At 44.2% G+C, this 72,089-nt stretch overlaps 3 protein-coding genes and 1 long non-coding RNA gene across 5 annotated transcripts; 3 read left to right on the top strand and 1 right to left on the bottom strand.

Annotated features, from left to right (window-relative positions):
* Positions 1 to 27,023: 27,023 nt before the first annotated feature.
* LOC109764409 (uncharacterized) lies at positions 27,024 to 33,683 on the top strand. The gene is made up of 7 exons (XM_020323238.4): positions 27,024 to 27,345; positions 29,463 to 29,624; positions 29,715 to 29,781; positions 29,860 to 29,925; positions 30,002 to 30,120; positions 32,416 to 32,495; positions 32,613 to 33,683. The coding sequence occupies exons 1-7, from the start codon at positions 27,224 to 27,226 to the stop codon at positions 33,302 to 33,304; spliced, it is 1,308 nt and encodes a 435-aa protein (XP_020178827.1). The 5' UTR covers positions 27,024 to 27,223; the 3' UTR covers positions 33,305 to 33,683.
* Positions 33,684 to 34,972: 1,289 nt separating this feature from the next.
* Positions 34,973 to 38,348, top strand: LOC109764400 (large ribosomal subunit protein uL15c). The gene is made up of 3 exons (XM_020323233.4): positions 34,973 to 35,495; positions 35,642 to 35,793; positions 37,988 to 38,348. Exons 1-3 carry the CDS (start codon positions 35,072 to 35,074, stop codon positions 38,207 to 38,209), a joined length of 798 nt encoding a protein of 265 aa, XP_020178822.1. The 5' UTR covers positions 34,973 to 35,071; the 3' UTR covers positions 38,210 to 38,348.
* Positions 38,349 to 53,413: 15,065 nt separating this feature from the next.
* Positions 53,414 to 56,017, bottom strand: LOC109764389 (3-ketoacyl-CoA synthase 6). Its single transcript, XM_020323227.4, has 2 exons — positions 54,895 to 56,017; positions 53,414 to 54,727 (listed from the first exon to the last, which is right to left on the bottom strand). The coding sequence occupies exons 1-2, from the start codon at positions 55,609 to 55,611 to the stop codon at positions 53,954 to 53,956; spliced, it is 1,491 nt and encodes a 496-aa protein (XP_020178816.1). The 5' UTR covers positions 55,612 to 56,017; the 3' UTR covers positions 53,414 to 53,953.
* Positions 56,018 to 57,980: 1,963 nt separating this feature from the next.
* Positions 57,981 to 58,814, top strand: LOC120962562 (uncharacterized). Of its 2 annotated transcripts, none has more exons than XR_005753302.3 (3): positions 57,981 to 58,110; positions 58,421 to 58,479; positions 58,591 to 58,814. It is a non-coding gene; the product is annotated as an uncharacterized lncRNA (long non-coding RNA). The 2 variants fall into 2 exon arrangements; XR_012182867.1 differs by lacking the exon at positions 57,981 to 58,110 and adding an exon at positions 58,160 to 58,274.
* Positions 58,815 to 72,089: the final 13,275 nt, after the last annotated feature.

Here is a 72,089-nt window from a genome sequence, read left to right as displayed (position 1 = left end):
GCAACAGCAAGCGCTGGAGGACTTAAGCGCCAAACAAGAGAAAGTTAATAAGCTTTCTAAGCATCTTGCCAGCATTATGGGTACCCAGGATATTGTTTCTTGAGCTCTTCTGAAGTGGTTTCAGTTCTGGACTTGTTTTGCTGCGGCGTTTATATGCTGCTGTGTTCCCTATATTTGCACTGGTGGCGAACTTTGATGCCCAGTGGATGTAATATGTGTAATAGCCGTGATAGCCTAGTGTAAGTTGCTTGCTTATTTATTTCCTTGTTGTCTTGTTTATTTGTTTGCTTGTAGTCAGTGCAGTTCTTTTTCTGCGGTTTGCTAGTGGCTGCAATAACCTATTTTTTAAAACTAGGCCACAATAACCATGGGCTAATATTTACTGTAGTGACACTGGGCCTCCTACGGGCCGTAGAAACAGTGGGCCTTCTACGGGCCGTAGAAACAGTGGGCCTTCTACGGGCCGTATGATCAATGGGCCTTATACAGGCCGTATGATCGATTGGCCAAACAGACCGCATTCTGGCCGTAAGCGGGCTAGAGTTGGAATGTCCGTTCATGGGCCGACCATAACGGGCCATCGTTAATAGGCCGTATTTGATGACGCTATAAAAACGGCCCAACGTATTAACGGACCACAACGGGCCGACTGTAACCACGGGCTGAATTTGGCCCACAAGCAGAAAATGACAGTAACGGGCCGTAAGTAAACGAATGCTGGAAAATAGCCCAAGAATAAATGGGCTCTGAGAAGGCCGAAAGATAACATGGGCTGGAAACGGCCCAACGGAATAACGGGCCGTTAATGGGTATAAAGTGATACACTGTTCTTTACGGGCCAGTTTCACCACGGGCCGTTAATGGGTGTAAAGTGATACACTGTTCATTACGGGCCAGTTTCACCACGGGCTGTTAATAGGCCAAGAGTTACATAGGGCCTCATATGGGCCGAAAGACGTCATGGGCCATACATGGGCAAGAAGTGAAAACGGGTTGGAATCATATTGGATGGCCCAGATGACGCTACTGGGCCTAATTCGAATAGGGCATAACGGGCCTTGGGTTAGCGGGCTGTAAATGGGCTATATGCGAACAAGCCGTTAACAGGCTTTCCATGGGCCGGCCCGCCATCTTTTGACCAAGTCAAACGGGCCGGCCTTTTCACAGGAATGGGCCTCTGTTGGGCCGTGCCACGTGTCGACGTATCATAGGCGCCTTATGTCCAATGAGTGGATGACATTTGTCCCAGCGATGAGCCGACATGTGTTTCCTCCAGCCAATGATGATTTTACACGTGGAAAATCCCCATTGGTCGGGGTTGTTAACGGGTTATCGGATCCAAAACCCGACCCGATAGCTTAACGGCGTTCCGTTATGGTGGATGCCACGTGTCGGTCACCCTTGACGAAAGCACTTCTGTGCCGCACGATTTATCGTCATGGAAGTGGACACTTCCGTGATGATAATTTTGGTAATGTCATGGAACACTTCTACGACAGCACAGGTATGACTATCTTGATTCTGTCATAAATTTGTCATGGATGTACATGCATGACAAAAAACGCGACCTACTGTGACAAACACGTATCATCACGGAAGTGTATTTTTTTGTAGTGTAATTAGCCTGTTAATTGGGTTTTTCTATTGCAAACGGTTATTGAGAAAACACCATGTGCGATGCATTCAATAACGCACACAGTTTTTAGGAGTAAACCGTGTTGGATCAATGAACAATCACACACGACATCCTCTTGAAAACTGTTTGCGTTAGGCCACCTGGCGCAAACATTTACCACATAAAAACTATGTGTGATGGACAGCCTTTGCCACACAGTTTCTTCTACGGACCGTGTGTGATACATTCAATAACGCAAACGATTTAACGGGAAAAATTGTGTGTGATGTACCTGTGAACGAAAACGTTTTCCTTGGAGCGACTATGTGGGATGTACATACGGACGAAAATGTTTACGGGGACTGACTGTGTGGGATGTACTTGCGACCGGAAACAATTTCACTGTATAATTGTATTTTTTTAGCTCTATTGTATGTATTTCCGTATTTGAGTGCTCGCCGGTCGCACACGACCTCATTTTGCCGAGCATGTGTGCTAGGAGGGCATATCCCCGACGGTTTCTGGGTCGTGTGGGAAGGACCTCCCTATCGCCCACACTCACTTGGCGACGGTTCCAAAAGTCGTCGCGGAAAGGGGTTAAAAACCGTTTGTTTAGGAGCTCGCTGTACTAGTGATAATATATTTGTATGTGAAAGTTCTCTTCCTTATACTAATCATTCATGAATTGCTCGTATGACCAATATTGTGATTGTCAAGCTTCAAAAGATTTTCACTTTCTAAACCCAATGTGAAGCTACTACTAGGCATAATATGGACATATAATTTCAACTTCATGATATTCAATTCATTCACAATTTACTCATAGGATATAAGTGAAGCATAAGAGTAAATGACAAACTACTCCAAAAAGATATAAGTGAAGATCAAGTGAGTAGTTAATTAAATGGGTAGCTATTTGAGGACTCTCTTTTATTTTAAAAACTTTTAGATCTAAGTATTTTATTAAAACAGCAAGCAAAACAAAACAAAATGACATTCCAAGAATAGCACAACTCATGTGAAGAAGCAAAAACTTAGGCTCAACCGATAATTGTTGATGAAGGAAGGTGGGATGCCTACCGAGGCATCCCCAAGCTTAGATGTGACTTCTTGAAATATTATCTTGGGATGCCTTGGGAATCCCCAATCTTGAGCTTTTGTGTCTCCTTAATTCCTTTTATATCACGGTTTCTCTAAATATTAAAAACCGCATCCACACAAAACTCAACAAGAAGTCGTGAGATAAGTTAGTATAAATCAATGCAATAACCTTATCATTCTTTACTGTAGCAAATCACTAAAATTATTATTCGACATTGCATACTAAATGCCTCTGCATATTTAATACTCCTATCCTCAAATAGAACCATTAAACAAGCAAACATATGCAAACAATGCAAACATAACAGCAATCTGCCAAAACAGGACAGTCTGTAATGGATGAAGAAGTATCCATACTTATTTAACTCAAAAAATTCTGAAAATATACCACACTGTAGAAAATTTATCATAGCTTATTGTGCAGAAAATTTCAACATTTTATCACATTCTGACTTTTCTCGGGAATTTTTGCAACAGCGACAAACTTTCTGTTTTGAAACAGCAACTCATATACTTGCAAAATAAGCATGGTAAAGACTATCCTTGCCACTTTTATTGAAATAAAAGATACAAAACATTATTATAAATAACATCAAGCAAATCCTAGCAAAATAAAATGATGCTCCAAACAAAACACATATCATGTGACGAATGAAAATATAGCTCCAAGTGAGGTTACCGATAATGTTCAAGACGAAAGAGGGGATGCCTTCCGGGGCATCCCCAAGCTTAGTTGCTTGGATATTCCTTGTCTATTACCTTGAGGGTGCCTTGGGCATCCCCAAGCTTAGGGTCTTCTCACTCCTTATTCTCCTCATATCGATATCTCACCCAAAACTTGAAAACTTCAATCACACATAACTTGACGGAACTTAGTGAGATAGGTTAGTATGATAAAGACAAATCATTCACTTTGGTACTCTCAAAAACAAGATTCATAATTGTTCTCACACAATGCCTACTGTACCTCATCATTTCCACAATTTATATTGAGCAATATAAGCCATAGAAACTAGAACACAAGCAAACTATGCATTAAAAATAGAATCTGTCAAAAGGAGAACAGTCTGTAGTAATTTTTAATCCAACCATACTTCTGCTACTCCAAAAATTCTGAAAAAATAGGAAGACGTAGGTAATTTGTATATAAATCATTTATAAAAAAATTCATATCAAAAGCACGTTCTAGTGAATTTTCAAAATTTATGGACTGAGCGCAAGAGTTTGTGTTTTTTGCACAGAATCAAGTCAACTATCATCCATACTATCCCAAAGGCTTTACTTGGCACTTTGTTGAAACAAAAGCTATAAAACATGACTACTACAGTAGCTTAATAATGTGAACACACAAAAACAGTAGGTAAAAGTGTTGGGTTATCTCCCAACAAGCGCTTTTCTTTAATGCCTTTTTAGCTAGGCAAGTTGATTTCAATGATGCTCGCATAAAAGTAAAGAATTGAAACATGAAAAAGAGCATCATGAATCACATGGCAAGCACACTTAACAGTAAGACACTTCCTATTAATAGGGATTTTGTGATTAAATAATTTATGGGAGCAAGAATCAACTAGCATAGGAAGGCAAAACAAGTGCAACTTCAAAACTTTCAACACATAGAGAGGGAACTTGATATTATTGCAATATGTAAAAGCATATGTTCCCCTCTCATAGTAATTTTCAGTAGCATCATGAATGAATTCAACAATATAACTATCACATAAAGCATTCTCTTCATGATACATAGAAATTTTGTTACTCCCCACATAAGCAAATTTATTCTCATCAATAGTAGTGGGAGCAAACTCAACAAAATAACTATCATGTGATCAAAAATTAAAATCATGATGACAAGTTTCATGGTTATCATTATTCTTTATAGCATACATGTAATCACCATAATCATCATATATAGGAACTTTGTTGTCATAATCAATTGCAACCTCTCCCAAAATAGTGGATTCATCATTGAATAAAGTCATGACCTCTCCAAATCCACTTTCATCAATATAATCATCATAAATACGAGGCATGAAACCATCATAATAAATTTTCTCATCAAAACTTGGGGGACTAAAAAATCATCTTCATCAAATATAGCATCCCCAAGCTTATGGCTTTGCATATCGTTAGCATCATGGATATTCAAAGAGTTCATACCAACAACATTGCAATCATGCTCGTCATTCAAAGATTTTTTGTCAAACATTTTATAGAATTCTTCCTCTGTCAATTGAGCACAATTTTCCTTTCCATCATTTTCACGAAAGACATTATAAAGACGAACAATATGATGCAACCTCAATTCCATTTTTTTGTAGTTTTCTTTTATAAACCAAACTAGTGATAAAACAAGAAACTAAAAGATTCAATTGAAAGATCTAAAGATATACCTTCAAGCACTCACCTCCCCGACAACAGCGCCAGAAAAGAGCTTGATGTCTACTACACAACTTGTTCTTGTAGACTCGTGTTGGGCCTGCAAGCGCAGAGTTTTGTAGAATAGTAGCAAATTTTCCTCAAGTGGATGACCTAAGGCTTATCAATCCGTGGGAGGTTTAGGATGAAGATGGTCTCTCTCAAACAACCATGTGATACGTCTCCATCGTATCAACTTTTTCCAAACTCTTTTGCCCTTGTTTTGGACTCTAACTTGCATGATTTGAATGGCACTAACCCGGACTAACGCTGTTTTCAGCAGAATTGCCATGGTGTTATTTTTGTGCAGAATAAAAAGTTCTCAGAATGACCTGAAACTTCACGAAGATAACTTTTGGAATTAATAAAAAATATTGGCGAAAGAATCAAGTGAAGGGGCCCACACCCTGGTCACAAGGGTGGGGGCGCGCCCTCCGACCTTGTGGGCCCCCTGGACCTCCACCGACCTCAACTCCAACTCCATATATTCACTTTCGGGGAGAAAAAACTCAAAGAGAAGGATTCATCGCGTTTTACAATACGGAGCCGCCGCCAAGCCCTGTTCTTCCTTGGGAGGGCAGATCTGGAGTCTGTTCGGGGCTTCGGAGAGGGGGATCAGTCGCCATCATCATCATCAACTATCCTCCATCACCAATTTCATGATGCTCACTGCCGTGCGTGAGTAATTCCATCGTAGGCTTGCTGGACCGTGATGGGTTGGATGAGATTTACCATGTAATCGAGTTAGTTTTGTTAGGGTTTGATCCCTAGTATCCATTATGTTCTAAGATTGATGTTGCTATGACTTTGCTATGCTTAATGCTTGTCACTAGGGCCCGAGTGCCATGATTTCAGATCTGGACCCTTTATTTTTTTCATGAATATATATGTGTTCTTGATCCTATGTTGCAAGTTATAGTCACCTACTACGTGTTATGATCCGGCGACCCCGAAGTGACAATAGTCGGGACTACTCCCGGTAATGACTGTAGTTTGAGGAGTTCATGTATTCACTAAGTGCTAATGCTTTGGTCCGGTACTCTATTAAAAGGAGGTCTTAATATCCCTTAGTTTCCAATAGGACCCCGCTGCCACGGGAGGGTAGGACAAAAGATGTCATGCAGGTTCTTTTCCATAAGCACGTATGACTATATTCGGAATACATGCCTACATTATATTGATGAACTGAAGCTAGTTCTGTGTCACCCTATGTTATAACCGTTGCATGATGAATGCCATCCGACATAATTATCCATCATTGATCCATTGCCTACGAGCTTTTCACATATTGATCTTTGCTAAGTTACTTTTTCGTTGCCATAGTTATGATTGCTACAAAAACTGCTACTGTTACTTTTGCCACTGTTACTGTTACTTCCATACTACTTTGCTACTAAATACTTTGGTGCAGATATTAAGTCTTTCACGTGTGGTTGAATTGACAAGTCAGCTGCTAATACTCGAGAATATTCTTTGGCTCCCCTTGTGTCGAATCAATAAATTTGGGTTGAATACCCTACCCTCGAAAACTGTTGCGATCCCCTATACTTGTGGGTTATCAAGACCTTTTTCTGGCGCCGTTGCCGGGGAGCATAGCTCTATTCTCTGGGTCACTTGGCATTTATATCTATTGATCACTATGAGGAATCTGGAAGATCAAAGAACTAAGATTTTTCCCTCAACTACGAGGGGAGGTAAGGAACTGCCATCTAGCTCTGCAGTTGATTCTCCTTCTGTTTTGAGTAAAATTGCGACACCTACACCTGCTATTGATTCTGATATGTCGCATGTTATTGATGATGCCACTTCTGCTATGCATGATGCTTATGATGAAACTACTTCTGTGCTTGATAATACTATGCCACTAGGTGAATTTCTTGATGAACAAGTTGCTAGGGTTAGAGAGAATGAAATTACTGAAACTGATGATATTATTGAAACTGATGATTATGATTCTCCCCTAGATATGACTTGACTGTTGTACCTGAGGGTTATGTTATGGATGAAGAAACTGCTAGAGACTTCTTTGCTTGTAATGATAGAGAGGATCTTAAGAAATTTTTAGCTAAGCTGAAAGAAAAATCTTTAAATGCTAGAATGAAATATGATCCCGCTTTTGCTACTTCACCTATTTTTGTTACTGATAAGGATTATGAATTCTCTATCGATCTTGAGTTAATTACTTTGGTTGAATCTGATCCTTTTCATGGTTATGAATCTGAAACTGTTGTGGCACATCTTACTAAATTGAATGATATAGCCACCCTATTTGCTCATGAGGAATAAAATCGTTATTACTATATCCTTAAATTATTTCCTTTCTCATTAAAGGGTGATGCTAAGTTATGGTTTAATTCTCTTGCTCCTGGTTGTGTGCGTAGTCCCCAGGATATGATTTATTACTTCTCTCAAAAATATTTCCCTGCTCGTAAGAAACAAGCTGCCTTAAAGGAAATATTTAACTTTGTGCAAATTGAAGAAGAGAGTCTCCCACAAGCATGGGGGAGGCTTCTCCGGTTACTTAATGCTTTGCATGATCACCCTCTCAAGAAAAATGAAATACTTGATATCTTTTATAATGGACTAATTGATGCTTCCAGAGACCACCTGGATAGTTGTGCTGGTTGTGTTTCCAGGGAAAGAACTGTTGAGCAAGCTGAATTGCTATTGAATAATATATTGAGTAATGAAAATTATTGGACACTTCCTGAACCAACTCCGAAGCCAACTCCGAAGAAAAGGGGTATTCTATTTCTCAGTCCTGAAGATATGCAAGAAGCAAAGAAATCTATGAAAGAAAAAGGTATTGAAACTGAAGATGTTAAGAATCTACCACCTATTGAAGAAATACATGGTCTTGATAACCCGACACAGGTAGTAGAGGTAAACTCTCTCCGTAGATTTGATGAAGGTGATATTCCTCATAATAAGTCTGCTAGACAATCCTTGGATGAGTTTGATAATTTTACTGTTAAACAAGAAAAATTCAATGCTTATGTTAGTAGACAATTGAAACGTAATGCTTACATGCTTAACCACTTGGGTGATTATATGAGTAAAACTGTTAATGATCTCAAGCTTATTAGTAAACATGCTTCCATGGTTACAACTCAAGTAGAACAAGTACTTAAGGCACAAGATGATTTGCTTAATGAGTTAAATAATAAGAATATTGATAATGTTGTTAGGGTTATGACTAGAGGTGGTAAAATGACCCAGGAACCTTTGTATCCTGAGGGCCATCCTAAGAGAGTTGAGCAGGATTCTCAGAGAACAAATACTAATGCACTTAGTCCTCGTACTAAAAAGAAAAAAGAAAACTGATAGGACTTTGCATGCTAGTGAACCTGCTATAGACACACCTGAGAATCCCAATGATATTTCTATTTCCGATGCTGAGACACAATCTGGTGATGAACATGAACCTAGTGATAATGTTAATAATGATGTTCATGTTGATGCTCAACCTAGTAATGATAATGATGTAGAGATTGAACCTGCTGTTGATCTTGATAACCCACAATCAAAGAATCAATGTTATGATAAGAGAGACTTCGTTGCTAGGAAACATGGTAAAGAAAGAGAACCATGGGTTCAGAAACCCATGCCTTTTCCTCCTAAGCCATCCAAGAAAAAGGATGATGAGGATTTTGAGCGCTTTGCTGAAATGATTAGACCTATCTTTTTGCGTATGCGTTTGACTGATATGCTTAAAATGCCTCCTTATGCTAAATATATGAAAGATATTGTTACTGATAAAAGAAAGATACCGGAAGCTAAAATTTCCACCATGCTTGCTAATTATACTTTTAAGGGTGGAATACCAAAGAAACTTGGAGATCTAGGAGTACCAACTATACCATGTTCCATTAAAAGAAATTATGTTAAAATTGCTTTATGTGATCTTGGAGCCGGTGTTAGTGTTATGCCTTTCGCTTTGTATTGTAGACTTGATTTGAATAAGTTGACACCTACTGAAATCTCTTTTGCAAATGGCTGATAAATCAACTGCCATACCCATCGGTATTTGTGAGGATGTGCCTGTTCTGGTTGCAAACATTACTATCTTAACGGACTTTGTTATTCTTGATATTCCCGAGGACGATAGTATGTCGATTATCCTTGGTAGACCCTTTTTGAATACTGCAGGGGCTGTTATTGATTGCAACAAAGGCAATGTCACTTTTCATGTTAATGGTAATGAGCATACGGTGCACTTTCCGAAGAAACAACCTCAAGTTCATAGTATCAATTTTATTGGAAAAATTTCAACTATTACTATTGGAGGGTTTGAATTCCCTCTTCCTACTGTCAAAAAGAAATATGATATTCTTATTGTTGGGGAAATGCATATCCCCGTTGGGGTAACCTAGTGTTATTCGAAAGTTCTCCGGTTTCATGTCATTCGGAAGAAGTTTGTTAATAAGACTTGATCAACCTTGTTAATGGATTCCTTTTGATGAGCATGAGATGGATGAATTTAGAAAGCACAACTCTATGTACCCATCTTTTACTTTATGTTATTTAGATTAAATAAAGCAAAAATAGTATTTTCTGTCTGTTTTCTGAATTATCCGTGCAATAAAAAATGTCCCGAAAATAAAAGTTCTCGAAATGCCCTGAAAATTTAGTATGATTTTGTATGCAATCTTTAAGAATTTCTGGCACTGAACACACATCAGGGGGCCTCACTAGCTGGCCACAAGGGTGGAGGGCGCACCCACCCCCCTGGGGCACGTCCCCTGACCTTGTGGGCCCCACATGGCCCCCCTCCACTTATTCCAGCACCCATCCACTCCTTCTTCCTCCAGAAAAAATCACTCCATAGCTCAAACTCGTGTTCTTGCTCATCTTGCTACCATTTTCGATCTCCTTGCTCAAAGCTTCATTCACAAAAATGCTTTAGGGGATTGTTCTTCGGTATGTGACTCCTCCAATGGTCCAATTAGTTTTTGTTCTAGTGCTTTATTCATTGCAAAATTTTGGCTGCTGTGGTGACCATGTACTTGAGATTGCATGTCAAATTTATATGGTCCAAAGTAGTTTTGATGCATGATATAGCTTCTAGGCACTTGTAGGAGTAGTTGCTATCAATTTTGTTGAGTTTGGTTCACTTTTATTTTGAGTCACTAAAAATTTCAGAGGAAAAATGTCAAGGAGGATGTACCATGGTGGTTCTTCAAGAAAACAAGCACCAAGGCGTGCGATACGCGAACTGGACCTTGAACCACCAAGGGAAGCTCAAGTAAAGCCTTGTGAATGGTTGTCCGACGAATTTATGGATCGTGCAGGTTTCAAGGATGAATTCTATGCGTACGTACAAAATGTCGGCCTCGAGGACTTCTTATCGGACAAATGTGTACAGTATTATTATCTCACCGATTCCTTCGTGCGGAGGTTTGAGTTTTCATCCAAGCGTAATACTCATACTGTCCTGTTTGATCTTTATGATGAATCTTATACCATGGACCTAGAAGATTTTTGTGATGCATGCAAAATCCCATAGTGGGGCAGTCTTAGTGAGCCTCATAAATCTGAATATAATGATTTCCTTGCTAGCATCGCTGTTGGAGAAACTAGAAATATCACACAAGCTACTATAGGGAGCATTCACTTTCCTGCCATACATTACTTTGCTCTCTTTATAGGAAGATGCATTAATGGTAAACATGAGCATAGCCACATTTGCGTTCCAGATCTTAGTGTCCTCAAGTGTGCGGTGTTAGGTGATAAACGATATCACTTGGGGGCCATTATTGCTAGAAGGCTACATCTTAATGCTAAAGATGGAGATTTATTTGGTGGGATTTATGCACCTCGTTTAACTAACTATTTGGATGTACCTATTAGAGGTTATGATATTGAGTTGCCACCTGCTTTTCTAGATTATGAGGCTATGGTATGCTACCAGTTTCTTAAGAGGAATGAACAAATCCTCCAGTACCGACTAATCTTTGATAGACGGCGCGCCGTCCTTGTTACTCTTCCTGATCCTGCTTTCTTTAACTTTCAGGCAAATGGGCGATATTTTATAACTAGAGAGGAAGCAAATGAGTAGAGAGAACAGCAGAGGCTGCTCGTCTCCATGCTGCAGCACTTCGGGCAGTGGCTGACGCATCTCAGTACAACCCCGACTATAACTTTGGATATCCACCAGGCCATCCGTGGGCTTAGACCAACTTAGACCAAAATCCTAAGCTTGGGGGAGTACGTATTCCTCGCCGACATTACATTCATGTTCACACACACATTTCAGTTGTCGGTGCTCATACTTTTTCATTGTATTATCCATGCTAGTTTATTTCTTTTTCCCGCTTTCTTCTTGTGTGTTTGAAAAACCTTAAGAGAGACCAAAAAAATTAGTTGTAGTTAGTTTACTTTCTATGCATGCTTAGTTGTAAAATTAAAAGAAAACCCAAAAATATTTCTCGTGCTTGTTGGGACCCTTCCCGTGTAAATAGTTTTTCTCATTCTTGTTTGACTTTCTTCAGAAAAAAAAACTCCAAAAACATTTCAGTGTGTTTCTTTGAATTTCTTTTCTTTTCTTTGGGGGTCTAGAGGAGAAGACCACGATGAAAATGTTGAGTGACTCTCATATGCATTATTGTTGATCTAACAAAGAGCCCATATTACGTTGTCTTCTCCTTTGAATAAATGTTTGCAAATTCCAGCTTAGTCCAATGCACGTGCACTATTATTATTATCCACACTGTTCAGTCGTGCGAGTGAAAGGCAATAATGACAATATATGATGAAATGATTGAGATGAGGAAAAGCTGGTATGAACTCGACCTATCTTGTTTTTGTAACTATGATTAGTTCATCGTTCCTGATTCAGCCTATTATGAATGAAACATGTTTGCAATGACAATTAGAGATTATAGTTACTCATGCCATGCCTAATTAGCTAGGAGCTTATAATGGTTTACCTTGCGTGCCAACATGGAAATTAAAATGGTTGTGATCTAGTATGATAGGATGGTATCCTCCTTTGAATGATTCGAGTGGCTTGACTTGGAACATGTTCACGCATGTAGTTGAAACAAAATCAACATAGCCTCCACGATATTTATGTTCATGGTGATTTATATCCTACTCATGCTTGCATTCAATGTTGGTTAATCTCAATGCATGTTTATGACTGTTGTCGCTCTCTAGTTGGTCGCTTCCCGGTCTCTTTCTAGCCTTCACTTGTACTAAGCGGGAATACTGCTTGTGCATCTACTTCCACAAACCCCAAAGTTGTTCCATATGGGTCCACCATACCTTCCTATATGCGGTATTTACCTACCGTTCCAACTAAATTTGCATGTGCCAAACTCTAAACCTTCAAATAATAATTTGTTTTGTATGCTCGAATAGCTCATATAGCAACTAGGGCTCTCAATACCTTCCATGCTAGGTGGGTTATTCTCACGATGAGTGGACTCCGCTCATCATTCACGAGAAAATGGCTGGTAACCAGGATAACCAGTCCCATGTTCAAATCAAATCAAAATAATTGCAAACAAAACTCCCCCAGGACTGTTGTTATTTGGACGGTACTCGTTGTTTCGGACCAGCCGTGGAGTGTGCTTGTTGGTGGTGGGGGGTGCTACCTCTTGAGCACTGCGTTGGTTTTCCCTTGAAGAGGAAAGGGTGATGCAGCAAAGTAGCGTAAGTATTTCCCTCAGTTTTTTAGAACCAAGGTATCAATCCAGTAGGAGGCCACGCACGAGTCCCTTGCACCTACACAAACAAATAAATCCTTGCAACCAACGCGATAAGGGGTTGTCAATCCCTACACGGTCACTTACGAGAGTGAGATATGATAGATATGATAAGATAATATTTTTGGTATTTTTATGATAAAGATGCAAAGTAAAATAGAAGCAAAATAAAAGATAATGGAAATAGCTTGTTGATGGGAGATTAATATGATGGAAAATAGACCCGGGGGCCATAGGTTTCACTAGTGGCTTCTCTCAAGAGCATAAGTATTACGGTGGGTGAACAAATTACTGTTGAGCAATTGACAGAATTGAGCATAGTTATGAGAATATCTAGGTATGATCATGTATATATGCATCACGTCCGAGACAAGTAGACCGACTCCTGCCTGCATCTACTACTATTACTCCACACATCGACCGCTATCTAGCATGCATCTAGAGTATTAAGTTCATAAGAACAGAGTAACGCTTTAAGCAAGATGACATGATGTAGAGGGATAAACTCATGCAATATGATATAAACCCCATCTTGTTATCCTCGATGGCAACAATACAATACATGCCTTGCTGCCCCTACTGTCACTGGGAAAGGACACCGCAAGATTGAACCCAAAGCTAAGCCCTTCTCTCATTGCAAGAAAGATCAATCTAGTAGGCCAAACCAAACTGATAATTCGAAGAGACTTGCAAAGATAACCAATCATACATAAAATAATTCAGAGAAGATTCAAATATTGTTCATAGATAAACTTGATCATAAACCCACAATTCATCGGTCTCAATAAACACACCGCAAAAGAAGATTACATCGAATAGATCTCCGTGAGAGAGGGGGAGAACATTGTATTGAGATCCAAAAAGAGAGAAGAAGCCATCTAGCTAATAACTATGGACCCGAAGGTCTGAGGTAAACTACTCACACATCATCGGAGAGGCTATGGTGTTGATGTAGAAGCCCTCCGTGATTGATGCCCCTCCGGTGGAGCTCCGGAACAGGCCCCAAGATGGGATCTCACGGGTACAGAAGGTTGCGGCGGTGGAATTAGGTTTTTGGCTCCGTATCTGGTAGTTTTGGGGTACGTAGGTATATATAGGAGGAAGGAGTACGTCAGTGGAGCAACAGGGGGGCCACGATGGTGTAGGGCGCGCCTGGGAGGGGTAGGCGCGCCCCCTACCTCGTGCCCTCCTGGTTGATGTCTTGACGTAGGGTCCAAGTCCTCTGGATCACGTTCGTTCCGAAAATCACGTTCCCGAAGGTTTCATTCCGTTTGGACTCCGTTTGATATTCTTTTTCTGCGAAACTCTGAAATAGGCAAAAAACAACAATTCTGGGCTGGGCCTCCGGTTAATAGGTTAGTCCCAAAGATAATATAAAAGTGTATAATAAAGCCCAATAATGTCCAAAACAGAATATAATATAGCATGGAACAATCAAAAATTATAGATACGTTGGAGACGTATCAAGCATCCCCAAGCTTAATTCCTGCTCGTCCTCGAGTAGGTAAATGATAAAAACAGAATTTTTGATGTCGAATGCTACTTGGCATAATTTCAATATAATTCTTCTTATTGTGGCATGAATGTTCAGATTTGATATGATTCAAGATAAAAGTTTAATGTTGACATAAAAACAATAATACTTCAAGCATACTAACTAAGCAATTATGTCTTATCAAAATAACATAGCCGAAGCAAGTTATCCCAACAAAATCATATAATCTGGCTATGCTCCATCTTCCCACACAAAATATTCATATCATGTACGACCCCGGTTTTGGCCAAGCAATTGGTTCATACTTTTAACGCGCTTCAGCCTTTTCAACTCTTACGTAATACATGAGCGCAAGCCATGGATATAGCACTATGGTGGAATAAGGTATAATGGTAGGGGTTATGTGGGAAGACAAAAAAAGGAGAAAGTCTCACATCAACGAGGCTAATCAACGGGCTATGGAGATGCCCATCAATTAATGTTAATGTGAGGAGTAGGGATTGCCATGCAACGGATGCACTAGAGCTATAAGTGTATGAAAGCTCAAAAAGAAACTAAGTGGGTGTGCATCCAACTTGCTTGCTCACGAAGACCTCGGGCATTTGAGGAAGCCCATCATTGGAATATACAAGCCAAGTTCTATAATGAAATTTCCCACTAGTATATGAAAGTGACAAAATGAGAGACTCTCTATTATGAAGATCACGGTGCTACTTTGAAGCACAAGTGTGGTAAAAGGATAGTAACATTGTCCCTTCTCTCTTTTTCTCTCATCGTTTTTTTCTTCTTTTTTATTTTTTTTATTTGGGCCTTTTCTCTTTTTTATGGCCTCTTTTTTTTAGTCCGAAGTCTCATCCCGACTTGTGGGGGAATCATAGTCTCCATCATCATTTCCTCACATGGGACAATGCTCTAATAATGATGATCATCACACTTTTATTTACTTACAACTCATGAATTACAACTCAATACTTAGAACAAAATATGACTCTATATGAATGCCTCCGGCGGTGTACCGGGATATGCAATGAATCAAGAGCGACATGTATGAAAGAATTATGAACGGTGGCTTTGCCACAAATACAATGTCAACTACATGATCATGCAAAGCAATATGACAATAATGGAGTATGTCATGATAAAAGAAACGGTGGAAAGTTGCATGGCAATGTATCTCGGAATGGCTATGGAAATTCCATGATAGGTAGGTATGGTGGCTGTTTTGAGGAAGATATAAGGAGGTTTATGTGTGATAGAGCATATCATATCACGGGGTTTGGATGCACCGGCGAAGTTTGCACCAACTCTCAAGGTGAGAAAGGGCAATGCGCGGTACCGAAGAGGCTAGAAAATTGCGGAAAGGTAAGTGTGCGTATAATCCATGGACTCACATTAGTCACAAAGAACTCATATACTTATTGCAAAAAATTATTAGCCCTCGAAGCAAAGTACTACTACACATGCTCCTAGGGGAAGGGTTGGTAGGAGTTAACCATCGCGCGATCCCGACCACCACACAAAGGAAGACAATCAACAAATACTTCATGCTCCGACTTCGTTACATAATGGCTCACCATACGTGCATGCTACGGGAACCACAAACTCCAACACATGTATTTTTCAATTCCACAATTACTCAACTAGCACAACTATGATATTACTACCTTTATATCTCAAAACAATTATCAAGCATCAAATTTCTCATGATATTAATTAAAGCAAATTGCCATGCTATTTTAAGACTCTCAAAATAATATAAGTGAAGCATGAGAGATCAATAGTTTCTATAAAACAAATCCACCACCGTGCTCTAAAAGATATAAGTGAAGCACTGGAGCAAAAACTATATAGCTCAAAAAATATAAGTGAAGCACATAGAGTATTCTAATAAATTCCAAATCAAGTGTGAATCTCTCAGAAGGTGTGTACAGCAGGGATTATTATGGTAAACTAACAAATAAAGACTCAAATAATACAAGACGCTCCAAGCAAAACACATATCATGTGGTGAATAAAAATATAGCTCCAAGTAAAGTTACCGATGGAAGTAGACGAAAGAGGGGATGCCTTCCGGGGCATCCCCAAGCTTTGGCTTTTAGGTGTCCTTAGATTATCTTGGGGTGCCATGGGCATCCCCAAGCTTAGGCTCTTGCCACTCCTTGTTCCATAATCCATCAAATCTTTCACCCAAAACTTGAAAACTTCACAACACAAAACTCAGCAGAAAATCTCATAAGCTCCGTTAGCGAAAGAAAACAAAAGACCACTTCAAGGTACTGTAATGAACTCATTCTTTATTTATATTGGTGTTAAACCTACTGTATTCCAACTTCTCTATGGTTTATAAACTATTTTACTAGCCATAGATTCATCAAAATAAGCAAACAACACACAAAAACAAAATTTGTCAAAAACAGAACAGTCTGTAGTAATCTGTAACTAACACAAACTTCTGGAACTCCAAAAATTCAGCCAAAATAGGACGACATAGAAAATTTGTTTATTGATCAGCAGAAATTGGAATAAATATTTTATCACGTTATGGTGATTTTTAACAATTATTTTCGTGAACAGAAAGTTTCTGGAATTTACAGCAAGATCAAATAACTATCATCCAAGAAGATCCTATAGGTTAAACTTGGCACAAACACTAATTAAAACATAAAAACACATCTAACCAGAGGCTAGATCAAATATTTATTCCTAAACAGAAGCAAAAAGCAAAAAAAAAAAAAAAATTGGGTTGCCTCCCAACAAGCGCTATCGTTTAACGCCCCTAGCTAGGCATAAAAGCAAGGATAGATCTAGGTGTTGCTATCTTTGGTAGGCAATCCATAAGTGGCTCTCATAATAGATTCATAAGGTAATTTTATTTTCTTTCTAGGGAAGTGTTCCATGCCTTTGTTTAATGGAAATTGGAATCTAATATTCCCTTCCTTCATATCAATAATTGCACCAATCGTTCTAAGGAAAGGTCTACCAAGAATAATAGGACATGAAGGATTGCAATCTATGTCAAGAACAATAAAGTCTAAGGGAACATAGTTCCTATTTGCAACAATAAGAACATCATTAATTCTTCCCATAGGTTTCTTAATAGTGGAATCCGCAAGGTGCATGTTTAAAGAGCAATCATCAAATTCACGGAAACCTAATAAATCACATAAAGTTTTTGGAATCGTGGAAACACTAGCACCCAAATCACACAAAGCATAGCATTCATGATCTTTAATTTTAATTTTAATAGTAGGTTCCCACTCATCATAAAGTTTTCTAGGGATAGAAACTTCCAACTCAAGTTTTTCTTCGTAAGATTGCATCAAAGCATCAACGATATGTTTGGTAAAGGCTTTATTTTGACTATAAGCATGAGGAGAATTTAGCACGGATTGCAACAAGGAAATACAATCTATCAAAGAGAAATTATCATAATTAAATTCCTTGAAATCCAAAATAGTAGGTTCATTAATATCTAATGTTTTGATCTCTTCAATCCCACTTTTATCAATTTTAGCATCAAGATCTAAAAACTCTGAATTTCTGGAACGCCTTCTAGGTAAAGGTGGATCATATTCAGTCCCATCATTATCAAGATTCATATTGCAAAACAAAGATTTAATAGGGGACACATCAATAACTTTTAGATCTTCATCTTTATTTTCATAGAAATTTGAAGAACACGCTTTCATAAAGCAATCTTTCTTAGCACGCATCCTAGCGGTTCTTTATTTGCACTCATCAATGGAAATTCTCATGGCTTTGAGAGACTCATTGATATCATGCTTAGGAGGAATATATCTAAGTTTTAAAGAATCAACATCAAGAGAAATTCTATCAACGTTCCTAGCCAATTCATCAACTTTAAGCAATTTTTCTTCAAGCAAAGCATTGAAATTCTTTTGCGAATTCATAAATTCCTTAACACTAGTCTCAAATTCAGAAGGCATCTTATTAAAGTTTCCATAAGAATTGTTGTAGGAATTACCATAATTATTAGAGGAATTGCTAGGATAAGGCCTAGGATTAAAGTTTCCTCTATACGCGTTGTTACCAAAATTATTCCTACCAACAAAATTCACATCCATAGATTCATTATTATTCTCAATCAAAGTAGACAAAGGCATATCATTAGGATCAGAAGAAACACTCTTAGTAGCAAATAATTTCATAAGTTCGTCCATCTTTCCACTCAAAACATTAATTTCTTCTATCGCATGCACTTTTTTATTAGTAGATCTTTCAGTGTGCCATTGAGAATAATTAACCATAATATTATCTAGGAGTTTAGTAGCTTATCCTAAAGTGATTTCCATAAAAGTGCCTCCCGCGGCCAATCTAAAAGATTTCTAGAAGCAAAATTCAATCCGGCATAAAATTTTTGTATAATCATCCACAAATTCAAACCATGCGTAGGGCAATTACGTATCATTAATTTCATCCTCTCCCAAGCTTGTGCAACATGTTCATGATCAAGTTGCTTAAAATTCATAATATCGTTTCTAAGAGAGATGATCTTAGCGGGAGGAAAATACTTAGAGATAAAAGCATCTTTGCACTTATTCCAAGAATCAATACTATTTTTAGGCAAAGATGAAAACCAAGCTTTAGCACGATCTCTAAGCGAAAAAGGAAATAGCTTCAATTTAACAATATCATTGTCCACATCTTTCTTCTTTTGCATATCACACAAATCAACGAAGCTATTTAGATGGGTAGCGGGATCTTCACTAGGAAGGCCGGCGAATTGATCTTTCATGACAAGATTCAACAAAGCAGCATTGATTTCACAAGATTCAGTATCGGTAAGAGGAGCAATCGGAGTGCTAAGGAAATCATTATTGTTGGTATTGGTAAAGTCACACAATTTGGTATTATCTTGAGCCATCGTAACAAGTAAGCAATCCAACACACGAGCAAACAAGAAGCAAGCGAAAAAAAGGCAAACGGAAAAGAGAGAGAGAATAAAATGGCAAGGGTGAAGTGGGGGAGAGGAAAATGAGAGGCAAATGGCAAATAATGTAATGCGGGAGATAAGGGTTTGTGGTGGGTACTTGGTGTGTTGACTTTTGCGTAGACTCCCCGGCAACGGCGCCAGAAATCCTTCTTGCTACCTCTTGAGCACTGCGTTGGTTTTCCCTTGAAGAGGAAAGGGTGATGCAGCAAAGTAGCGTAAGTATTTCCCACAGTTTTTGAGAACCAAGGTATCAATCCAGTAGGAGGCCACGCACGAGTCCCTCGCACCTACACAAACAAATAAATCCTCGCAACCAACGCGATAAGGGGTTGTCAATCCCTACACGGTCACTTACGAGAGTGAGATCTGATAGATATGATAAGATAATATTTTTGGTATTTTTATGATAAAGATGCAAAGTAAAATAGAAGCAAAATAAAAGATAATGGAAATAGCTTGTTGATGGGAGATTAATATGATGGAAAATAGACCCGGGGGCCATAGGCTTCACTAGTGGCTTCTCTCAAGAGCATAAGTATTACGGTGGGTGAACAAATTACTGTTGAGCAATTGACAGAATTGAGCATAGTTATGAGAATATCTAGGTATGATCATGTATATAGGCATCACGTCCGAGACAAGTAGACCGACTCCTGCCTGCATCTACTACTATTACTTCACACATCGACCGCTATCCAGCATGCATCTAGAGTATTAAGTTCATAAGAACAGAGTAACGCTTTAAGTAAGATGACATGATGTAGAGGGATAAACTCATGCAATATGATATAAACCCCATCTTGTTATCCTCGATGGCAACAATACAATACGTGCCTTGCTGCCCCTACTGTCACTGGGAAAGGACACCGCAAGATTGAACCCAAAGCTAAGCACTTCTCCCATTGCAAGAAAGATCAATCTAGTAGGCCAAACCAAACTAATAATTCGAAGAGACTTGCAAATATAACCAATCATACATAAAATAATTCAGAGAAGATTCAAATATTGTTCATAGATAAACTTGATCATAAACCCACAATTCATCGGTCTCAACAAACACACCGCAAAAGAAGATTACATCGAATAGATCTCCACGAGAGAGGGGGAGAACATTGTATTGAAATCCAAAAAGAGAGAAGAAGCCATCTAGCTACTAACTATGGACCCGAAGGTCTGAGGTAAACTACTCACACATCATCGAAGAGGCTATCGTGTTGATGTAGAAGCCCTCTGTGAACGATGCCCCCTCCAACGGAGCTCCAGAACAGGCCCCAAGATGGGATCTCATGGGTACAGAAGGTTGCGGCGGTGGAATTAGGTTTTTGGCTCCGTATCTGGTAGTTTGGGGGTACGTAGGTATATATAGGAGGAAGGAGTATGTCGGTGGAGCAACAGGGGGCCCACGAGGGTGGAGGGCGCGCCTGGGGGGGTAGGCGCCCCCCTACCTCGTGCCCTCCCGGTTGATGTCTTGACGTAGGGTCCAAGTCCTCTGGATCACGTTCGTTCCGAAAATCACGTTCCCGAAGGTTTCATTCCGTTTGGACTCCGTTTGATATTCTTTTTCTGCGAAACTCTGAAATAGGAAAAAAAACAGCAATTATGGGTTGGGCCTCCGGTTAATAGGTTAGTCCCAAAAATAATATAAAAGTGTATAATAAAGCCCAATAATGTCCAAAACAGAATATAATATAGCATGGAACAATCAAAAATTATAGATACGTTGGAGACGTATCAGGGGAGTATAAACTTTACCATTCTGTTTTGTATGTAGCATGGAAGATACCGAGATCTCTTAGTTGTTATGTTGACAATGAAAGCATGCCGCTCAAAATATTATTTATGTCTATTTCAAAACTCGAGCTCTGGCACCTCTGCAAATCCATGCTTCCCTCTACAAAGGGCCTATGTATTTACTTTTATTACTGAGTCATCATCCTCTTATAAAGAGCGCCGGTCAGAGAGCACCACTGTCATTTGTATGCATTGTTATTAATTTATATTGAGTATGACTGTGACTGGATCTCTTTTACCATGAATTACAATGTCTAGTCAGTCCTTGATCTTCAGGGGTGCTCTGCATTTATGTTTTGCGGTCTCAGAAAGGGCTAGCGAGATACCATCTTGTTATATCATATCACGATTATTTTGAGAAAGTGTTGTCATCCGGGATTTATTATTATTGCTCGCTAGTTGATTATGTCACTGATATGAGTAAATGTGAGACCTAAGCGTTACTGTGAGTATGGTTAGTTCACAATCTATGCTAAAAACTTGAATGTTGGCTCGACATATTTGCAACAACAAGATCAAATAGAGTTTGTAAAAGTTTTTCTTTATCACTTTCAGTTTGTCAACTGAATTGCTTGAGGACAAGCAATGGGTTAAGCTTGGGGGAGTTGATACGTGTCCATCGTATCTACTTTTCCAAACTCATTTGCCCTTGTTTTGGACTCTAACTTGCATGATTTGAATGGAACTAACCCGGACTGACGTTGTTTTCAGCAGAATTGTCATGGTGACATTTTTGTGCAGAATAAAAAGTTCTCGGAATGACCTGAAACTTCAGGGAGATAACTTTTGGAATTAATAAAAAATATTGGTGAAAGAATCAAGTGAAGGGAGCCCACACCCTGGTCACAAGGGTGGGGGCGCGCCCACCCCCCTGGGGCGCGCCCTTCGACCTTGTGGACCCCCTGGACCTCCACTGACCTCAACTCCAACTCCATATATTCACTTTCGGGGAGAAAAAACTCAAAGAGAAGGATTCATCGCGTTTTACGATACGGAGCCGCCGCCAAGCCCTGTTCTTCCTCGGGAGGGCAGATCTGGAGTCCGTTTGGGGCTCCGGAGAGGGGAATCCGTCGCCATCGTCATCATCAACCATCCTCCATCACCAATTTCATGATGCTCACCACCGTGCGTGAGTAATGCCATCGTAGGCTTGCTGGACCGTGATGGGTTGGATGAGATTTACCATGTAATCGAGTCAGTTTTGTTATGGTTTGATCCCTAGTATCCACTATGTTCTAAGATTGATGTTGCTATGACTTTGCTATGCTTAATGCTTGTCATTAGGGCCCGAGTGCCATGATTTCAGATCTGAACCCTTTATGTTTTCATGAATATATTCGTGTTCTTGATCCTATCTTGCAAGTTATAGTCACCTACTATGTGTTATTATCCGGCAACCCTGGAGTGACAATAGTCGGGACCACTCCCGGAGATGACCATAGTTTGAGGAGTTCATGTATTCACTAAGTGCTAATTCTTTGGTCCGGTACTCTATTAAAAGGAGGCCTTAATATCCCTTAGTTTCCAATAGGACCCCTCTACCACGGGAGGGTAGGACAAAAGATGTCATGCAAATTCTTTTCCATAAGCATGTATGACTATATTCGGAATACATGCCTACATTATATTGATGAACTGGAGCTAGTTCTGTGTCACCCAATGTTATAACCGTTGCATGATGAATGCCATCCGACATAATTATCCATCATTCATCCATTGCCTACGAGCTTTTAACATATTGATCTTTGCTAAGTTACTTTTCCATTGCCACTGTTACAATTGCTACAAAACTGCTACTGTTACTTTTGCCACCGTTACTGTTACTTCCATACTACTTTGCTTCTAAATACTTTGCTGCAGAAATTAAACCTTCCAAGTGTGGTTGAATTGACAACTCAGCTGCTAATACTCAAGAATATTCTTTGGCTCCCCTTGTGTCGAATCAATAAATTTGGGTTGAATACTCTACCCTCGAAAACTGTTGTGATCCCTGTTGGGGAACGCAGTAATTTCAAAAAAAATCCTATGCACACACAAGATCCATCTAGATGATGCATAGCAACGAGAGGGGAGAGTGTTGTCCAGTACCCTCGTAGACCGAAAGCGGAAGCGTTATGACAACGCGGTTGACGTAGTCGTACGTCTTCACGATCCGACCGATCCTAGTACCGAAAGTACGGCACCTCCACGATCACACGTTCAGCTCGGTGACGTCCCACAAACTCTAGATCCAGCTGAGTGTCGAGGGAGAGCTTCGTCAGCACGACGGCGTGATGACAGTGATGATTAAGTTACCGACGCAGGGCTTCGCCTAAGCACTACAACGATATGACCGAGGTGGAAATCTGTGGAGGGGGGCACCGCACACGGCTAAACAATCAACTTGCGTGTCTATGGGGTGCCCCCCTTCCCCGTACATAAAGGAGTGGAGGAGGGGAGGGTGATACGTCCATTTTGCATCATGTTTTTATATTGATATTTATTGCATTATGGGCTGTTATTACACATTATGTCACAATACTTATGCCTATTCTCTCTTATTTTACAAGGTTTACACAAAGAGGGAGAATGCCGACAGCTGGAATTCTGGGCTGGAAAAGGAGCAAATATTAGCGATCTATTCTGCACAACTCCAAAAGTCCTGAAACTCCACGAAAGTCTATTTTGGAATATATTAAAAATATTGGGCGAAGAAAGCACCAGAGGAGGGCCACACCCTCTCCACAAGGGTGGGGGGCGCGCCCCCTGCCTCGTGGGCCCCCTGGAAGGCCAAACGGTGCCTATCTTTGGCTATATGTAGTCTTTCACCCTGGAAAAATCAGAAGAAAGCTTTCGGGACGAAGCGCCGCCGTCTCGAGGCGGAACCTGGCGAAACCAATCTAGGGCTCCGGTGGAGCTGTTCTGCCGGGGAAACATCCCTCTGGGAGGGGGAAATCGTCACCATCGTCATCGCCATCGATCCTCTCAGCGGGAGGGGGGCAATCTCCATCAACATCTTCACCAGCACCATCTCCTCTCAAACCCTAGTTCATCTCTTGTATCCAATCTTTGTCTCAAAACCTCGGATTGGTACCTGTGGGTTGCTAGTAGTGTTGATTACTCCTTATAGTTGATGCTAGTTGGTTTATTTGGTGGAAGATCATATGTTCAGATCCTTTATGCATATTAATACCCCTCTAATTATGAACATGAATATGATTTGTGAGTAGTTATGTTTGTTCCTGAGGACATGGGAGAAGTCTTGCTATAAGTAGTCATGTGAATTTGGTATTCGTTCGATATTTTGATGAGATGTATGTTGTCTTTCCTCTAGTGGTGTTATGTGAACGTCGACTACATGACACTTCACCATTGTTTGGGCCTAGAGGAAGGCATTGGGAAGTAATAAGTAGATGATGGGTTGCTAGAGTGACAGAAGCTTAAACCCTAGTTTATGTGTTGCTTCGTAAGGGGCTGATTTGGATCCATATGTTTCATGCTATGGTTAGGTTTACCTTAATACTTCTTTTGTAGTTGCGGATGCTTGCAAGAGGGGTTAATCATAAGTAGGATTTGTCACTCCGTGTATCGGAGAGGTATCTCTGGGCCCTCTCGGTAATACACATCATAATAAGCTTGCAAGAAAATGACTAAGGAGTTAGTTACGAGATGATGTATTACGGAACGAGTAAAGAGACTTGCCGGTAACGAGATTGAACTAGGTATGGAGATACCGACGATCGAGTCTCGGGAAAGTAACATACCGACAGACAAAGGGAATTGCGTATGTTGTCATTACGGTTCGACCGATAAATATCTTCATAGAATATGTAGGAACCAATATGGGCATCCAGGTTCCGCTATTGTTTATTGACCGGAGAGGTGTCTCGGTCATGTCTACATAGTTCTCGAACCCATACGGTCCGCACGCTTAACGTTCGTTGACGATATAGTGTTATAAGAGTTATATGATTTGGTGACCGAATGTTGTTCGGAGTCCCGGATGAGATCACAGACATAATGAGGAGCTCTGGAATGGTCCGGAGGTAAAGATTCATATATATAGGACGATGATATTTGGACACCGGAAGAGTTTTGGGAGGTACCGAGTAGTCAACGGATCACCGGAAGGGGTTCCGGGAAGCCCCGAGAGGATGATGGGCCTATTGGGCCAGTAGAGGGCAGCACACCATCCCACAAGGGGCTGACGCACCCCCCTATGGTAGCCGGCCTATGGGAGAAAGGAAGGAGGGGGATTCGGCCTCCCCCTTCCTTCCCTCTCCCCCCTTTCCTTTCCCTCCGGCACAAATATGGAAAGGGGGGGGGCGCGGCTAGGGGCAGGAGCCCAAGTGGGATTCGGCCCCACTCGAGGCGCCTCCTGGCTGCCTCCCCTCTCCCGCACCTATATATATGAGGGAGGGGGCGCCACACATAACCATGACAATCTCTTAGCCGTGTGCGGCGCCCCTCTCCACAGTTTCGTCCCTCGGTCATATTTTCGTAGTGCTTAGGCGGAGCCCTGCGGAGATAGCATCACCATCACCGTCACCACGCCGTCGTGCTACCGGAACTCATCCACTACTTCGTCTGTCTTGCTGGATCAAGAAGGCGAGGACGTCACCGAGCTGTACGTGTGCTGAACGCAGAGGTGCTGTACATTTGGTACTTGATTGGTTGGATCGCGATATACTCTCCTCCTCCCCCATTAAACGCTTCCGCTTATGGTCTACGAGGGTACGTAGACACACTCTCCCTCCCGTTGCTATGCATCTCCATGGATATATCTTGCGTGTGCGTAGATTTTTTTCTTTTCCATGCAACGTTCCCCAACAAGACATAGTAGGTGGAGGTAGTTGCCCACTTGCCAATATGAGTGATGGCAGGCGCGAGGTGGTGTCTGATGTTTCGCCGACATCTTCATCCATGTCGGTTGCCTCCTCGGAGGTGCTTGCTAGGACATCGGTTGAATCATCGATAGTTGCGACTAGGTGGGTGGTGGGTGGGTCAAAAATTCTAGATTCTCCATATCTGACGGTAAACCGAGGTCCGATCGTCCAAGATTGAGGCTCTGAATCCGATCTAACATCTTGTTCAGAAGCACTTTGTCGGGCTCGCCCATATCCCGACTGAAAGTTGGGCCCATACAATGTCCGATTTGGGGTCAGCGTCGGAGATGCCCTTACATTGGCAAATGTAATTTGACGATATTTATTTTCTTTAGTCGTTGTCTCGATCTTAATGTTCTCATAAGGCCTAAATCTCAAATGTTTAATCCCAAAACGTCAAACCAGTCAGATCATGTTTGATTGATGTCAAAATTTAGTTTGTTATAATATTTAGAAAGATCAAAAAAATGGCGACTAATTATTAGTCATTTCCTCCGTTCCACAATTATTATCGTCGTTTTATGGAACAGTGGGAGTACCAAATTATCTTGTTGAGCAACTCCAGCAACTCTTTTTAAAAAACACCCGTTAAAGTAGTTTTATGCGATGAACATAAAATTAAGAGGAAGTTGTTTGAGAGCGACGGGCGGTGCAGACGGCGGCATGGCCGTGGCGTCGGCAGTGGGGTTCTCACATTCAAGAGAGGTTCCAGCAGGGTGGTTGTGTTCCGGCGGGTGCACGGTAAAGTTTCAGGCGATTACTGACCGCCAAAACTCCTAAGAAAGAAATGACCAATTTTACGAGATCCTCCGAAGTTATGGTCACTTTACGGACATGGTTAGAGTTATTTTCTTGCTCCAACTTCCCATAAACGATGGTTATGAGATATGGGAGCTGCAGGAGATGCTCTTGATCTTTTGCCAATTTTTTAATGAGTTGACACGGTACCAAATGTTGACTCAAAACATGCTTTCTTTTAACCCAATACAATCACTTTACTCACTCATACACGAGCATACACTCGCCCCACATTTGCAAACGTCAGGCAAAACACCCGCAAGCGAACGTTCGCAAAAATGTTCGGTGGAGTTGACTCTGGCTCACAAAGTGAAACACCGCGGCGGAAGGGCGTAAATATATGACGACCGGCGGCGGCCTCGCATTGCCAAATTTGCACTGTGCGTCCATTAATCCGCCGGATTCCTGACAAAAGATTTCCCCTAAAACCCTCGCCGTCACTCCCAACTCCCCAGCCCTGACGTCCCCCTTCGTGCGGCCATGGTGGGCTCGGATCCGGAGCCTGACATCGCCGAGCTCTTCTGCCACTACAACGCCCTCTACTTCCAGGACTCCCTCGGCGCGTGCGCCGTCTCCTGGGCGGAGGAGCCACTCCCCTACGGGTAACCGCCCCTCCCAATCCTCGACTTCTTTGTGTTCTCGGGTGCCGTCTAGGTTCGCTTCCTGGCCGGGCTTATGCAGATCGAAGCTTCAGATGTCGATTGTTTCCCGGATTGCAAGATACATGTTGCATTTCTTTGTCCCCCTTCGAAAATCACTGCGCATTCGCGGGCTGTCTAGATTTGATGCATTTTGATAATTTTCGAGGGGAAATTGCAGGGAGAAGAACCCTATTGTGCATGAGCTGTGATTCGGCCCTTCCGGAGGTGCTAGAGGTTTAGCAGCCTTGTCGAGTCTAGACGGCCGTTCGTCTATCAGGGGAAACTTTCACAATTACTTTTGGAGGGGAAGAGTCCAGTCGCTTTCTTGTGTTCACAAGAATTACCCATCCCTAAAAAAGAATTAGGGCACCAGAGGGAACACTAATGCTATCAGTTGTTCAGTATTCCGGTCAAAAGTTCCAGCCAGGACATAGGTGGCTCAGATAAACCTACAAACTGCTGTGTGCGAATCGATGTCGGCTGAAGTTTTAGTGCTAACCTCTGAATCCTTGCATTGTTATATTGTGCATTGAGTTGAAGATACGTTTGGAGCCCTGTGATGTCGGGTGTATGAGAAGAACAAAGCAGGATGAAACAGTATATATCTTCCACATCTTTTCTGGGAAGGAAAGAGGAAAACAGTGTGGAGATGATAATGTTTATGCACTTGCCATCTCGATTAACGCCAGACTCAATTAAGTAGCTAGTTCTGGATGGCTCCATGAGGTGTGAAGTGGTGGACCATTGGATGCCATTGTTTGGGCTGAAAAGGTTTAGGGCCTGTTTGGATCACAGCCTTGGCGCGCTCGACCAAATATTTGGTTGTTGACCAGAGTGATGGCGTGCGTTTGGTTGAGATCCGATTATTTGGCTTGCCCCAGCCTCGTCCGACCTTACCTTTTATTACGCACCCAATTATTTGGCAAGTGGCCGGTGGCCGTTTCCTCCGCCAAAATTTTGGCGTGCCATTGATTGGCAGGGTGACCACAGGCACAATCCAAATGACCCCTTAGGGCCGAAAACCTTCCTATTGTACATATATTATACATTATAATATGCTTGGGATATTACTGAAAAATGATGCTAATCTCTTAAGACATGGTGCGATAGATCTTAGCTCCAACACAAGGATCTATTATGATTTTCTTACTTGTAGATTTGATGAAAGCAAAACTTTTGACGGGATGATTTCTTTATGTGATTGGGCACAGTGGCAATTTTGCACTCAAGGAATAACCCCAGTTCCACCAATCAGCAAATATGTTTGTTCGAAATCCACACTCTAAAAGGCTACCACGAAGGAAGCCTCAACCCTCAAGAGAGTGCCAAGTTGTCTCATTTCTCCATACATCTTGGATGTGCAATTTACGGAATAGATATGTCTACTTCTCCTAAGTATTCATTACATCATAAATTCTCAGCACATAAAGTCTAGAATATTCATGCTATATGGATATTTTTTGGGTAAAAACAAGTCAATAATACCAAGGCTTCAGTATGCGTGAGACTTATCATTAATTAAAAATATGAGTGAAGTGTATAATGCTTTCATTTTAACCAGTCATGAAAAGTGGCGAGAAAATTGTGGAACCAAAGCGTGCTATGACATTAGTACATTGCAAAGGTCAATGAATTTTCTTGTAATAGATGAATTGTATAACGTGTGGTTGGAACACGGCGGCGTATCCTGGCCGACGCGGGTTCAAACCCTGTGGACGCGATTAATTCCGTGGGTTCGGATGTTGTGCCTCACACCTCCTTAAAAAACCGCAGGGGCTCCTCCTCCTCCTCCTGGTCTAGTTTTCTATACCATGTGATGCATCAACCATGGTGGTGGACTTTCAGTTAGGAAATAGTTCAGCATTATGCTAATAGTTCGATTCATTTGAGTGAAAAAAACTGAATGGATTTATACCACAAATAGCTTTCTGAAGTCCAACCAATCCTAAAGCCAGACTTAATTATGTGTGGTTTATCATCCACGTTAGTATGTATCAAAGTAGTTATTAGTTCCCGTTACGGTATCACCAGAATGACTGTCTTGAAACTTCTCATGTTCACTCTTCTTTTTTTTGCAGTGATACAAGTGGCTGTGAATATTATCCTGGCGGCGGTGGCTGTATTGTACTTCTTTCGAAGTCCTTATATGAGTTTCACACATACTCCGATCTGAAGAATGCTTTGCTCCATGAGATGATTCATGCCTATGTGTGCATCAAAGATAATAACACTGACCATAGGTACTTGTTCAATAAGACAAAGACTGGAGTTTTCTAATATGCCTCCAAATTTCTAATTTCCTTCTGGTTAATTTCAAACTGTGATTGCAGTAACCATGGTGCAAACTTTCAGAAGTTAATGAATACAATCAATTCCAGCTCTGTACCAGATCGTCATGTAAGTTGAATTCAAGTATTGACTGTCGATCAGTCTGTACTTAAGAGATTCCTTATTAACATCGTCAATTATATTCAGCGTCCTCTTGGTGGCTACAACATAATTAAGCTTCATGATATCAGAAAGAAATGTTATCAATATGAAGTAAGTATCTGGACTGTAATACTACTAAGTAAATCTGAAATTAAATTTTGAGATTGACAGCTAACCACTTTTGCAGTGTGATGGCTGTGGAGATTTTGTTAGATCAACCAAGATCAGAGGACCTTCACATGATGACTGCATTGAGAGAATGGGTGCTAATTCCTCCTGCCCAAATTCAGCTTGTCAATGGCATAGGTATTAGCTCTATGCTTCGCTGCAATTTTTGATTTGGTATTTGCCTTTTTGGTATATCTGCTGTTTTATTCCTGCCACCGATTTCACTGACTTGATGATATTCCTTACTTGTTCTAGCTATACCACCCGGCTTCTCAACAACTGTCACATAAAGAAGGGGGAGTTGCCATTATGTATTTAGAAAGAACAAGAAATATATCTGCACTATAAAAAGCACTATGCATATATGTCAATATGTGTACATTGGCACACCAACAGATATATTTGTATGAAAAAAGAAATGAAAAAATGTCGACAAAAATGTGTCTTAAAGAAGGCTTAATTTACATTTCAGATCCAGTTGTGTCCATGTGTATCTTCGTCTCTTATGTGATGGAAGACTCGCATCATAAATCTTATGATTACGTAATTGCCATCATCCACTATGCATATTCATGGTATTACATATAAAATAGCAATCCAAAAAGGTCAGATGCAAGTAATTCAAGTAAGGAAGCTATCGTTGAACATTCATTATTGCTCTCACGGTCACTATCATGACACGGTTTTCCATCTTGGTTGTTGTTGTGCATCTATTACATCACAACTCTCATTGATTCCTGCAGTCCCTACTTTTACATATACAGACAAAAATAAGATTGTTTCAATGTACATCGATAATAATAAGATGAAAGGTAGATAGTACTAAAAATAATATATGTATACATGCTTAATTGTCTGAGATCTTTTGAAGTATTTTTTCTTCAGGATGGTAGGTTTTGCAACAGCAGTACCAACGAGGGACTAGAAAGGATGTAGTATCCTGATAGGTGTAGGCGGACAGAGAAGACAAGGCTTCCATCTCCAGCTCGAGATCTAGAAGGCACATGGGATTGCATGTAGAATGCAACACACAGAGCCTCTTTGACATCTCTTGGCAAGCCAACTATATCATCCATCTGTTCGAATCTGAATAAGTGTAGTTACCTAGTGTAGCATGAAAGAATTAACCATAAAAGAATAACCCATGTTTCAAAATAATTGTAGCTAAGGATTGATTTTCTAGACTGTCAAAAAATAGATTGATTTTTTATAGCTTCGAAATAAATCATCAACAATTGTTTCGCAATGTGCTCTATTACTCCTAATTAAACAATGCGAGCTCATATTTTCTAACACTCTGAGCTCACATTGCTTAATTAGATTTATTGGAGCACACTAATCGGTTGATTGCCTGATAAATTATCATGAAACTCGACAATACGAAGAGTTAGCTAAACATGGGTTATGTTTAATGGTTTAATTCTTTATTAAGGCTACACTTGTCAATTATGATTATATTGGGTTGGAGCATGCTGGATAGCAGAGCTTGTTAAGAAATGCTGGTAAGGAGCTATGGGTGTTGCATCCTGTGTGTAATCACATGTCCCGCCTGGATCTTAAGCTGGAGGAGGGTGGAGCGTTGTATTCCTGATCCGTATCTACAACTCCATATACCTGTCAGGATACATCTTTTCAAGCCCCACACTGATACGGCTTCTGCAAGACCTGCAATCTCGAAGAAAATCATCAAAAGATTACGGACAAGTGTGCATACATACATATGCATTTAAGCTTATCTACCTTTAGATTATTATTTCTATGTGCATGGAAAAATTGTTACTTTTTGTCTCCAAATATAGAGTGGAACCACAAGAAACCGACGAGAGAAAATGCGCCACTGATAAGTGATTAAATTGTGTAGCAAGATGTGCACACCAACAACCACGATGAAAAAAACATGTCATACGGTGATCTCTTGAGCAATAAATGTCATGCAGAGTTCTAGACAAAAACATGCCATATGACAACTTCCTCTTCTTTGTGTGAATGTTGTTGAGCCAAAGGAGTGTTATGAAGTCAGTTACACCGATGGCGGGAATGAAACATTTTTGAACCCTAAAGCTGATGACTTGGTGATAATAAAAAAAATCTGATTGAGTGGGTCAGTAATGTCAAAATGTTATGTAATGGTAGTGAGGTTAACATAATAACTTTCTTAGTTGTCACTGTCTGCTAATTATGCAGTTATCAGAGTTTCGTTATGTATCTGACACGGCATCTAAATTTAGGTATGACAAAAGAAGGATAGTCTCCGACTGCGAATAAGATTATTATTTTGATGCAATATCTTACCCAAATATGCTTTTCTCAAATTTGTTGGATTTTTCGTATTAATCTATCGCCAACTTGCACCCTATTTTTGTACCCTTTCCACCATATACTCTTGGATGTACCTTTTAATGTTGGTTTTGATATGTATATCTTGGTATGCAGGCACAAGAAGCGATGCTCCGGTAGCTATTATAGAGTTGGAAAATCAGCACCAGGCTGTGCAGAACTAGGGGGTTCAGTAGGTATCTTTTGCCATAAGACCTAGTAGTTCATCTAGAAATGTCTGGACCACTCTTCATTTTGTTAAATTACTAGTATATGTTGTGTAGAGTGATATTGTTGTTTATTGTTTTTGACAGCTTCAGCTGAAGAAACACTTGATGAACACAAGGCTGCCAAATCAGCCAGTGGAAGTTGGCATGCCAAACATACATCAAATAAGTCGGGGACAAGCAATAAGCATGAACTGGAAGATGCACCAGCTGAGTTCCGTCATCCTACTGATGATGCAATCGACAAATCAGGACTGGGCTCCTCTTCAGGGGACAGGTGTAATAAGAAAATTAAATTATCCAAGGACGTTCGCTTTGGCAACCTGACCGGCGCAACTGTTCAGCAAGCACCAAAGCGACCAAGAACAGTTACAGCAAAAAGGAACCAAGAGTGCAGCAGACAAAAGAAAAGGAAAACCAGCAAGTGGGATGGATCCTATTCAATAATAGTCGAACAGTTGAATTATTACTGTTTCGATGATTCAGATGAAGATGAGGTGCCCTTGATCAATAAAAGAACCGAAATGAGAAAACGACAAAGGTTACTGAAAAATTCTCAGGCAACAGAATTAAACGATGGTAGAAAGGATGTGTGTTTTGATTCTTGTTCTCAAGGCTCAGGGGACAAGAACATATCTGAAAGTGCGCCTGCTTCTCAAGTCGAAGAATGGTCGTTGCCAGATCATCTTGTGCATAATCGTGTAGCTGCTCCAGGTCAAACAGACCATGAAACTGTGGACTCCGCAATTGGTGAAATTGTGGACATTTCAGATGGGTGACTATCACAGAGTTTAATTAGCTCCTCTTATCAACCCAAGCTTTCCGTTGTGCGTCTTGCTACTGCTAGACATCTCGCTACACTGCAAAAGTGCAAAGGTTGTAAACTTGGAACCCGGTTTGGTTTGTGCATATCGCCGCTATGGCGAGGATGCTGCGTCGTCCTGTGAAATATGTGTCCTTGGCTGCTGTACATAGTCTTTTTTATTTCTGTTGCAGTTTACTTCATTCTTTTACTAGCATAGAGGGGGTTGCAATGTTAGGTCTGTATGCTGTAGCTCACTTCAGGCTACCGTATTTCACTTTTCTATTTCTGTACTTACGACAGCGGCAAGTCATCTAATTGTGGGCGTATGGTTTCCCCCTCTTTGTGTTTTTTTACTGTAGATGCGAGAAAAGTTTCCACACTTTGATGCAAGGCCACTTTGTAATTTGGTTCCGACTTTGACCACTGATTTGACCAAAAAAGAATGTTACATGTCACAAAAGGTATTATCACATGATTTGTATGCGGAATAAGTTTCCAATGTTAGATTTGTTATGGCATGTAACATATACTTTGTTGGTCAAATCAGTTGTCAAAGTTACATCCAAATTAGGAAGTGACCTTGCATAAAGTTTGATCTATACATTTCGTGAATAGATTTATTATTACCTATAAAGATGTTCTTTAATAGACTTTTGGTAATCTGTATGCCACTCTGCTATATATTTTTTTATAAGCCTCACTGTGCTATATGCTTCTATTGCATTTGCTTGCATCTTTAGTTTCTTTTCAGTAGTATACTGATATTGAAACCACATCAAAGAATGTTAAATTATATTGAAATGTAGTTTCCCTAGATTATACAATATATGTTTTGATAAAAACAAATCTGTTGATATATCCTTGACAATGGAATAGATAATGTGAGATTCAGGAGAACTCTAATGGGGGATTCTCTTGAATTATGGAACCACACCAAAGAGGCTTGTGCCTCTCTTGTTCTGAATAACAGGAAAGATGAGGCTGTATGGACTCTGACAAAGAATGGCATTTATTCTGTCAAGTCTTTCTATAGACATTTGATTGAAAATGGGGTTAAATATCCACATTTCTTTATGTGGAAAGTTAAAATGCCACCTAGGGTGGAAGTTTTCATGTGGCTAACTCTCAGAAATAGTATTCTTACTAAAAATAACTTGCTCCGCAGAGGTTGGAGAGGTGATAATACGTGCCCCTTTTGTGGAAGGGATGAAACTATTAATCATCTTTCCTTCACCTGCTCGGTTGCGCGTTTACTCTGAAATGAACTAAAATGTACTCTCAACCTCACGGTGTGCCTGATACCATAGACTCTTTGGTTGGGTTATTGGGTGAGAAAATTTAATAAAGTAGAGAGAAATTTGGTGATGGTAGGGATCTCTGGAATTTGCTGGACCCTATGAAAATTACGTAATTGTGTTATTTTTTATAATGTACCGCACTTAGCTAAAAATGTTGTGATGACGTTGATACTCGTTTTGCTGGTTCTGGGACGGCTTCGAGCCCAGACCTTAGAAACTTGGTGGTTTCTGGTAATAGAAATCGGAGAGCAAGCTCTCTTTTATCAAAAAAAAATTTTCCTGATATTGACGATACACCCCTTCCAAAATATTTAAATAAGAAAAGCGACTCAAACACACGGAATTGCCCTATCTCCATCTTATCTCACTCCCAAACCCCCACTCATCTACACTTCTATCCACACCGTCGAGCTGCGCACGCGCGCGCCCTCCGCTCCACCGCCATGGCGTCCATCACCCTCCTCTCCCTCGCTCCAGCCGCGACCTTCCTCCACCTCCCGGCCTCCACCGCCTCCTCCTCCCCCCACTTCGCCGCCATTCCCCGCTCCCTCGCCGGCCGCCGGGCCCTCCTCCTCCGCGCGCGCGCGCCCCGCCGCGTCACCGTCGTGTGCAGCGCCGCGGCGGCGGCCGAGGCCTCGGAGGCGGAGCCCGCGGAGAAGTTCCGGCTCGACAACCTGAGCCCGCAGAAGGGGGCGCGGCGGAAGCCGAAGCGGAAGGGGCGCGGTATCTCGGCGGGGCAGGGCGCCAGCTGCGGGTTCGGCATGCGCGGGCAGAAGTCGCGCTCCGGGCCCGGCGTCCGCCGAGGGTTCGAGGGCGGGCAAATGCCGCTCTACCGCCGTCTTCCTAAGCTCCGCGGAATCGCCGGCGGTGAGTCACCTCGCCTCCACAGTCTACATTGTTCATACATGGTCATAATGTGCCCAATTTGGCTTTCAAAACGCAGAAGTGACCGTGCTTGGGGAACGACCGTGATTGCGCAGTAACCTGATGCTACTTCTGCCCTGCCTTTTCAGGAATGCATATCGGGTTGCCAAAGTACGTGCCGTTCAATTTGAGGGACATAGTGCAGGGTGGGTTCAAGGATGGCGATGAGATTTCCTTGGAGTCCTTGAAATCTAGGGGCTTGATCAATCCATCCGGCAGGGAAAGAAAGCTTCCACTCAAGGTACAATACAACCTATGATGATTTACATGGTTATCTCTACCGAGACCAGAGTGTCCTCGCATTTGAATGTTTAGTTTAGCTCAACTTCTCGCCCTGTGTAACTTGATTGGTCTTTCTGTATCCTAGCTGTTGTGCCACAGCTAAGATAAGGTTTTGCGTACGAGGCTAAGGGGCATAACTTGGAGTTGTGGTTGCTCTAGGCAATATTTATTCCTATTTAGGTTTTACCCCCTCTGTACTTTGAAGACTGTACTTTCAACTTTGTTGGAAAGTCAATTTTTTTATGTTTGACCGTATTTCTATAATAATACACCAATATTTATGCCATCAAATTAGTAGCATTAGATTCATTATAAAATATGTTTTCATCATATACCTATCTGGTTTCACAAATATTAATATATTTTTGCACAAACTCGGTCAAACTTTAGTTTGACCCTCCAACAAAGTTGGAAGTACACTCTTTAAAGGACGGAGGGAGTAACGGTTAGTTGACATCATCTTTTCTTGAGATGTAACAAGAAACTCTTACTGGAATTAGTAGATATTCCCCTAACTAAGTAGGTTCCGTAACACAGCACAGCAATTGCAAACTGGACCTAGAATAGTTTTCCATACTAATAATTTTATAATATGGACAGCTATTGATTTTGTCATTAGTTCTTTATGACATCTCTTGTCCTGCTGGACTGCTGGTAACAGTTGATGTTACTTCATAACTTTGGTAAGGTTGATGTTGCATTCAAGAGCTTTATTAGTATATCCTTTTTAGGGAAAAGAGAGATTGATTAATCAATAACCAAATTTGTACAGTTATGCACACAAACGAAGAAATACACGCAGGAACTTGATTATCTCAAACATCACACACACACACACCGCTTCTCACAAGTTGCGAGAGCTCATGAGCGACCTTATTAGCACCTCTCTTAACCTCTGCACCTGGTTCCCAGGTAGAAGTTGCATTGTACCTTTAGCATCGATGATGATGATCAGCATACTCCAGCGTGCCTTATTGTACTCCAGCTGATGAGGGCGTTAACTACCAACAAAGAATCAGATTTGAGAATGATTGGTCGATAAGTATGATTAGCCAGAGAGAATCCTTCCAAACAAGCATACATTTCAGCTTCTTCCGTACATGAACATGTATCGATATTTTTGACACAACTAGGACAACCGCATGCGTATGATCTTGGATGACAACTCCAACTGAAGCATCCCATTACCTCTAGATATCCTGTATCCACATTGGTTTTGCCTAGCCACCAGGCGGCCGTGCCCATGAGTTACTGTTTATATTAGTATGCTGATACACCTTCTCAACATCAAGCAAACCAGGATAAAATGGGCCCTTTTCCTTTCACACCTTCAGATCTAGAGTGCCTGTTTTGTATGGACTGGGCCGATTCATTAGATACTGAACCAAGTCATGAACAGTAGCATCTCCTTAAGAATGAAAAATGTCATTCCTAGGTGCCAAGCTACCCAAAGCATAAGAGGAAATAAAGCTCGAGTATGGTCCTGTATACCTGAACATAATTCTGATAGCTAGAACATATGTCGCTTCATGCTAACGTTCATGCACATTACAGTCATGTCCTAGCTATCATCGTCGGCCATCCCACAGATGTCGCAACTACCAGAATTCTCTGAATTTGCTGCCATTTATTTTTCTTGGTCGCTGATGCATCAGTAGTCACTTGCCATCCAAAAACTCAACCCTCTAAACACGTCGGTATACTTTACAATAGATTACTCTCACCAGCAGCCAAATGGCTACTCCCATCTTTCTTAGTTTCAGCGGATAACGGTGAACCAACTTATAAGCACCTGTGACTGAACAAACACCCATTTTTATCTTACAGCTAGGTAATCAAGTTTATTGAATATTGATCATTTACTGGTAACTGGATCTTTAAAATTTTCTGGGCATCATGACGATAAAAGATATGTTGTATCAATTCAACATCCCAATAGCATGCTTGCAGAAACTAGTAATTATGATTAACAGCTTCATGTGAGCCTATGTTTGTATCAGGGCTCCCCTTACATTTTTCCTTGAGATAAAACAGTTTCAGAAATAACTATGCATTTGTGCACCAAAAGATGGATTTCATCTGCTATTTGCGAATGTCATTTTGTATGGTTTGTGTATGACTGTATGTTTATGTCCTGTTCACCCAATATGTAGATTTTGGGAGATGGTGATCTATCAGTCAAGTTGAACATCAAGGCTGGGGCATTCTCCTCCGCGGCCAAGGAGAAACTTGAGGCAGCTGGCTGTACTTTGACAGTGTTACCCAAGCGGAAGAAATGGCTACCAGCAGCTTATGTGAAGAACCAAGCTCGTGCTGAAGAGTACTTTAGCAAGAAAAAAGGCGGCGCTGTTGAATCTGATGAAGCCACCACATAGAGTTCATACACACTGTACTTCTCTACCCTTCTCTTTAGCATATGTTCATTGCTCCCATCTCATTTCAGAACTACCATGTCAGATGGATTTTGTGTTTATGTGATATAAGCAAGTATATTGTGCCCTTATTTTAGTAAAATGTTACCATGCATGGCCCCTTTTTATGCGGCGTTTCTTAAAAGAAATAGCAGCTTTCACAATTCACCATGTAAACGGGCATTAGTAAAACAAAGCCCTAGGTTTTGGAATTTTGGTTCATAACACAAAGCTCAGTAGTAACACTCTGCACCTGGTTTTACGAATCAATGGCCAATGTTAAATAAATAAATAAATCATGTGCCACTTGCATCAGATATTATAACTTCTGAAATGCATATCCATGTACCAGCACTTGGCTCAATGAGATACAGATCTGTCGATGATTTATATGCCAGTTATTTTCTTGCCAACTTTCTTTTTACTGTTGAGGCTAAAACCTGATGTGGCAAACTCATGCAAGGAGAAACACTGTGAATAATGTAGGGTGTCTATGTTCATGTTCATCTATGGGGCAATTTGGGTTATCTTTGAAATCGCCGTCTCAGCGTCTTCACTAGTGACCTAATGTGTACCTGTGGGCTTCTTAATTGTGCGTGCACTCCCTTTCATGATTCCTGACCAGTGGAGGGCGTGCATATATGGTGCACTGTTCTCCAGTGACAGGAATCTGCAATTATTATTATACAAAGGTGCAACTCATCCTATACACGCATAACAACTGTCCTGTGAACAGAACATTTCAACAGACCTCATCCTAAGGTTGCGTGTTTGAAGGAGTTTGATTAGGACAGCTCAAGGTATATATTCTAAGGTCTTGTATTTCTTTACAGAGGGAGTATGTTGCTAAGTACAAACACTTTTACATGATAATTCTTCGTATCATCTAGGGGCTCTGCAAAATATGAGGATTTTTTCTTTTGACTTGATCTGGTAGTATGGACAGTACATTTCCCCTGGAAACTGTAGGCTGAACTTTAATGTTCCCTCGGTGTTCATCAGTGGGCGATCCATGCACTGTTCCTATACAAACACTACTGTTTTTCTATGATTGCTCAAACATAAATGCCTGCCAAGGAGTGCTTCCCCGTCTTGTGACTTGTCCTATTAGGACGTTACATTATGCGCATGCCCATGATTATAGTGCTCATGATCTGTAATCTGCAACTACTCCCTCCGTTCCGAATATAAGATGTTTTGGATATTTTAATATGGACTACATACAGACTGAAATGAGTGAACAAACACACTAACGTGTCTATATACATCTGATTCAGAAAAAGTTGGAACAATTTGTGAGCCAAGGGAGTATCATTTATTTATTTTTGCATTGGTGAGAATTATTCCGTTCTCTTGATCCCTCCTGACATTGTCACTTCTCTTTTGAACCGGCTTATTGCATACCATTTCAATTGTTTATATGCTCACTGAATTTCCCGGTAAACATTTCTCTTACAATTCCATTCCACCCCAGCATTAGTCTATGGATGTATTAATTTGAAAAGCAAAGCTGATAGAAGCACTTACTATTTTAGATGGACATATACCGCCCCTAGCCACTATTTAAATCCAAATCATATAACTAATCTATCATGTTGGTTTCGTATGAACGTTGCGTGGCAACATTTTGAATGGTCATATGTAGATGGTCAATCTTGAGTAGTTTAATGCCACATTGACAAACTAGTTAAGCAACGCGCTAACACATTCAGTAAGCATCTGAAGTCTAATATCACTGCAAGTATTTGAACAATAATAGTATAATACACAGGTCTGGACGCCTCGTCGCATATTAATTTTTTCCTAGAAAATACCCTCGCAATGTCTGGATTGACCCGTGGACGTGATAGAACAGCAATCTCTTTACTCTCCAAGCGAAGTTGCTAAATCAAAATTTACAGATAAAGATGGTGTTGCAAAGTTAACTATCACGGATACTTGGATATTGAGGTCACAGTAGAGTTACACTTGTGCACATTTATGCAAGGTTTCTTCTGAGCGCATGTACGTAGCAGGCTGTTCCTCCCCTTGTCAACGCTTTCAGAGAGAGAGAGAAAGGAGAATATTTCATGCTACAAACGAGAAAATTCCCCAGCCAAAGAGAGATGGATCGGGTATCCTGCTCAAGTATTTTACGGAGCAGCGTCTGGTTCAGAAAGTTGTTGGTAAATATGCTCTTGTTAAAATCACTTCCATATTTTCTTTCGCATAAACGCGGCACAAAACAAACTGACTGTTGGTTCACTGTTGATAACACAAGCATAGGGTGTTGAGAGTTGAGACACACACACGGTACGTCGACTGCTGAGGAAATTGCTGTAACAGACCCGATCTAGGGAGAGAGAGGAGGGGATGATTTGGTAGGGAAGGGGATCTTGAAGAAGGAGAAAGGAGGCCGAAAGGAGAAGTACAGCTTCTCGATCTGTTTAGATGCTAGTTCATACATACCCCGCACTCACACAGCCGTGAGGCATAAGTACAACTCGGCCGCAGCCCACCCACTCACACCTACTACCCTGCCATCTCGGGCCCGCCTGTAAGCGCACTGCTTCCCTTCTCCTCCACGTTCTCCCTGGCTTGTGGCCCCATCTCGTCAGCGCCCTGTAGAGGCTGCGAGGCCGCCATGTCAGTCGTGACATTCACCCCTCCTTGAGTGCCGCCTTGACCCCAAGGCAGAGTAGCAGGGAACTGTTGTTGCAGACGAGCGGGATCTTCCCAGGTCGCCAACGATGCCAGCAGTCCTTCCCAATGGATCAACAGGCGAGTGTTCTCCTTGTTTGCCATTCTGACTTGCTTGGTGGCGAGAACAGCTATTGGCACATGCTCCGCCTGCAAGATCTCGTTAGTAGGGGGTAAGTCTGGGTTTGCTTGTACCTCAGCTCCTTCTGCGTTCTTCAGCAGGGAGACGTGCACCACTGGGTGGATTTTACTTGTGGATGGAAGATCCAGCTTGTAGGCGACAGCCCCCACCTTTGCAATGATCTTGTACGGGCCGTAATACCTGAAGGCGAGCTTCTGAAACGGTCGTTGAGCGATCGATGTTTGAATGAACGGCTGTAGTTTGAGCAACACTGAATCCCCGACTTCGAACGAACGCTCAGTTCGGTGTCGGCCGGCCTGTGCTTTCATGCGATCCTGCGCCTTTTTCAGCTGCTGTTGCAAATGCTCCATCATAATCTCCCTCTCTCGCAGCCACGCTGCTAAGTCTGGAACAGAGCAGTTGTCGACTTGCGACACACCGAACTCGCGAGGCAGGTCACCATATATGACTTCAAATGGGGTTCTGCCCAGCGATGAGTGAAAGGAGGTATTGTACCAGAATTCCGCGAGCGCTAACCATTTTGCCCAGTTGGCCGGGCATGCGTGAACCGCACATCGCAGATAAGTCTCTAGGCATTGGTTCACTCGCTCCGTCTGCCCATCCGTCTGCGGATGGTAAGAAGAACTCATGCGCAACTCGGTGCGACACAACTTGAACAGCTCTTGCCAGACATTGCTCGTAAACACTCTGTCCCTGTCAGATATAATAGCCATTGGCAGCCCATGCAGACGGAATATCTCTCCCATGAACAGCTTGGCCACTTGAAGAGCTGTGTATGGGTGTCTCATGGGTAGGAAGTGGGCGTACTTCGAGAACTTGCCGACCACCACTAAGATCACGTCATATCCGCAGGACTTGGGCAAACCTTCAATGAAATCGAGCGACACGATCGCCCATGGTTTCTGCGGGATCGGCAATGGTTGAAGAAGGCCTGCCGGGGACGTCCTCTCCGTCTTTGCTTGCTGACACACCAGACAATTCCTGACCATGTCTTTGACCTGCTGCTTTAGTCCCTTCCAAGCAAACAGCTGTTTGATGCGATTGTAGGTTGCATAGAATCCAGAGTGGCCTCCAGCAGCGCTCGAGTGCAGCGAGTTGATCAGGTGCTGCCGTGTCTGCTTGTCTTCTCCAATCCAGATTCTGCCTTGGAAGCGAAGGATCCCGTCCTGTGCGGTGAACTCTGGTTCGCTGGCCGGGTCCAGGGCTAAGCTGGTTAGCTTCTTTGTTGCGTTGGGATCGTCTTTGTAGCTGTTTTTAACTGCTTCTAACCAAGCTGGTTTGCACACTGCCAGTGCCACCAGCTCACTTTCATCAGCGTGGTCGCGTCGAGACAGCGCGTCCGCGGCACGGTTTGCCAACCCAGCTTTGTATTGGATGACGTACTGGAGCCCCACTAGTTTAGTGAACGCGCGCTGCTGAATCGGAGTGTGCAATCTCTGATCTGTTAGATGCAGCAAACTTTTCTGGTCTGTCCTCACCACAAATTCTGCGTGTTGGAGGTATGGTCTCCATCTGTCAACTGCCAGGAGCAATGCCAGGCACTCCTTCTCGTAAGCTGAGAGCCCTAGATTGCGCGAAGAGAGCGCTTTGCTCAGGTACGCAATGGGGTGGGAGTTCTGCATTAACACTGCTCCAATGCCTGTGCCGCTTGCGTCAGTCTCGACCATAAACTGTTTGGTAAAATCTGGCAATGCCAACACCGGGGCTTCGACTAGTGCTTGTTTGAGTGCCTGAAAGGCTGCGTCTGCGGTTGGAGTCCACACGAACAGCGTATTCTTCTTGAGAAGATCTGTCAAGGGCTTGGAGATAATCCCAAAGTTTTTGACAAACTTCCTGTAGTAGCCGGCTAGACCAAGGAACCCTCTGAGTTGTTTGACTGTGTCAGGCACTGGCCACTCTTGTACTGTTTGAACTTTGCTTTTGTCGGTTGAAACCCCATCTTTGCTCACGTAGTGCCCCAAGTAGTTGATTGTTTGCTGAGCAAATGAACATTTGGACAATTTGACATAGAATTGATGCTGTCTCAACAGTTGCAGGACTTGAGCCAGAAGATCTCGGTGCTGCTCCAACGTTTTCGTGAAGACCAAGATGTCGTCCATGAAAACCACTACACCTTTGCGGTTGACCGGGGCTAACACATTGTTCATATTCCCCATGAAAGTAACTGGGGCGTATGCCAGACCATACGGCATTACTTTGAACTGGAAATGCCCCATGTGCGTCTTGAACGTAGTTTTAAACTCGTCCTCCGGCACCAGCCTGATCTGGTGATATCCAGCCCGTAGGTCCATCTTGGAGAACCAACAGGCCCCTGCCAGTTCGTCCAGGAGTTCCTCAATGATTGGCATTGGGTATGTGGCCTTTAGAGTGATCGCGTTCAGGTGTCTGAAATCCACACACAACCTCCATGTTTGATCTTTCTTTTTCACTAGCAAAACTGGCGACGCAAATGGACTGGTACTGGCGGTAATGAGCCCTTTGGCAAGCAGTTCCTTAACTTGAGCCTCAATTTCGTCCTTCTGCTCTGGTGTGTATCGATATGGTCTGAGATTCACTGGTTTTGCTCCTGGTAGCAAGGGTATGGCATGGTCCCATTCTCTGTGCGGTGGCAGCTCTGTTGGCTCCTGAAAAAGGTCCTGGTACTCGTCCAAAACTTGCTGAATAGTTGTTGGTACAGGAGTGATTTCCACTTGTCCTTCACTTATGCACAGCATCACCACGTGTGCCACCGAGTCTTTTGCCTCTAGCTCTTGCAGCTCTGTCACTGATATGGCTGGCACTGTTGAGGAAGCAGCTGTTAGACCCTGCAACAAAATGCTCTTCCCTTCATGCTGGAACTTCAATGTTTTTACTCCCCAATCCACCAGCATCTGTCCGCAGCGCTCCAGCCAGTCCATTCCCAGCACCATGTCATAACAGCCTAGCGACAACACCCGCAGATCAGTGATAAATTGATGTCCCTGCGTCTCCCATTTACACGCTGGTATGTATCCACAACAAGATAACAGCCCTCCATCAGCGATTTTTACTGACACAGGTTCCATCTGCTGTACTTGAGTTGACATCCTTGCTGCGACATCCTTGCTGACGAAGCTGTGGGAACTGCCAGAGTCTACCAATATCAACACTTCACGCCCCCCGATCTGTCCCAGCAAACGGACCGTACGCGGAGTGGTCTGCCCTGTCGTTGCGAGCTTTGATATGGACATGAGCACCTCCTCGTCCGAATCAGACTCTGCTTGTTGTCTGTCGCGCTCCTCAGCTTGTAGCAGCTCGAGGAGTTCCTCCACCACGTGCAGCTAGACGGTGGCTGCGCACTGATGGCCCTGGCCCCAGCGTTCGCCGCATTTGAAGCACAGCCCCCTTGCTCTGCGATAGTTGCGGAGTGCGGCTACACGATCTTCGCCTCGTCCTTGCTCAGGGCGACGGTCGGCCGCACGCGCTGCGTCCAGCGCCCGGCGATCCTCCGCTGCTGCTTGTGGGGCAGGTAACGGTATGCGCTGCGGCGCCGCTGGCCCGGCTATTGCTGGAGCTGGTCGCGCTGGGGGTCTTGGCGGCGCTGGATCATACCGTCTGTGCTCACGCCACGGCATCGCCTCCACCAATTCTTCCTGCAACAGGGCCAAGGAAAAGGCAGAATCCAAGTTTTGCGGTCTATGTAAAGCAACTCCAGCGCGAATTCCAGCCTTTAACCCATCTAGGAATTGAGTTGTAAAGTAAATCGGATCGAACCCAGAATTATGCGCTAGAATATGATGCATTAATTCCTCAAACTGCCCCATATACTCCTCTACGGATCCTGTCTGTTTCAGAATGTTAAACTGACGGAGATGCATTTGGTACTGATCTCGACCAAATTTCTCCTTCAGTGCCGTGCATAGGCCCTCCCAAGTGGACAAGCAACTCGCTGCTTCGTGCAGTTGCAGCCAGCGAGCGGCGGTGCCTGTGAAGTGTAAGGTGGCTACACGAACCCAGATATCGGGCTGAATACCATAAACATCGAAGTATTTTTCGCATCTAGACTTCCAGAACTGTGGGTTTTCACCGTCGAATTGGGGAAAATCCAATTTCGGTAGCGCCCAGTGATGCGTGTGCGGTGACTGCTGCGTGGCGTGTGGCGGTTCCCAATTAATCATACGACTCGACCCAACTCCTACAGATGCGTAGTTCTCCGGTAGGGATTGGTACGTACCCTTGACCGGAGGCGGCTGCAGGGTGGTGACCACCCCGTGAGCCCCACCCCCGGAGTTGAAGATCTCGCCGTGGCCACTTGGCCCGTGGTGCTCGGGGCCCATCATCGGAGGAGACGGAGCCGGAGGCACCACCACTTCTTCCACCGTCTCGCCTTGCGTCGCGAGTGCCGGGTGGAGGGCGATCCGTCCCACTTGGGTGCGGAGCTCGTCGAGCTCGCGTTGCAGGTTGGAGACCGCCGGCCTCCAGAGCTCGAGGGACGCCTGGATGGCCTCCAGGCGAGCGTCGTTCGCCGCACGCCCCTCGTTGACGGATCGGATCAGATCCGCGAGTTGTGTCTCCATCGTCGCCGCTTGCTTCGCTTGCTTGGTCTGGTAGCGCGGCTTAGGATACGCAGTCTCCAGATCGACTGGACCTCTGATACCACTTGTAACAGACCCGATCTAGGGAGAGAGAGGAGGGGATGATTTGGTAGGGAAGGGGATCTTGGAGAAGGAGAAAGGAGGCCGAAAGGAGAAGTACAGCTTTTCGATCTGTTTAGATGCTAGTTCATACATACCCTGCACTCACACAGCCGTGAGGCATAAGTACAACTCGGCCGCAGCCCACCCACTCACACCTACTACCCTGCCATCTCGGGCCCGCCTGTAAGCGCACTGCTTCCCTTCTCCTCCACGTTCTCCCTGGCTTGTGGCCCCATCTCGTCAACGCCCTGTAGAGGCTGCGAGGCCGCCATGTCAGTCGTGACAATTGCATGATTTTTTTTTTTTTTTTTGCAAAAAGGATACACTTTATTGGCCCAACATTCCTGCTGGAACACCTCTGTGAGTCCTACCATACGAAGTGAATGCTTGACAACGTCTTCTTGATGATAAATACTGTACAGTCGTCCACTTGAGTTTATGGAGCCGTTGTGTACCATAGTCAATGGTCCTCACGTACTATACCTTTCATGCAAGGCAGGCAATTCTGTCGATTTCGCCAAGTATTATATTACATGAAAAATACACGCTATTATTATCTTCCCATCGTCCACCTCATCGACACAGGAATCTCAGACCCTGGAGACAAAAGATGGCAACGAAAGCAGAGACTGTAGCCCGGCCCAGTGGATGGATCTCATCTACATACGCCTGGCTGATTGATACTAGCACAGGAGCGCAACGACCAGGAGACCTTTTCGTAAGAGCGAGGACCGAACAAAGGGCCGGGGCGAGCGAGGCGAGATCGGCCCTACTCGTACGTGTCTGAAGTCTGAGACGAAGCCTGAACCGATGACGGATGGAGCAATAAAATTTCCCCGCAAAGAAAAAAGGAGCAATAAATTCCATCCGCCAGCTTAGCGTTGGGGGCCCTGAGCCTGAGCCTGTTCCCACTTCCACGGCGGCCTCCCCCGCAGCAAAGCAAAAGCGACGCCAACGACGATCGCCATTAACTGGGCGGCCCCTTCCGCGCCAACCGCGGCAGCGGGCGAAAGCGTGGCAGCCCAAAGCCGAAAGGCCAGGCTCGGCGCAACCAACACCCACCCGCACGCATTTAACGCCTCCCAACCGCGACCACAGCCCAGGCCGAGCTGCGGGAGAATATCACATGACACCATCAAGCCTCAAAAAAAAAAAAAATCACATGACACCATCATCCAAGTGCCATCATGATACCAGTTTGAAAATTTCAGTTTGAAAATTTCAATTTTAGATGTGTCAAATTTTTTTGGAATTTTTTTGTGAATGTTCATCACATATGTGTCTACTATCCCTAAAGAATTCAGGTCAAAGTACAAAATACACAGAGAGAAACAAAAAAGAAAAATCCGACATGAATGGTGTCAATAAAGACGAAAGGATGAATAGTGTCAAAAAACCGACACTATTCACATCTAGATTTGTCTTTTTTGACTCTCTTTATGTATTTCACATTTTGATCTGAATTTTTTAGTGGATGTAAACACATATGTGATGAACATTCACAAATTTTTTAAAAATAATTTACACGTCTAAAATTGAACTTTTCAAACTGGTATCATGGTATCACTTGAATGATGATATCACGAGTATATTCTCCCCGAGCTGTGCCCCCCGTCGCAACGCCATCCCGGACAAACACCCCTTTCCGTCGCGTCACGCACGTACACCCCCCTCCACCGCCACCGCGATGGGCATTCATCCGCGCGAGCGCGAGGCGGCGCTGCTGGCCGTGCTCGCCGGCCGGCACCTACCTACCCCTCGTCCGATCGATCGAGCTGTCAATGGCTCTGGCGACGCGACACGTACGATTAACGCGATTTAGCTATACGTAGGCGTAGGCAGACATGCCATACGTAGTGGGGCGAGCTCGTGGCCGGATCACGTGGCCGGCCATGGCATACCGACTTCCAGCCGTATCATCATCAGCAGATTGCCTCCCCGCCATAAATACGGAGCCAGCTTCGTCCGTGTTCCTTTTTCTTTGCGTGCTCCAGCAGGCAGGCAGGCAGTAGAACTGAAGAGATTTCGGTTTACTCATTGGCTCCCAAATCTCCGAAGCCCCCTTCTCCCATTCGACGGAAGTGTCCGTTCAGGCAAACTTGTCGGCGCTGCAACTCAGCTGCATTCACTGCTAATCACGTACTCCTCCTTCAATAACAAAGCAGTACTAGACTAGTACTACTACTCGTGCAAAGGAGCCAGCCAGCCTTTGATGGAAGGAAGGAAAAGCATCTCAAAGAAAAGAAATTCCTACGAAGAGGCTCTGAGGAGGGAGACACGTATACGCGCATTTCCAAGTCAGAGTCGGCATTTGTTTGAGCAGATCCATTCCCAAGTCAGAGTAAGCGAAAATAATGAGGAGGCTCGTTATTGAAAAAGAAAAGGAGTTAGCGAGCTCATTGTGCAGATGTATTTTTGTTATTTTGGCAATTGTCTTATATGGATCATGAGTTTTATTCAAATTAAACTGTAATGATAGATCATGAATTTATTGTTAGAATTAATGGGTTAGGCCCATAGCAATTTCTGAAATCTCAAAGCCCATGTGTAAAATGGCAAGTGGTGGTGCTAAGTTTAGTCCCACCCCGGAAGTTGAAGAAGAGTTGGACCTCTTTATATAGTTGGTTCTCTCCACCACTCTAAGTGGTGTGTGAGAAGAGAAAGGGAAAACCACACGTGCGCGCTCGCTCGCCTCGCCTCGCCTTGCCGGGCAGCGGCGTGGCGAGGCGGCACGTACATGCGGCATGCGCGTGAATGGTCCGCCGAAATCCGGTCCGTCTCCTTGCAGGAGCGCAGCTTCCTTTTGCCGTTTTATTTTTATGTCTTGGCAACAAGTTTTTGATTTCTTGTCCGGTAAGTATACGAATTAGAAACCGAGTCGGTTTGGGATTGTGGTCGCGACACAATACCGACTCTGGTCCTAATATGTATACAGCTACCGGCTGCGGCCAGAGACACATCGAAAACACCTAGGGTTTTGCCTCATCTCACAACTTGCGCCGCCATCGTAGTCTACTCCATCCCAAACGCCGGCGTGCATCGGCGCGTGGGAGAGCAGGTCTCCGGAACCGTTCGTCTTTGCGATCCTGCAGCGGGAGAGGACGAATTAGGTTTTTGGGAAGCGCTGTGCGCGACTGCTCAAATTCGTCATCACGGGTCGTCTTCCGTCCAAGTCGGGCGGTGCTACTCATCGTCGTATTCATCGCCGTCAGCAGCAGATCGTCGCCAACATCGTCATCAACACTGTCGCACCCATAATAGCTAACGATCAGTACGTCCAACATCCTCTGTTCATGTCTGTCTCTACAGCTATTGTTACGTGTTTGCTGCTGTTATGCATGTCTTGCTGTTCTTCTAGTTTGCTAAATTATTGCATGCTAGTATCTCTTCTAGTCATGAATTATTTACTGGAATTAATCATGAACTTGCCTAATATTCCAACAATCAAAAAACCTAATTGTAGGCAATTTCATGACTTAACTATGGCTGGATTCGCTGATGCACTGAGGCCGGATAAATTTACCGGTGTGCACTTTAAGAGGTGGCAGGTGAAGACCACGCTCTGGCTTACTGCTCTGAAAGTTTTCCACGTTAGTGTTGGTGCTCCAGAGGGAATGACTGACGAAGTTCAGAGAAAATTTCAGGAAGCCAATACTATGTTTGTGGGATGCATTCTGAGTGTTCTTGCTGACCGTCTGTGTGATGTGTACATGCACATAAATGACGGAAAGACTCTGTGGGATGCACTGAATGCAAAATTCGGTGCAACAGATGCAGGCAGTGAACTGTACATCATGGAGAGTTTTCATGACTACAAGATGGTGAATAACCGTTCTGTGGTTGAACAAGCTCATGAGATACAGTGCATTGTGAAGGAACTTGAACTCCTTAAATGTGTTCTACTCGACAAATTCGTGGCTGGGTGCATGATTGCAAAGTTGCCTCCTTCATGGAGGAATTTCGCCACAACTCTGAAGCATAAGAGACAGGAGATATCAGTTGAAAATCGGATTGCATCTCTTGATGTTGAAGAAAAAGCTCGGGCTAAAGATACTACTGAAAAAGGAGGTGAGGTTCAGCCTACTGCTAACATGGTGCAGAGGTACCCACAGAACAAGAACCCCTTATGAGGAGAAAACCCCTTATGAGTGGGTTGGGAGAAAACCATCACTTTCTTATTTGCGCACTTGGGGATGTTTGGCAAAGGTCAATATTCCTATTCCTAAGAAACGCAAACTTGGACCAAAGACAGTGGATTGTGTCTTTCTAGGGTATGCTCAACGGAGCATTGCTTATAGGTTTTTAGTGGTAAAATCTGAAGTACCTGATATGCATGTTGATACTATAATGGAATCTCGTGATGCAACATTTTTTGAGAACATATTTCCTATGAAAGATATGCATAGCATTGCTAGATTTTCTTCTGAGATAATTCCTGAATCTAGTACAACTGATGAATACTTCGAACAATCACATGAGGAAGTCCTTGAGAAGGATAACAATGAAGTTCCTAGAAGGAACAAGAGACAAAGGATTGCAAAATCCTTTGGTGATGATTTCATTGTATACCTTGTGGACGACACACCCAAGACGATTGCAGAAGCATATGCATCTCCGGATGTAGATGATTGGAAAGAAGCTGTTCATAATGAGATGGACTCAATTCTTTCTAATGAAACTTGGGAACTAACTGATAGACCATATGGTTGTAAACCTGTGGGCTGCAAGTGGGTGTTCAAAAAGAAGCTAAAGCCTGATGGTACTATTGATAAGTACAAGGCGCGGCTAGTGGCCAAGGGCTACACTCAGAAAGAAGGCGAAGATTACTTTGACACCTATTCACCCGTTGCTAGAATGACCACCATTCGAGTGTTACTTTCCTTGGCTGCCTCTTATGGTCTTATCATTCATCAAATGGATGTAAAGACAGCTTTTCTCAATGGAGAGTTGAAAGAGGAGATCTATATGGATCAGTCTGATGGGTTTGTGGTAAAGGGTGAAGAGAGAAAGGTGTGCAAGTTGTTAAAATCTTTGTATGGTCTGAAACAGGCACCTAAGCAATGGCATGAGAAGTTTGAAAGAACTCTGACTTCTGCAGGATTTGTCATTAACGAGGCGGATAGGTGTGTTTACTATCGCCATGGTGGGGGCAATAGTGTCATATTATGTTTGTATGTGGACGACATACTGATCTTTGGTACAAACATTAATGCAATTAATGAGGTCTAGTCTTTTCTATCAAAAAGTTTTGACATGAAAGATCTGGGAGAAGCCGATGTAATTCTAAACATCAAACTTATTAAGGATGAGAGTGGGATTACATTAACGCAATCTCACTATGTTGAGAAGGTCTTGAACCGATTCGGTTTTATGGATAGCAAGCCTTCTCCAACACCTTATGATCCCAGCGTGACACTCAGAAAGAACAAGAAAGAAACGAGAGATCAATTAAGATACTCTCAAATTGTCGGTTCACTCATGTACCTAGCTAGCGCTACAAGACCAGATATCTCTTTTGCTGTGAGCAAACTGAGTAGGTTCATGTCCAACCCGGGTGATGATCATTGGCATGCACTAGAAAGGGTCTTGCGCTATCTGAGAGGTACTATGAGTTACGGAATTACTTATTCAGGGCATCCTGCTGTGCTAGAAGGATATAGTGATTCAAATTGGATCTCCGATGTTGATGTACTTTACGCAACAAGTGGGTATGTATTTACTCATGGTGGTGGCGCAGTGTCATGGAGGTCTTGCAAGCAAACCATATTGACGAGGTCAACTATGGAAGCAGAATTAACTGCTTTGGACACAGCTACTGTTGAGGCAGAATGCTGCGTGAGCTCTTGATGGACTTGCCAGTTGTTGAAAAACCTGTACCGGCTATTCTTATGAATTGTGATAACCAAACGGTTATCGCTAAAGTGAACAATTCTAAAGATAATGCAAAGTCATCAAGACATGTGAAGAGACGTTTGAAGTCTGTCAGGAAGTTGAGAAACTCCGGAGTAATAACTGTTACGTATATACAAACAGACAAAAACCTCGCAGATCCCTTTACAAAGGGACTATCACGAAATGTGATAGATATTGCATCGAGGGAGATGGGTATGAGACCCATAGATGTTACACCATAGTAGTAACCCAACCTTTGTGATCGGAGATCCCGTGAATTAGGATCTGGGAAGAACAAGCTATTGGTTAACTGAGGAGAGTAATAACTAATGATCGTCTCCAAGTGAAGATGCAAAACTCTCAGAGCTGTAAGGCTCAGATCTGTAAGGCAGGTTGGCAACATGCCTTAACGTGGTTCTATTGGCTATAATTAGCAAAGATGCTGTCCTACAGAGCAGTCTTGAAAGAACACACCTATATGAGTTCTGACTGTAAACGTCGCAGTCTATGAGATTTGGGTGATCTCTAGTAAGCTCACGAAGAGACCAGGGAGTATGACGTATAAGCTCCAAACCACGGGGTAGCCTACTGGCGGTCAGGTACTGGTTAAGACTTTGAGTGAAACCTGTTCACACAAAACTAGCAATTCAAGGCATAGTCCATTGTCAAGTTGTGAATGGATGTAGCTTAAAGTTCTAGGCAGAAGTTCAACTTAACAGTCTCTGCTGAAACACTGGTATATTAAACAAGTGGTGAGAGAAGGCAAATCTCTAAATGGGTATTTGAGATCTGGTGGGGGATTGTTAGAATTAATGGGCTAGGCCCATAGCAATTTCTGAAATCTCAAAGCCCATGTGTAAAATGGCAAGTGGTAGTGCTAAGTTTAGTCCCACCCCGGAAGTTGAAGAAGAGTTGGACCTCTTTATATAGTGGGTTCTCTCCACCACTCTAAGTGGTGTGTGAGAAGAGAAAGGGAAAACCACACGCGCGCGCTCGCTCGCCTCGCCTCGCCTTGCCGGGCCGTGGCGTGGCGAGGCGAGGCGAGGCGGCGCGTACATGCGGCATGCGCGCGCGAATGGTCCGCCGAAATCCGGTCCGTCTCCTTGCAGGAGCGCAGCTTCCTTTTGCCGTTTTATTTTTATGTCTTGGCAGACAAGTTTTTGATTTCTTGTCCGGTAAGTATACGAATTAGAAACCGAGTCAGTTTGGGATTGTGGTCGCGACACAATACCGTCTCTGGTCCTAATATGTATACAGCTACCGGTTGCGGCCAGAGACACATCGAAAACACCTAGGGTTTTGCCTCATCTCACAACTTGCGCCGCCATCGTAGTCTACTCCATCCCAAACGCCGGCGTGCATCGGCGCGTGGGAGAGCAGGTCTCCGGAACCGTTCGTCTTTGCGATCCTGCACCGGGAGAGGACGAATTAGGTTTTTGGGAAGTGTTGTGCGCGACTGCTCAAATTCATAATCACGGGTCGTCTTCCGTCCAAGTCGGGCGGTGCTACTCATCGTCGTATTCATCGCCGTCAGCAGCAGATCGTCGCCAACATCGTCATCAACACTGTCGCACCCATAATAGCTAACGATCAGTACGTCCAACATCCTCTGTTCATGTCTGTCTCTACAGCTATTGTTACGTGTTTGCTGCTGTTATGCATGTCTTGCTGTTCTTCTAGTTTGCTAAATTATTGCATGCTAATATCTCTTCTAGTCATGAATTATTTACTGGAATTAATCATGAACTTGCCTAATATTCCAACATTCATGAGTAGCTCGTGATGGCACTTACAGAATAATTGCAGGGAAGTATTACTGCCATTCAACAATATGCATAAGAACTGAAAACCTCTAATGACACGACACCAAACAATATATTCTGACACTTACATCATCTGGCCTATAAGCAATACCGAGTAGTACATGCATGTATGCAAGAAGAAGTCATGCATGAAGAAGATTTACACAACTGAAAGGAATTTGATTGACAAGCCCCAAGTGCCAATGTAATTATCCCTTTCACTGCAGTGGAATTTCGTGACACAAACAATTTAACAACCACGCCCACGTTAGCGTCGTCCAATATAAATATTCGGGTAGCCGATTAATCTCCCTGTGAATGATCCCCTCCTTGTGTGACGCATCCCACGAGTATCCATGTAATTTAATTTATGGCGAAGAAAATACTAGAAAAAGAAAAGGAAGAAAGAGAGCAAAGGAGAAAGAGATTGGTTTAATTTGGTCGGGGCCCCCACAGAGCTCCAGGTTTTGGGGGGCACGTACATGCAGATGCAGGGCACGGCCGCCGGCGGCGAGCCGAGCTCGTCGTCGATGACGCCTCACAGCTTGACGACCTCCGGGATGTGGACGGGGTAGCGCTGGATGCAGTCGTCCCAGGGCCCGTCGGTGGGCGTCTTGACGGTGCGGAGGCACTTCCAGACGGCGCTGTTGCACTTGAAGCCGCTGCCGAAGCCGATCTGCCACACGCGGTCGCCCTTGCGCATGCGGCCCTTGGCCTCGATGTAGGCGAGCTCGTACCAGAGCGAGCTGCTGGAGGTGTTGCCGAACCGGTGCAGCGTCATGCGCGACGCCTCCACGTGCCGCGGCGACAGCTCCAGGTTCTTCTGCAGCTCGTCGATGACGGCGCGGCCGCCGGCGTGGATGCAGAAGTGCTCGAACGCCAGCTTGAAGTCCGGGATGTAGGGCTTCCACTTGCTGTTGATCACCTTGCGCCCCACCAGGCGGAAGAAGAAGAGCAGCTGCTCCGACATGGGCAGCACCAGCGGGCCCATGGTGGTGATGTTGGACTTGAGCGCCTCGCCGGCGATGGCCATGAGCTCCTTGGAGAGCGAGATGCCCGAGTGCCCCTCGTCGTCCTCCTCCTCGTACACGCACCGGTACGCGCGGTCGTCCGCGCCCTTGTGCGTGCGCACCACGTGCACCAGCCTGTACTTGGCGCGCCGCGCCTCCCGCCGCCGGTTGGACAGCAGGATCGCCGCCGCGCCCATCCGGAACAGGCAGTTGGGCAGCAGCATGTCCCGCCGGCTCCCGTGGTAGAAGTTGGGCGTGATGATCTCCGTCGAGATCACCAGAGCGTTCGAGTTGGGATGCACCTGTACATACATGTTCGATCAGATGATCAGATCCATATCCACCATGTCACTAGCTGGTGATCGAATTAGTTGTGAAGAAGAGTGAAGAGTGTAGTGGCAGTCGGTACCGGTATTAGGTATGCCATACCAAATTAATTAAGAGATTAATGGGTTTACTTAGTACTAACCTGGAGCATGTCGCGCGCGAGGTCGATGGAGATGAGCCCGGCGCTGCATCCCATGCCGGAGAGGTTGAAGCTGCGGATGTTGCTGCGGAGCTTGTACTTGTTGATGATCATGGCGGAGAGGGAGGGCGTCGGGGAGAAGAGGCTGCAGTTGACGACGAGGATGTCGATGTCCTTGGGCTTGAGGCCCGTGCGGCGGACGAGGTCGTCGATGGCGTTGAAGATGACGAGCTGCGCCTCGGCGCGCGACGCCTCCATGCTGGGGTTGGGCGGGATGTAGTGGTTGGCCGGCGGGAGGCAGGTCTCCTCGCCGAGCCCGGAGCGCTCGAGGATGCGGGTCTGGAAGCGCAGGCTCTTGTCGTTGTTGGAGATGAGCTTGATGTGCTCCATGAAGGTGGTGAAGGGCACCCGGAAGCTGGGGGAGGGCTTGTAGCAGCAGTAGTCGACGAGGAAGACGGGCCTGGGGCGGGACATGAAGTAGACGGTGGCGACGAAGACGACGAGGAAGGCGGAGCAGAGGATGTGCACGAGGTCGAGGTCGAGGGCGCGCCAGAGCGCGAGCAGCTCGCCGGGGCCGAGGCGCGCCAGCTCGAGCGCCGTGGCCGCCATGACCGGCACCAGCAGCAGCGTCAGGAAGTGGTTCACCAGGTACTGGTACCCCAGCTTCACGTACTTGAGCCTCACCGACCCGGCGAAGCCGCTCCCCAGCGCGCTCGGCATGACCGGTCGGTCCGTCGATCGGCGCTGCTCGCTACTTAGGCCTCTGGCCCGGCCCGCGCCCGCACGTCACCCTGGCCTTCCGTCCCGCCGCGCACCGCTGCCTGCCTGTTTCTGCGGCGCACCGCTGGGCTCGGGTTGGTGCTACGCGCACGTACACGTCTCGTCTCCGGGTGCTGGCTGGGTGTGGGGCTGGAGGGAAGTGCGACGAGGCGAGATGCCGGGCGGAGCGGTTGCGGTTGCGGTTGCAGAGGAGGTGGTGGCGTGGTGGGGTTTAATAGAGTGGCGGGGCGGAGGGAAGGACCGGGGCAGATGGGCAGTTTAAATGAGGAGACTGGCTACCGCCACCAACCGGAGCGTGAGTTCGGCCTGGCCGGCCACTGAGAGGGCTCCTTCTGTTGGCGCGCGCGCGCGCACACACACGGGCACGGCGTCTTGTGCTGCGTCTGCGTGCGACTACGGTCTTCGTCCTGGGCCGGGATCGCTTTCTCCAGCCTCTGCGCCGTTTCCATCGGCCTTCTGCTCCGTAGGGTGACGGTTAACGCCAATGCTTCAACGCGGATCGTTTCGTTCAAGGAGGCCCCTGAAATTTTACTGTTGTTGTTAGACGCACATTATTAGTCGTAGTACAAACTCTGTCTGTGATCATTATTATTTATTAGTCGCACGGCGGAGTAGTACTTACATGGCCTGCTTGCCTGATACTATCCCTTTGAGCTTCAGACAGTTGAGCTCCAATCACTTGCTTCGACATGATGTAATTAAATAGGACGGGGAAGTGACACACTAAAACAGTACACCGGCGCACGGTCATGCTTACATCTGAACAATCGCGCTGGTTAGCCAACCTCATGATATAAACCGGGAATATACAATTTACAACTCATGCTGTCATGCTGCTGCTGCCCTATCCTGTATCTGATGATCAAACCCAGAGACTCGCAAGGGCGGTTAGTTCAACAGACGTACCAACGCCTGATCCAGCTGAGCTAAGCACACGTCGTCCAGCAGCAGCAGTCACATCCAACTCCAAATTCTGAATGGGACGTCGAAACCCCTGCATTCCCCCTTTTTCACATCGTTCAGGATCAGAGGCAGGACCGCCGGAGACGCGGCAGTGCATCGTTCCTGGTAATTTTCCCCTCGACGACTATGGCCAGGCACACGTACAATAATTGAAATGACCAATCGGCTCGCTCCCTTGCACCCGCAACTTATTACTCCACACACAGTGACACCTGTCCATGGCCACATGTGCAAATTACTCCTCTGTTGGTACCTAGTGCTTGCACAATTAAGGCACTCCTGCAGCAGGGTCGCTGCCCCGTCATAAAGCTCCTGCAACAGCCGCTCTGCGACGACTGAAACGGTACCTCCATTTCATTTTTCTCCCATTCGTATGGAGAAAATCGGTTTTCCTTGGGTTTGGAGATTAGGAGACGCGACGCCGGTGGCCTGTTTTGGAAGAAAAGGCGCCAGTTTTTGGCGGAGGCTAAATCGCTGTCATCTGGTAATGGTAGCGGTAGGCACGGGCACCAGCATTTTGCACTCGGTACGGCCTTACATTGAGCAACCAATTCAGTGGCCGTGGATGTAGTACTGGTGTACAGTAGGCCATCACATTACACCTGCGACCTTGATTAATGATTGAGAGGACAAACTCTGACGGTGCACTGGCACAGCAGCAGCAGCTCCAGCTGGACTGGATTGGGTGCTGCCCGATCTTTGAACGGCTAGAACTGCAATTGCCCGGCGTGGCAGTGCTGCCCTGATGCCATGTATATATTCTCGCTCACAATTATTTTCCTCGCGACCGGAAGCAGTGAATGTAGTTCAGACTTGAGACCCGAGATCGCGCCGTGGTGGCAGGTGACTGAAGGAGGAGGTATAACTGCAAGCGGGCGGGCACCGGACGATCCCAGAGAGGAGAGCAGTAAAGCCTCGACGCCAAATCTGTTTCGCACATCCGCCACGTATGCAGTGACCTAAGCCGATCCAATTTAAAGCCCCCCTGCCACCGGCGCAGCGGCCGCGCAGGCTGGCTGTACAAAAGTGGTGAGTGAAAGTAAAGGAGTCATCTCCCAATCGGACTTCCCTCCCAATCTCCCGGAATCGAAAGGACCGTGTCGAAAACATTTTTTGTCTCGAGGGAAATGCGCCGTGGTCCTTCGCGTAGGCGTAGTACGTGCAACGGCGTTAAACATCTGCGTGCGAGGATCGAGCCAAAGAACGCCAGGAAAATCGATAGGAAAGGGCGTGTTTGGCGGCCGTTCCAGCCGGGGCTGGCTAGCTCAAGCCTGGCTCATCGGAGACTGATCGAGCAAACACAGTCTCTAAACCAACATCTGCGCATTGTTTAGGGTGTGTTCAGTTGAAGGGATGGCCTGGAATGGCATTCTTCCGAGCGAATATTCTGCCCAGATGCGGAATGAAGTCATACCCCGAAAACGGCCGGACCACGCGGAACGGCTGCCTCCCTCGCACTCGTCCTTAGCCCCGCAGGTGCGCCGTCTCCCTCCCCTCCTCCTTTCCCCATGGATCTGGGCAGCGCCGCCGGTCCACTCTCCCCGTCGGCCAGCGGTTGCCTCCCCCTCCCCCTCCTCTCCCCTCCCCCCCTCCATGGATCTGAGCTGAAGCGGCCCTCCCTTCCCAGTCGGCCGGCGCCAGTTCGTCCCATCCCTGGCCGCCCGTTCCTCCTCTTCCCGGCCGCGGCCGGGTCCTCCTCTCCATGGCGGCCGGTTCCTCGCATCCATGCCGGCCGTTTCCTCCCTTCCGGATGCCTGATAATCTCTCTTTCTCTATCGTTTTGCAGCAGCTCGACGGAAGGACTCCAAGCAGCGGGTGCTCGACGGCCGGACTCGAACTGTGAAGGTAGAATAACCCCCCCACCCCCTGTATATGCAGCTACTGTTCATGTTTATTTGTTGTCCAGTGTATGTTTGCAATATATATGTTGATGTAAGCATCATTGGTAACTTGTAGATGGTCATGAAGATGAACACAAGAAAAAAGATGGTTAGGGGAGCTGCTGTTTTTGTTGCACTAGCTGCAATGGCTGCTGTTTTTGATGCTTTTGGGAATTTCTTATGTGAACTATATGGTTGTATGTGCAACTTGTTGAAAATTATGTTCTGTGCTGTCATTCATGTGTTATAAACTTGTCAATATCTATTGTTATGTTGTTTTTAATCAAATTACAAACGAAATGCTGCCGAAATTTTAAATTTTAGGCCGTTCCATTTTTCATTACGTGCTTCCAACCAAACACCAGAACGGAACCGACCCGTTCTACTCTTTTGCTCCTACCAAACACAGGAATGGAATGGACCCGTTCCTCTGGAATGGAACCATTCCATTCCATGACAGTTGGTCCCCTAACTGAACACACCCTTAGTTGCCCGCATCTAATTCTCTCGCGTTAGGGGAGCAATTTTGGCAGAGAGTTTGGTTGCCTGCACTGCCTCGGCTCACGCGACTACACGGTGTTTGGTTGTATACTTGGGATATGATTAAGAGCTAACACTTACACTTAGCACACACATTGTGCCCGGCGACTACGGCGCCGCGTCCGGCACGATAAGCACGGAGTCTCGGGCGAGTGTTCTTGCTGACAACGCGGCGAACTAGTTGCTAGCCTCGGTGCCGTAGAGAAAGCCTGTGCGGAGGAGCGCTGAGGTAAAGGACGGGGGAGGAGAAATGCAGCGTGTGTTGGACCATGGCGACTGGGTGGAAGGTGGACGGTGGTAGTGGCGCCGCGTCTGACACGACGAGCACGGAGTCTCGGGCGAGTGTTCCTGTCGGCGTCGTGGCGAACGCCGCCGCAGAGAAAGTCTGTGCGGAGGAGCGTTGGGGCAGAGGACGGGGGAGGAGAAATGCAGTCTGTGTCGGACCATGGCGACTAAGGTGGACGGTAGTCATGGCGCCGTGTCCGACAGGACGTGCGTCATGCGCGAGCGACCCCCTAGGCGGCACGGCGAATTAGTTGCTAGCCTCGTCGTCGTAGAGAAAGTCTACACGGAGACAATGGATAAAGGAGAAATGCAGTGCTTGCGCCATGGCAGCATCAGTGCAGTAGCACAAGAGAGAGAGGAGGCCAAGATGACTGATGCCGGGGACGACTCCACTGTAGTAGGATGTGGGCAAGGACGTCAAAGAGGAACGGGGTTGGTGTCAAAAGGGACGAATAGGATGGCTCTGAGACAGAGGACATATGAGAAGAAATACAATGTGCGCGTAATTGCAGCGACGGTGCAATAGGATCGTCGAAACAGAAAACTTGCAACGCGAATGTCGTGTGGAACTGTGTGATGAAGCTGCCGGTCAAAGAAAATTTCAAACGGTCGACCGTACGCGACGAATTTGACACCAGCTGCCCGCATTCATGTCGTTGTAGAGCGCGCCGCTTCACATTGCAGGTAGCTCAGGGCGGACGCGACCTCTCACCGCCTCCGCCATTGAAGCGGCGCGGTGGCTGAGGGCGCCGCCCGCTGCACGCTCGGCTAAAAATGCCTCATCGTCGCATTCAAACACCTTCATTAACCCCGCGTGGAAGCCGAGAAATCTACTCCGGCCTCACGTGCGTTCACGAGCGGGCCGGTGTTAAATGCAACACCGGGCAAGCTCCTCCCGTTCGTCCTCTATTTAAACGAGGTCAGACGCTGGGCAAGAATCACACCACTCCGCCGCTCCCCATCTCCTCCTTCCACCATTTTCTCCACTGTTCCGATGCCATCCGACAAGCAGGAAGAGTAGTTCTCTGGCATAAAAGTCGGATGGGTGGCCCGCCGAGCCCGGCGGATACGAGCGAGGCAGCTCGCTGCTCCACCTCCCTCCCCTAGCCCGACGGAGCAAGTTGCCGCCCCAAGCCGGTGCGTGGTTCAGCGGCTCGGTGCTCCAAGCCAGCTCGCGGAGGAGTGGTGAGTTGCTCCAGGCCGGTACAGCGGGGAGCATGGCGGCACGGGCATCATCGCTGCCGTCGACGATGCCGCGTCGTACCGCGCCTTCAGTGCCAGCGACCGCGCCATCCACCATCGACGTGCGCGTCATGCAGGCAGAGAAAGAAGTCGGCTGCAGGGATGTCGATGAGGTGGCGGCCAGCACGTTTGCGCCTGCCGCCATCATCGAGGAGATTTGCGGGTCGTCGTTGGAGACGCCCTAACGGTACATCCTCAGTGATCCACCATCGGTTCTGGGGCTCCGCGAAACCAGTGGCCGAGCCACAAATTTGCTCCCTAATATTCATTGTGATTTTTTCCGCTTTTGCAATGCAATATAAATATATACTAGATTGGATAATACATGTGCATTAAGCTAGCACCATCATGGGTGTTAGAATATAAGAAACTAGATTATTGACTCTAGTGAAAGTGGGAGACTATTGAAAATATGCCCTAGAGATAATAATATTTATATTATTATATTTCCATGTTCATAATTATAGAGTTTACATTCGATGCTATAACTGCTATGATCCTGGAATATGCGATTCAGTGGAAAACTCATATGTACATGTGGGATGATAAAAGGTTCCTAGTCTTGCCTCTAGGACTAGCTCAAGTGTTGTTGGGGATCACGTTTTCCGGATCTTCGGATATCGTAAGTGTAACGATAGTCCTAAAACAACATTGAGATTATAACGTTGGAAGAACGATCATATTGAATCGACCCAAACTTGTCTGTTATGAATTGAGTTAATATGTATGTAATCAATCGTAATAACACGGAGTGTTAACGTGTGATTTTTCTCCTTAGACCATGGGAGTATCATAGTTACTTCTTACCGTATGGTGGACTTTGGGGTTGCTCAAACGTCACCTGTAACACGGTGATCATAACAACAACTTACACGCTTGTCAGAAAGTTTGACAAGGAACTAGATAGCTCGAGAGTGGGATTTGCTCCTTCGATGATGGAGAGACATTCTTAGGGTCCTCTCGGTGTGATGACATCCATCATCGTCTGGCCAGACATAGGTTACTATGTCACGGGATGCCGGAACACAAGAACGAGAAAGAAGAACAAAACCGGTAACGAGGATAACGGTATAGTGAGCATGTGATGACTTAGGAGGATACTAATGCATCCCGGGTTTTGTGAAGTATCGCGAAGCAAAGGGAACATAACATGATAACCAAAGGTTCACTCAAATATCATTCGTGTGCTCATAGGGATTGATATGGACGTCCACGGTCCCGCTGTCGGTCATTGAATGAAGGGGTTTTGTTTATGTCTATGAGTTACCGAACCTACGGGGTCACAAGCTTAAGGCAATCATGATCCGATGAGTGTTACTAGGATGGGAGTGATGAGCATATATTTTTGGAATTGTTTCATAAATATTCGGAATAGTTTTGAGAGGATCCGAAAGCGTTTCGGGGTACCAGAAGGGTTTCAAAGAGTACCGGGTAATAGCGGGTATTGCCGATAATTAATATATAGGTGGGAATTTTTCCCGATGATGTTAAATTATGTTGGAATCGGGGCTCCACGGACCCAAATATGGTTCGAACTCTGGGGCGTGAACGAAGGATTCCGCCTAGCCACGACTCGCTACTCACTGCCTCACGTCCTGGCTCCATCGAGTTCGAGCGAGCGGGAAGAATAAGTGGCGCAGAGATTTACCCAGGTTCGGGCCACCTTGTAGTGTAAAACCCTACTCCTGCTTTGGAGTGGATTGCCTCGCGAGGAGGATGAGTCTGAACTAGTACAAGTGCGAGCTGCCTCGGGAGAGCTCAAGGGTCGAAGGATCTTAAGGGTGGAAGAATCTCCTTCTCTATGATGGAGACTAACCTATATTTATAGTGGCCTTGGTCCTCTTCCCTCATGACTCAGGCGGGAAGGGATACCACAACGGCCAATTTGAAAGGGGGCAGGAGTACACCCTATCCTGACTAAAGGTGGTCTTCGCCTGCAAAGCTTCTGGTCGTGACGCAGTGGTGGGCTCGGTGATGACCTCCGCCCTGCCGAGCCCGTGGTCTTGGTCTTGTTGCACTGGAATGGAAATCTTTGAGGGATTCCTGGGGAACCGCGTACGACCTTGCCTCCTTAGCACCAAAAGGAAACTGTCTTGGACTGTGCCCGCTGGTGCCCTTCTGGCTCTGGTCGTCATGGCTCACGTCACCGCGCGCCTCGCGAGGTTGGGTGCCTGCCTAGATATGTCCGCTCCTCGGGAGGCAGCATCGGGAGGGCGCTCCTTGGGAGGCCTTGATGCCGTGCGCCTCGCGAGGCGGGGGCCCTCGCGAGGGTCTTGCTTGTGAAGTCCTGCTGCTGGGCCGCGCCGGGCCATTGGTGGAGCCACGCGCTGGGCCATAGGCAGATGGGTCTGGGTACCCCCGGTCCCAGAACCCCGATAGTAGCCCCCAGGCCCACGGCGCGCTCGGCCTGGCTTCGAGGCGAAGGCAAAGAGGAGAGGGCAAAGCGACGTGGGCCCTAACCACCAGCGGGCCAGGCTCGATGATACGTCTCTGTCGTTTCTACTTTTCCTAACGCTTTTCCTCTTGTTTTGGACTCTAATTTGCATGATTGAATGGAACTAACCCGGACTGACGCCGTTTTCAGCAGAACTACCATGGTGTTGTTTTTTTGTGCAGAAATAAAAGTTTTCGGAATGGAACGAAACTTTGCGAGGATTTTTTATACAACAAAAGAGAATTTCTGTAGCCAAGAACCACCGGAGGGGGGCACCTGGGTGGGCACAACCCACCAGGGCACGCCCCCCTCCAGGCGCGCCCAGGTGGGTTGTCCCCACCTGGTGGCCCCGCAGACCCTGAAACCGACGCTATAAAATCACATATGTCCAGAAAAAATGAGGGAGAAAGAATTATCATGTTCCAGGAGACCGAGCTGCCGCCGTCTCCTGTTCTTCATCGGGAGGCCAGATCTAGAGTCCTTTTGGGGCTCCGAAGAGGGGGATCTTCGATCTTCGTCATCACCAACCCTTCTCCATCACCAATTCCATGATGCTCCCCACCGGGAGTGAGTAATTCCTTCGTAGGCTCGCTGGTCGGTGAGGAGTTGGATGAGATTCACCATGTAATCTAGTTAGTTTTGTTAGGGCTTGATGCCTAGTATCCACTATGTTCTGAGATTGATGTTGCTATGACTTTGCCATGCTTAATGCTTGTCACTTTGGGCCCGGGTGCCATGATTTCAGATCTGAACCGTTTATGCTATCACCATTATATCTATGTTCTAGATTTGATCTTGCAAGTTATAGTCACCTACAACGTGTTATGATCTGGCAACCCCGGAGTGACAATAGTCGGGACCACTCCCGGTGATGACCGTAGTTTGAGGAGTTCATGTATTCACCGTATGTTAATGCTTTGTTCCGGTTCTCTATTAAAAGGAGGCCTTAATATCCCTTAGTTTCCAATAGGACCCCGCTGCCACGGGAGGGTAGGACAAAAGGTGTCATGCAAGTTCTTTCCATAAGCAGTATGACTATTTACGGAATACATGCCTACATTATATTTACGAATGGAGCTAGTGCCATATCGCCCTAGGTTATATCTGTCACATGATGAATATCATCCAACAAATCATCGATCCAATGCCCACGAATTTCTCTTATATTGTTCTTGCTAAGTTACTACTGCTATCGTTACTGTTGCACTTGCTACAAAATCACTGCTATCACTGTTACCGTTACTATTGCTGCTGCTATGATAACCCACAAGTATAGGGGATCGCAACGGTTTTGGAGGGTAGAGTATTCAACCCAAATTTATAGATTCGACAAAAGGGGGGCCAAAGAATATTTGAAGGTATTAGCAGCTGAGTTGTTAATTCAACCACACCTAGAGATTAATTATCTGCAGCAAAGTGATCAGTAGCAAAGTAGTTTGATAGTTTTGATAGTAGCGGCAGCAGAACCGGTAACAGTAACAGTGATAGCAGTAATTTGTAGCAAGTGTAACAGTGATGATAGCAATAGTAACGCAGCAAGATCAATATAAATAAATTCTTAGGCATTGGATCGGTGACTTGTTGGATGATATTCATCATGTGACAGTTATAACCTAGGGCGATACGACACTAGCTCCAGTTCATCGATATAATCTAGGCATGTATTCCGTAAATAGTCATACGTGCTTTATTAAAAGAACTTGCATGACATCTTTTGTCCTACCCTCCCGTGGCAGCGGGGTCCATATTGGAAACTAAGGGTTATTAAGGCCTCCTTTTAATAGAGAACCGGAACAAAGCATTAACACATAGTGAATACATGAACTCCTCAAACTACGGTCATCACCGAGAGTGGGCCTGATTGTTGTCACTCCGGGGTTGTCGGATCATAACACATAGTAGGTAACTATAACTTGCAAGATCGGATCTAAAACATGGATATAATGATGAATTTATCAATGGTTCAGATCTGAAATCATGGCACCCGGGCCCAAAGTGACAAGCATTAAGCATAGCAAAGTCATAGCAACATCAATCTAAGAACATAGTGGAGACTAGGGATCAGGCCCTAACAAAACTAACTCGATTACATGATGAATCTCATCCAACTCCTCACCAACCAGCGAGCCTACGAAGGAATTACTCACTCCTGGTGGGGAGCATCATGGTATTGGCGATGGAGATGGGTTGGCGATGACGAAGAACGAAGGCCCCCTCTCCGGAGCGCGAAACGGACTCCAAATCTGCTCTCCCGAGGAAGAATAGGGCTTGGCGGCGGCTCCGTCTCGTGGAATGTGATAATTCTTTCTCCCTGAATTTTTTCTGGAAATATGTGATTTTATAGCGTCGGAATCAGGATCTGCGGGGCCACCAGGTGGGTACAACCCACCTGGGCGCGCCAGGAGAGGGGGGCGTGCCCTGGTGGGTTGTGCCCACCCAGGGCCCCCTCCTGGTTGGTCTTGTCTCCAGTAATTCTCATTTATTCCATAAAAAATCCTCCCAAAGTTTCGTTTCATTCCGATAACTTTTATTTCTTCACAAAAACAACACCATGGTAGTTTTGCTGAAAACAGTGTCAGTCCGGGGTTAGTTTCATTCAAATCATGCAAATTAGAGTCCAAAACAAGAGGAAAAGCGTGAGAAAAAATAGATACGTTGGAGACGTATCAACTCCCCCAAGCTTAAACCTTTGCTTGTCCTTAAGCCATTCAGTTGATAAACTGAAAGTGAGAAAGAAAAACTTTTACGAACTCTTTTGCTCTTGTTTGTATAAATAAGCTTAAACAGCACCCAGGTTTTCAACCAGCATTATAACTAACCATGTCAACAATAACTCTTAAAGATTATATTAACTCATATCAATGACATAATCAGCTAGCGAGCAATAATAAGATCTCAAATGACAACACATTGTTAAAACAACCATGATATAATATGACAATAGTGGTATCTCGCTAGCCCTTTCTGAGACCGCAAAACATAAATGCGGAGCACCTCCAAAGTTCAAGCAACGACTAGACATTGTAATTCATGGTGGAAAAGATCCAGTCATGATGCACCCAACATTAGCTAGACACAATGCATAAATCATGACAGCTGTGCTCTCTCAGTTTCTATCGCTTGTTTTAGAAGGTGATGACACAACATAAAAGTAAATAGAAAGTCCCTTCGCAGAGGGAAGCAGTGATTTGCAGAGGTGCCAGAGCTCAATTTTTTAAAACAGAGATAAATGATATTTTGAGACATGCACCCTTCTTATTCACTTCATGACCATCAGTTATCAATATCTTCCATGCTAAGCACGCTAGTAGTGGTTCCCAAGCGATAAAAGTAAAGGTTTACTCCCCCTCCACCATCAATCACACTCCACGGCTTGTCCGAAACAACGGGTGCCGTCCATACCAACATCAGTCCCGGGGGAGTTTTGTTTAATTATTTGCATTTTTTAGTTCGGGACTGGGAATCCCTATTACCGCCCATCTTCTCGTGCGATGGCGAGTGAATAAACACTCGACCTAAGAATAACCCGCTTAGCATGGAAGATACCGACCACCTCCTGTCGTTCCATGAACGATCCAGGCACACAAAAAGGATAATTTTTAGAAGTTTTTAGAGGTGGCACATGCAAATTTACTTAGGACGGCAGGGTAATACCGTATATAGGTAGGTATGGTGGACTCATCTGGAATAACTTTGGGTTCAAGGTTTTTGATGTACAAGCAGAGTTCCCACTTAGTACAGGCAAAGGCTAGCAATTAGATTGAGAAGCGACCAACTAGAGAGCAACAACAATCATAACCAGGCATTATGCATAAGTAACATTGGACACTAGCATGAGTAGGATATGAACACCATGAACATAAATATCACAGAGGCTATGTTGGTTTTGATTCAACTACATGCATGAACATGTGCCAAGTCAAGCCACTCGAACATTTAGAGTACCATATCATCATACATCACAATCATTTTAACGCTATGTTGATATCCAGGATAAATCATTATCCACTCCTAGCTGCTTATGCATGGCATGCGAAACTATAATCTCTAATTGTCATTGAAAACATGTTTAATAATAAGTGGATGAACCATGGATACTAGGTTAAACACATTTACACAAACAGAACAAGTCAACTTCATACCAGTTTCTCTTTGCCACGGCCAGTTCATCGAATATCGTCATTATTGCCTTTCACTTGCACGATCGAATGATATGAAAATAATAATTGTGCAAGAGTTCCATGGACTAATCTGAAATCTAAAAAACATTTTATTCAACAGGAGAAGACAAGGTACAATGGGCTCTTTATTAGTTCAACAGTTATTCATATGAGAGCCACTCAACATTTTCATCGTGGTCTTCTCCTTGGTAAGACTCGAATAAAAAGAAAAGAAGTTCAGAGAAACACACTGATTTTTTTTTTTAGTTTTTGGTTTTCTTGGACAAGCAAATACAAAGGGAAAAGCAAAAACGAGAAAAACTATTTACACAGGAAATCTCCCAACAAGCAAAAGAAGAACAAGGAAATCTTTTTGGTTTTTCTTTTTAGTTCTACTACTAAGCATGCATAGAAAGTAAATTACTACAACTAATTCTTGTTTTTTCTAAAGTTTTTCAAACACACAAGAAGAAAGCAAGAAAATAAATCTAAGCATGGATGATACAATGAAAAAGTGTGAACACTGACAAGTAGAATGATATGAGTGAACATGAATATAATGTCGGTGAGAACACGTACTCCCCCAAGCTTAGGCTTTTGGCCTAGCTTGGTAGTCAATCAGTAGCCTGGAGGGTAGTAGGGATGCTGAGGAGCAGGCATCCACTCATCCCAATGCTGAGGCTCCTCCGCAGCCTCTGCAGCAGCGTGAGCATTCCAGTAGGCGATTATGTCTGCAGGCATAATCCGGTATCCGCCCCTGGCAGCAAAATCAAACAAAGCAGGCGCATGCAATGGAATAACATCACGAGTTTCAATGCTATAGACCAGGTTATAAGGAATGGCAATATCAGGACGGTCATGTGCAAGAAAGTGACGGTGTTCCATGGCTGCTCGGTCTAGGTAAACCTTAGTTAGAGGGTAATCATGAGGGCGTATCCCAACATTGAAGTGGGCCGCCAAACGAGTGGAAAAAATCCCACCATGTATTTTACCCTGGGATTTATTAAGATGCAGGCGACGAGCCACGATAGCTCCCAAGCTATGCATGTTGTCGCCCTCAAGTGCACAACGTAAAACAGCAAGGTCTGGTGAACTAAGTTCACCCACCTTCTCCCTAGCAAGCAAGCATTTGGTAATGAAGAGTGCAAAGTAACGAACAACAGGAAAATGTAAGCCAGCGGCAGGGATGGCTGACACTCCTCTCTCATCACCCACTGTCAAAGTGCGATAAAAGGCCTCAAACTCGGACGGCCTAGGCTTAGCCAAGCTCCCATCAGAAGGGATCATGCATATGTTACAAAATTCAGTAAGTGGTATCTGATGGTTTTCAGCATATAAATCAAAGCTCACTTCAGGAGGATTATTTCTAGGCAAGAAAGTAAAACTTTGAACAAAGATGTTTGTGAGGATTTGGTGCTGGTCACACTCATCTGCGATGAAGTCGGTGAGGCCGGCATTAGCAATATATTGCATGAACTCCTCAAGAATTCCAGCCTCTTGCAAGAACGGGGTGTGCAGCCATTCGCACGGCCGTACTTCCGCCAACCTCCGAGGGTGGAGATCACTGTCAGAAGACTCCCCAATAACACCCTTGGAGTTCTTCTTAGAGCCAAACTTCCTGAAGATATTCATGTCCGCGTACAATTTTCCTATGAACAAAAATCTGAATTTTTAGTCCACAAAATTTTCTCAACAAAACTTCACAAAATTGATAGCAACTACTCATAGGGATACATAGAGGCCATAGCAAGCATTCAAACTATTTAGAACACTAAGAATTCAACATGCAAGCTCACCTACAACAACACCAAGAGTAGCTAATTATTCAAAGTATAAACCACTAAAACAAAAACTAATTGGACAAACGGTGGAGTCACATACCAAGCAACAATCCCCCGAAACAGTTTCGGAAATGGAGCTTCGAGCAAAGAGATCGAAATCCGTGGGTTTGAGCTCAAGAACACGAGAGAGAGAGCAATGGAGATTTTTTTCTAGAGGTAAGTGATGATGTGGGCTAAAGAGATAAGTGAGGGGGCCCACGTGGGGACCACAACCCACTAGGGCGCGCCTGGGGGTCCTGGCACCCCCAGGTGGGTTGTGCCCACCTGGTGCACCTCCCTCTGTTATTATTTGCACCAAAAATTTAGAAATATTCAGAAAAAATGTATAAAATTTTCAGGGCATTCTGAGAACTTTTATTTTTGGGTCATTTTTATTGCACGGGAAATTCAGAAAACAGACATAACATGGCATTTTATTTTATTCAACTAATAAATACAGAAAACAAAAGGGTAGGACAGAAGGTAGTGCTTACTAAATTCATCAACTTCATACTGCTAAAAAATGATTCATTAATAAGGTTGATCAGGTCTTATTAACAACCACTTTCGATTAGCATGAAACCGAAGAACTTTTGTAAATCACTAAGTTACCTCAATGGGGATATGCATCTCCCCAACAATAAGCATTTCATATTTCTTTTTGGCAGTAGGTAGAGGTATTTGAAAACTTCCAATAGTGATTGTCGGAGATTTTTCAATAACATTAATACCATTCACTTGGAATTGTTTCTTCGCAAAGTGCACTGTATGCTCATTACCATTAATATGAAACGTGACTTTGCTTTTATTGCAATCAATACAAGCCCCTGCAGTATTCAAGAAGGGTCTACCAAGGATAATCGACATGTTGTCGTCCTCGGGCATCTCAAGTATAACAAAGTCAGTCAAAATAGTAACATTAGAAACAACAACGGGCACATCCTCACAAATACCGATAGGTATGGCATTTGACTTATCAGCCATTTGCAAAGATATTTCAGTAGGTGTGAGTTTATTCAAGTCAAGTCTTTTATATAAAGAGAAAGGCATAACACTAACACCAGCTCATAAATCACACAAAGCAGTTTTCACATAATTATTTTTGATAGAGCAAGGTATAGTTGGTATTCCCGGATCTCCAAGTTTTTTAGGTACTCCATCTTTAAAAGTATAATTAGCAAGCATAGTGGAGATTTCAGCTTCCGGCATTTTTCTCTTATTTGTGATGATGTCTTTCATATACTTTGCATAAGGAGGCATTTTCAAGACATCAGTCAAGCGAGTACGCAAAAAGACTGGCCTCAGCATTTCAGCAAAGCGTTCAAATTCTTCATCATCTTTCTTTTTAGTTGACTTGGGTGGAAAAGGCATAGGTTTTTGAACCCACGGTTCTCTTTCTTTACCGTGTTTTCTAGCAATGAAGTCTCTTTTATCATACCTTTTATTCTTAGGTTGTGGGTTATCAAGATCAACAAGTGGTTCTATCTCAACATCATTGTCTGGTTCTTTATTATTTGGTTGAGTGTCTTCATGAACATCAACATTATCTTTTTCATTGTCGCTAGGTGGATGTTCATTACCAGATTGAGTTTCAGCATCAGAGATAGAAATTTCATTTTCATTATCAGGAGGTTTTTCTACTTCAGGTTCACTAGAAGCATGCAAAGTCCTATCATTTTTCTTCTTCCTTTTCTTTTTAGAAGGACTAGGTACATTAGCATTAGGTCTTTGTGAATCTTGTTCAATTCTTTTTGGGTGTCCCTCAGGATAAAGAGGTTCCTGAGTCATTTTACCTCCTCTAGTTGCAACTCTAACAGCAAAGTCATTTATATTATGATTCATTTCATTAAGCAACTCTCTTTGAGATTTAGCAACTTGTTCTAGTTGGGTTTGTACCATAGAAGCATGTTTTCCAACACCTCTAACATCATTTGATTCTAAATAACAAGTCACTCAAGTGAGCAATCATATCAAAGTTATATTTCAATTGTTTCATAACATTTGCATTGACGTGATCTTGTTTTCTAATGTAGTTTTCAAACTCATAAAGGCATTGACTAGGATGCATATTGTGAGGATTATCATTTTCATTGAACTTCATAAGAGAATTTACCTCTACCATCTTAGGCAGTGGTGCTGTATTAAGCCCATGTATTTCTTCAATAGGAGGTAAAATTTTAACATCCCCAGCTTTAATACATTTTTGTTCATAGATTTCTTTGCCTCTTGCATATCTTCATGACTGAGATATAATATACCCCTCTTCTTTGGAGTGGGTTTAGCCGGTGGTTCAGGAATAGTCCAATCATCATAATTTTTCAGTATGTTATTCAATAATTCTTCAGCTTGAGCAATAGTTCGTTCCCTGAAAACACAACCAGCACAACTATCTAGGAAGTCCCTAGAAGCATCGGTTAGTCCATTATAGAAGATATCAAGTATTTAATTTTTCTTAAGAGATGATCAGGAAAAGCATTAAGTAACGGGCAAAGCCTCCCCCAAGCTTGTGGGAGACTCTCTTATTTAGTTTGTACAAAGTTAAATATTTCCTATAAGGCAGCTTGTTTCTTATGAGCAGGAAAATATTTTTCAGAGAAGTAATAAATCATATCCTGGGGACTACACACACAACCAGGAGCAAGAGTATTGTACCAAGCTTTAGCATCACCCTTTAATGAGAAAGGAAATAATTTTAGAATAAAGTAATATCAAGTTTTCTCATCATGAGTAAAAAGGGTGGCTATGTCATTCAACTTAGTAAGATGTGCCACAACAGTTTCAGTTTCATAGCCATGGAAAGGACTAGATTCAACCAAAGTGGTTAACTCTGGGTCGACAGATAATTCATAATTCTTATCATCAATAAAGATAGGTGAAGTAGCAAACTTAGGATCACATTTCATTCTAGCATTCAAAGATTTTTCTTTATACTTGCATAATAATTTCTCAAGATCATCTCTATCCCTACAAGCAAGAATATCTCTAGTTGTCTCCTCATTCATAACATAACCTTCTGGTACCTTAGGCAATTCATGTCTAGGAAGGCTAGTTCTAGCAGGTGTTTCAGGAGTTTCAGTTTCAAGCTCATCATCAG

This window comes from Aegilops tauschii, chromosome 4 (genome assembly GCF_002575655.3).
Source record: "Aegilops tauschii subsp. strangulata cultivar AL8/78 chromosome 4, Aet v6.0, whole genome shotgun sequence".
In the NCBI taxonomy this organism is placed as follows: Eukaryota; Viridiplantae; Streptophyta; class Magnoliopsida; order Poales; family Poaceae; genus Aegilops; species Aegilops tauschii.
This window is presented reverse-complemented; position numbering and strand designations above follow the sequence as displayed.

Excerpts from the sequence above, each read along its gene's own strand:
- LOC109764409 (XM_020323238.4), top strand. The coding sequence starts at position 27,224 with ATGGTGGGCTCGGATCCGGAGCCTGACATCGCCGAGCTCTTCTGCCAC. Across the intron at positions 29,625-29,714 it reads GATAATAACACTGACCATAG|TAACCATGGTGCAAACTTTC; the intron begins GTACTTGTTCAA and ends CTGTGATTGCAG. Across the intron at positions 29,782-29,859 it reads GCTCTGTACCAGATCGTCAT|CGTCCTCTTGGTGGCTACAA; the intron begins GTAAGTTGAATT and ends AATTATATTCAG.
- LOC109764400 (XM_020323233.4), top strand. The coding sequence starts at position 35,072 with ATGGCGTCCATCACCCTCCTCTCCCTCGCTCCAGCCGCGACCTTCCTC. Across the intron at positions 35,496-35,641 it reads GCTCCGCGGAATCGCCGGCG|GAATGCATATCGGGTTGCCA; the intron begins GTGAGTCACCTC and ends CTGCCTTTTCAG. Across the intron at positions 35,794-37,987 it reads AAAGAAAGCTTCCACTCAAG|ATTTTGGGAGATGGTGATCT; the intron begins GTACAATACAAC and ends CCCAATATGTAG.
- LOC109764389 (XM_020323227.4), bottom strand. The coding sequence starts at position 55,611 with ATGCCGAGCGCGCTGGGGAGCGGCTTCGCCGGGTCGGTGAGGCTCAAG. Across the intron at positions 54,728-54,894 it reads TCGCGCGCGACATGCTCCAG|GTGCATCCCAACTCGAACGC; the intron begins GTTAGTACTAAG and ends ATGTATGTACAG.